This window comes from Colobus angolensis, unplaced genomic scaffold, assembly GCF_000951035.1.
Source record: "Colobus angolensis palliatus isolate OR3802 unplaced genomic scaffold, Cang.pa_1.0 Scaffold198, whole genome shotgun sequence".
Classification (NCBI taxonomy): Eukaryota; Metazoa; Chordata; class Mammalia; order Primates; family Cercopithecidae; genus Colobus; species Colobus angolensis.
This window is the reverse complement of record NW_012115132.1, coordinates 2,977,780-3,049,868: the sequence shown is the minus strand read 5'-3', so window position 1 is coordinate 3,049,868 and position 72,089 is coordinate 2,977,780. Positions and strand designations below refer to the sequence as shown.

The 72,089-nt window shown below is 38.0% G+C and overlaps 1 protein-coding gene across 1 annotated transcript; it reads right to left on the bottom strand.

Annotated features, from left to right (window-relative positions):
* Window positions 1–37,127: 37,127 nt before the first annotated feature.
* TNFRSF11B (tumor necrosis factor receptor superfamily, member 11b) lies at window positions 37,128–65,573 on the bottom strand. The gene is made up of 5 exons (XM_011941078.1): window positions 65,165–65,573; window positions 46,451–46,820; window positions 42,236–42,427; window positions 40,005–40,229; window positions 37,128–38,339 (listed from the first exon to the last, which is right to left on the bottom strand). The coding sequence occupies exons 1-5, from the start codon at window positions 65,273–65,275 to the stop codon at window positions 37,951–37,953; spliced, it is 1,287 nt and encodes a 428-aa protein (XP_011796468.1). The 5' UTR covers window positions 65,276–65,573; the 3' UTR covers window positions 37,128–37,950.
* Window positions 65,574–72,089: the final 6,516 nt, after the last annotated feature.

Genomic DNA, 72,089 nt, shown 5'->3' with positions numbered 1-72,089 from the left:
GAGTAGATTTGGTGACGTAGCCTGTGTTGGAACATACAACTGAGCCAAGGAAGATGCCTCTGATATTTAGTCTTATACATTCTATTTATTTAATTACAGACAAATTAGGTTCAGTTTACAAAACTGAATAAATTGAATTTAATTCTGGAGATGTTCTCAGATGTCTTTCCCTGCTGGAGAACACAACAGTTTTATAAATAGCAAACTTCTCTTTTTGCACTGGCAGAAAGCCATCTGAATTTTGCAGTGCCTTTGCTAAAAACTACATTTAAGGAATATTATGCTGAGTCATTATGACATAATTGGGAAAAATACAAGGAATCTGATGCAAATGGGTTCCAAGTCAACTTAATTGCTTACTAGGTGTATAGTACTATGCAGATTATTTAACATCTCTGAGCTTGTTTGTTTAACTATAACAAGAGGATGGACATTTGTAAAGTTTAAATGAATTCATATGTATAAAGTGCACCCCATGTTAGTATTCACTTGCCCAAACACTAGTTTTCTTCATGTCTATAGTTTCTTAGTTTTAGTTTTCTCATTTGTCAAATTGGAATAGTAATATTTAATTTCAGTACTGATCACTCAATGAGAGAATATGTCAAAAAATAGTTGGTGCATAGTAGATGCTCAATAAATGTCAAATTGTCCTGCCTTTTCACTTAGATTCTTAAAAGTATAAATGGTTTCATATCCTCATGGACAAAGTTTCTCTCTGAAAAATTCTAAAATGAAAAAATCCTACATATCTGAATAATTACATTCGTGACTCAGGGTCAATTAAAGCTTCACTTTGCCTGGAAAGACACAATAGAAACTTGAAGACAAAACAAGAAGCAGATCACAAAGACATATAAAGTATAATGGAACTAGTCAGGACTTTAAGTAAGATAATTTGTATGTACATTCTCACTGGCTTGGTTAATATTGTCGTGATCTTATAAAAAGAAGAAAAGTCATGTTTTGGAATCATCGAAAATACAAGGAAAAACAAGTTGCTTTATTTGTAAATATACAAGTAGATCTTTCTCCACAGATACTGTGGAGAAAGTGATTCTGAAGTACATTTTCTACTCATTTTTCACATGCATTTTTGTCATACTGGGCCCAAGCTTTGTGGTTGATAGATCAGTCATATGTAAGCCCTCTTTCTGCTGAAAAGTAGTTTTCTACTCTAATTCCGTTCTATTTTCATTTATGCTGGAATGATGAATAATGCAGTGTGCAATTACTTCTTTTCTGATTTAATACTAGCATAGGAACTCCTTTCTAGAAAAATATCCAATTAAAATTCACTGTGGCAGATGTGGGTTGTGGACCTGGTCAAAAGGCATAAACTACCAACCCACCCTGTGATTGTTTCAGTAGAGGATTTCCAGGCATTACTTCAAATGATCTCAGCCATGCATTGCAAGTAATGAAGGTGGCACGAGTTCATACCAGCTCCTTGACTTCTTGGCTGCTACTGAATATGGCTTTATTTTCCATTTGTTGAGCTGGAACATCCCCTCAGATTAGAGAGAAGTCAGCCCTTTGCAGTTTATAAGCACAGTTCTGTTAGGAGAGAGTAATAATAGCATGGATGCTGATTTTTTATAGTCAATTTCATTTCTGCTTTAAGGAACAAATTCTTCATTACACTTATAAGCAGAGGCAGAATGGCTCTTGGTAAAAGTTAAAACCTATGCTGAGATCTGTACTGCACTGTTTTATATTCATCATCGTCTTTAATAATAAAAGCATATCTTAATTTATGCTCTCAGAATCTGAGATAAAGATTGAATAAGGAGTATATTATCAAAGTGATAACAAGCAGCATATTTCCATAAAGAGTATATTATTAATGTAACGTCAGCAAGATGGCAGAATAAGAAGCCCTGGACTCCCTTTCCCCCCATAATTACACTGGTTTAACAACAAAACACGGACAAATTCCCTTTGTGAGAAATCCAGAAACTAGTTGAGAGGCTCTAAAACCCAGAGTGAACATGAGACTAGCCACACTGAAGTTGGTTGGGGAGTTTGAAACACTCTCTTACCATAATCCCTCTTCCTAGTGTAGTGTCATACAATTGGGAACAAACCCCCAATATCTCAGCTTCTCCTTGGAAAGCAAGAGTTGGACTGCCTACTCAACACCTTAACTTTTCTAGGGGCTTCCCAGAAGACTGGTTTTTGTCTTGCTTCTCTTGAAGTGCTGACAGGACCCAGTGTATTCTAGCTGCCTTGGAATCAGTGAAAACAAAAATTGCAGTTTATACTATTAGCTACCATAGCCAGTCTCCCTAGTCCAGCACAGAAAAAGTGGATGAAAAATCTCAGCTTCCAGATTCTCTCTGAGGTATAAAGAAGTTGGACCATGCATACACCTCAAATTCTCTAGGAACATGCAAAGGACTGGTTTCTGTGCTGCCTATCTTGGAGCACTAACAAGACCTAACATACTCTTACTGTGCAGAGACCAATAAGAAAAAAGATGGCAGTTTGAACTATCAGCCACCATAGGCTAGGCCTTCCATTTAGCCCAGCACAGAGCAAACAAAAACATACTCAGATCTCCACTTCTCTTTGAGAAAGAAAGAATTGAACAGAAGTGAAACTATTCAACTTTTCCAGATGCTGCCTGAGGGACTGGCTTTAGTCTTGCTTGTCTCAGAGAGATGGAACCTCTCATACTCTGGACACCAGGGAATCACTAAGAACAAAGAAGGTAGTTGGACTAGCAATAAAGTTTGAAAGGTCTCCCCATCCCCCTGGCAAAAATCTCTGGCTGGGATGATTAGTGAGGGTCTTTTCTTGAATGAGGCAATACTGTGAAGACTAAGAGGGATAGCTTGTATTCCTCCGTTTTCATGCTGCTGATAAAGACATACACAAGACTGGGTAATTTATAAAGGAAAAGAGGTTTAATAGACTCACAGTTTCACGTGGCTGGGGAGGCCTCACAACCATAGTGGAAGGCAAAAGGTACATCTCACATGGTGGCAGACAAGAGAGAATGAGAGCCAAGCAAAGGGGGAAATCCCTTTACAAAATCATCAGATCTCATGAAACTTATTCACTACCATGAGAACAGAATGGGGGAAACCAGCCCATGATTCAATTATCTTCCACTGGGTCCCTCCCACAACACATGGGAATTATAGGACCTACAATTCAAGATGAGATTTGGGTAGGGACACATCCAAACCACATCATAGCTGTTTTCTCTAACTTGCAGTTAACCAACACAAAGTACCAAGAAAACTTGAAGAAATAGGAAAATATGTCTCAAACAAAGGAACAAAATAAACCTGAAACCGATCCTAATAAAACAGAGATATATGATCTACCTGACAGGATATTCAACATAACCATCATAAAGATACTCAACAAGGTCAGGAAAACAATGCATAAGGAAAGTGAAAATTTCAAAAAAGAGATAAACAATATATGTTAAAAAACAGACATTTTAGAGCTGAAGAATGTAACTGAACACTAGAGGTTCAACAACAGACCAGATCAAGCAGAAGAAACAGTGAACTCAAAGACAGATCACTGGAAATTACCCAGAGAAGCAAGAAAAAAAGAATGAAATAGTAAGCAAGAGTAAGAAAAGCTTAAGGGACTTTAAGGACACCATAAGGAGACCAATATATGCATTATGGAAGTCAGAGAAGAAAAAGAGGGAGAGGAAAGAAATGGACAGAAATATTATATTAAAAATATAGTTTCCAGGCTGGGCATGGTGGCCCATGCCTGTAGTCCCAGCACTTTGGGAGGCCGAGGTGGGTGGATCACGAGGTCAGGAGATTGACCATCCTGGCCAGCATGGTGAAACCCCGTCTCTACTAAAATACAAAAAATTAGCTGGACCTGGTGACACACCTGTGTAGTCCCAGTTACTTATGAGACTGAGGCAGGGGAATCACTTGAGCCTGGGAGGCAGAGGTTGCAGTGAGCCAAGATCGTGCCACTGCACTGCAGCCTGGTGACAGAGTGAGATTCTGTCTCAAAAAAGAAAGAAAGAAACAACAAACAAACAAAAATATATATATATAGTTTCTGAAAACATCTCAACTCTAAAAAAGGAATTGGACATCTAGAATCAGGAGGCCTAACAGACTTCAGATAAGTGAAATTCTTCCAAAAATGTACACTTAAATTTATTATAATGAAAGGGTCAAAAGTTAATGATAAAAGGGGAATTTTGAAAGCAACAAGAGAAAAAATGACCTGTCACGTACAGGGGATCCTCTGTAAGATCTCTCATGAGCTTATTTTTCAGTAAAATCTTGCATGCCAGAAGCAGTGGGATGATTTATTTAACGTGAAGGGGGAAAAAACTGCCAACATAGAACAGTATACCTGGAAAAAAAAAAATTCCCTTCAAAAATGAAAGCTAGCTAAAGACTTTCTCAGACCAAAACAAGCCAAGAGAGTTCATCACCACCCAACCTGCCTGACAAGAAATGTTAAGGGGAGTTCTTTAAGTTGACAAGAAATGATGATAACACAAAAGCATATAAAAGTATGAAACTCACTGGTAATGATGAATATGTAGATACATAGTAACGTAATACTCTGAGAGTGGTGAGCAAGTCACTTTTAAATTCTGTACAAACGTTTTAAAAGAGTATTACAAATAACTATAAATATAAAAACATGTTCATGGATACATGATATAAAACGATGTTAAACATGACATTAATAACAAAATGGTGGGGAGGAAGAAGTAAAATTTTTTGTAGAATATTTGTTTGTATGTGACTGAAGTTAAGTTGTTATCAGCTTGAAATAGATTATTGCAAGGAATTTTATATAAGCCCCATGGTAACCACAAAAAACAAACCTACAGAAGATACACAAAGGAAAAAGAGAAAAGAATCAAGGCATAGCAATGTAAAGCAAACAAACAATAAAACACAAAGACAACAAAAGAGGAAAAGATGGACAAAAGGATAAGAGAGAAAACAACTAAATGGCAATAGCAAGTCCTTTCCTGTTAATAATTATCTTAAATGCAAATGATTTAAACTCTCCAATCAAGACACAGAGTAGCTGAATGGATAAAAAAAAGCAAGATATGAATACATGCTGTGTATAAGAGACTCATTTTAGATTTAGGAACACACACAAGCTAACAGAGAAGAGATGGAAAACAACATTCCATGGAAATGGCAACTGAGAGCGCAGGGGTGTTTACTTACATGAGAAAAAATAAATTTGTAAGTCAGAAACTGTCACAAGTGGCAAAGAAGGACAATATATGATGACATAATCTACTTACCAGGAAGTTATAATAATTAAAAATACATGCATCTGATATCAATATCAGACCACTTAAATATATAAAATGAACATTAGCTGAAATGAAAAACAAAAAAAAGCAATACTGTGATATCCCACTTTCAATAATGGGTGGAATATCTATATTGAAAAAAATCAATAAAGAAACAACTGACTTGAACAACACTATGTAATAAATGGATTTAATAGACATATACAGATCACTCCACTCAACAGCAGCAGAATGTAAACTTTCCCAAAGTACGCATGGACTATTCTCTAGGATAGATCACATGGTAAGTCACAAAACAAATTTAAGAAGATTGAAATTATACCGAGTGTATTTTCTGACCACAATGGAATGAAACTAGACATCAATATCAGAAGAAAAACTGGAAAATGTATAAGTGTGGTGAAATTATATAACATATTCCTGAACCAATGAGTCAAAAAAGAAATTAAAAAGGAAATTTGAAAACCTCCTGAGACAAATAAAAATGTAAATCCAGTATAACAAAAGGGATGCAGCAGAAGGAATACAAAGAAGGAAGTTTATAGCAATAAATGACTACATTTGAAAAAGAATAGGCTGGGCACGGTGGCTCACACCTGTAATCCCAGCACTTTGGGAGGCCGAGGTGGGCAGATCATGAGGTCAGGAGATCGAGACCATCCTGCCTAACACGGTGAAACCCTGTCTCTACTAAAAATAAAAAAAAATAAAAAAATAAAAATTAGCCAAGGGTGGTAGCGGGCACCTGTAGTCCCAGCTACTCAGGAGGCTGAAGCAGGAGAATGGCGTGAACCTGGGAGGTAGAGCTTGCGGTGAGCCGAGATTGAGCCACTGCACTCCAGCCTGGGTGACACAGTGAGACTCTGTCTCAAAAAAACAACAAAAAAAAGGATCTCACATAAACAATATAACTTTACACTTCAAGGAACTGGAAAAAGAAAAACAATTAAATTTAAAATTAGCAGAAAGAAGGGAATAATAAAGATTTGAGCAGAAATAGAATAGAAAAACAATAGAAAAAGTCAAAATTAAGAATTGATTTGATTTCTTGAAAAGATAAATTAAAAAACATTTGACTATGAAAAAAAGAAAACAATCAAATGAAAGAGAAGATATTACAATTGATGCTACAGAAATAAAAAGAATCATGAGATTACTACTCACAATTATATACCAACACAAAAGTAACCTAGAAGAAAAAGATAAATTCCTAAACATACAACTTACCAAGACTGTATCATAAAGAAATAGAAAATCTGAAAAGATTCTTAACTAGTAAGGAGATTGAACCTGTAATTAAAAACAAAAACAAAAAAACAAAAACCTCCCAACAAAGAAAAGCCCCAGGACCAGATGGCTTCACTGGTACTGGCTAATTTAACCAAACATTAAATTGGGATTACAATTTAGTGTTTGGGATTACAGCTGGGATTACAGCAGTGAGCCACTGCACCCGGCCTGCGTTTTTTACATGCTAAGAAAGAAGTTTTTGAAAGGGAAATTAGGAAAATAATTCCAATTACAACAGCATTAGAGAGAATAAAATACAGAAGCATAAACTTAACTAAGAAAGTGAAAGACTTGTACATGGAAAACTACAAAACACTGATGAAAAAAATTAAAGAAGACATAAACAAATGGAAACATACCCCATGTTCATGGATTGGAAGAATTAATGTGAAGGGTCTTCAAAATGTTCATGAAAAATGAGAATTATGAAAAATCTATGCATGGAATTCAAAATTTGCACCAAAATAAACTCCTATTAACTTGTTATAATATGTCTGAACAGGATCTAGTTCAAGGCACTAAGGATAAGACATCAGTTTGAAAAAACCCGTGTCAGAGCAACACGAGTTCTGTGAATATTGGAGCAAGAATGGACATCAAATTTATGGTGAAGCTTGGGTGGGAGAATGGCAAAATCATACTGCTTTACAAGAAGTTTATGGGTACAATGCCCCAAGGAAATTTGCAGCTTACAAATGAATAACTCATTTTAAGAAGGGATAAGATGATGTTGAAGATGAAGCTTGCAGTGACAGATCATCCACATCAATTTGTGAGGAAAAAATTCCTCTTATGTGTGACATAATTGAAGAGGACTGATGATTAACAGCAGAAACAGTAGCCAACACCATAGAATTCTTAATTGGTTCATTTTATACAATTATGACTGAAAAATTAAAGTTGAGCAAACATTCCACTCAATGGGTGCCAAAACTGCTACTCCTAGACCAGCTGCAGACAACAGTAAAACATTCAGTGGACATTTTAAACAAGTGGGATCAAGATCCTGAGGCATTTCTTCAAAGAATTGTAACAAGAAACGAGACAAGGCTTTGGTAGTATGACTCGGAAGACAAAGCACAATCAAAGAAATCACTACTAAAAGGAGCAAGTTGTGCAGTCAAAGCAAAAGTAGATCAGTGAACAGCAAGGATCATGGAAACTTTTTTTTTTTGGATGTTCAAGACATTTTCTTGTTGACGTTCTTAAGGGCCAAAGAACAATAACATTTGCTCATGATGAGAGTGTTTTGAGAAAGTTAGCTAAAGCTTTAGCAGAAAAATATCAAAGAAAACTTCACCATGGTGACAACACTCCTACTCATTCCTCTCATCAAACAAGGGCAATTTTGCAAGAGTTTCAATGAGAAATTATTAAGCATCGACTTCACAGTCCTAATTTGGCTCCTCTGACTTTTCCTTTTGTTTTCTAATTTTAAAAATCTTTAATCTTTTAAAGGGCACCTTTTTTTTTTTTTTTTTTTTTTTTGCTGCTGTTAATGATGTAAAAAAGATTGCATTGAAATGGTTAAATTCATAGGATCCTTAGTTTTTAGGGCTGGACGAAATGCCTGGTATCATCATTTACAAAAGCATCTTGAACTTGATGGAGCTTATGTTGAGAAATAAAGTTTACATTTTTTATTTTTATCTTTTAATTCCATTTCCATGAACCTTTTGAAGTCTCTTCCTGTTAAGATATTCCTATTATTCAAAGCAATCTACAGATTCAATGCTATCCCTATCAAAATGGCAATAACATTTCTAAAATTCATGTGGAACCATAGAAGACCCAGGATAGCAAAAACAATCTGGTTGTTTAAAAGTGTGTGGCACCTCTGTCTCTTGCTCTAGCTCCTGCCATGTCTAAGATGCCTCACTCACTCCCCGTTTGCCTTCCACCATGATTGATAGCTCCTTAAAGCCTCCCCAGAAGCAGAAGTTGTTATGCTCCCTATACAGCCTGCAGAACTGTGAGCCAATTAAACCTCTTTTCTTTATAAATTACCCAGTCTCAATTAACTTCTTTAAAGCAGTGGGAGAACAGACTCATACACTTTCTCTCACACAAAACAAGTGAGTGTTAAATTGTTTGAATCCTTCTACAGATGTTTTTGGCCTAATTGATAGTATACAATGCCCACTGTTCTGTACCTTGCTTTTTCACTAAACAATACATCTTAAGATTGTTCTATATCAATATCTTGAGAACATCCTTTTTACAGCTGAATAATGTTCTATTATAAAAAATGTATCATAATTTATTTAACATCATAGCTATTTAGCTATGTTATTTAACTATTAACATGCCGTAATTTATTCTATTGCATAAATATACTATAATGTATTTATTGATAAGCATGTAAGATTTTTAAATTTTGTTTTTGTACATGTTGGACTAGATAATATGGGTCAAATTCCCATTAGGATAACCAAAAACCCTAGATAAATGTTATTTTTAAAAGAAGGCTGCCTGAAGATATTAGAGGGTTAAAAAGAGACTGAGGAATTACCTGGTCAGGAGCAGAGGGGAATGGAAATCCACGACTATGAGTCCAGCATTTGAAGCTGCTTTTACCTAGGTGATGAGACACTAAGGATTTTGCGATAGTTTCATGGTGGCGGAAGTCATGGGCCCTCCGAGAAGAAGAGCCCTGGTGATCCCACTGACCTTAGCTTGGTACTCCAAGGGAATGAACCTTAAGGAGGAGAATGAATCCCAATTGGCCAGCCCTCAAAAGGAGCTGCAGCTCAGCTTCACATCCTCTTAATTCCTGATATTGGATCGAGATGATCAAGGATTGCTAGGAGCTGTTAGTGAAAACAAAGGCAAATCATCTCTGGAAAAGATAACAACAAGCTAGTCTTCATTTTACTTTTAGAAACAATTTTACAAATACAAAGTTCCAACCACAAAGACCAACCAAAAAAAAAAAAAACACACACACACACACACACAAAAGAAAAAACAGGCAAATGAGGAGACATGACCACAGAAAGAAACTTTAATAGAAACAATAGAAAACAGATACAGATCCACAGAGTTTCTGGAAATTCAGAGACTAACTTGAAAATTAAGCATTGTTACAGTGCTCAAGGAAATAAAAGGAGAGAAGGAAATTTCAGCAGAGAATTGGAAACGACGTCATTTTAAATCTTTGCTCTCACAAACAGGGCAATAGTGAATAGACTGGTGCATGTATATTTGTGGAAGGAATACGTAGACAATATAGATATGAAATTTCGGTGTCAAAAACATATGCAGTTGTAATTTTGGTAGCTACTTTGTCCTGCCTAGAAGTGTTACCAATGTACAGTCCCACCAACAAAGCAGTAAAATAGATGTTTCCCTATACCCTTGATGACTCGTGCATCAATAAATTTTAAGAATATTTTCTAATATTATGGGTGAAAATGGGTATCACTGTAATTTTTATTTGCATTTATCTTACTGGTAAAGTTGAATACAATTGCACATGTTTAAGGTCTATTGTTATTTTTTTCTGTAAATATCCATTTAATGTTTCCATTGAATTGTTGATCTTTAAAAAAATGATTTATGGGAGCTCTTTATAATTGTACAAATTTGTCCTTGTTTCCTAAGATATAAATTGAAAATATTTTTTCTCATTTTTGTCCCTGAGTATTTTGATTTTGGTTACTGTGGGTTTTGCCATGCCAAATTCTTTTATACTCAGATTTGTATACGTATTGTTTCTTTACTCGCAGTTTTTATATCATGTTTAAGAAAGACTTGCCACTGTGACATTGTGTTTAAGAAATTGCTACCATGGTTTATTCTTGTACTTTTATGGCTTGATTTTTTTTAAAACTATATTATTGGTCCAACTAGATTTTTCTTTTGGATGACTCTCCAATTATTCCAATATCATTTATTGAGTTATTATTTTCTTCACTGCACTCCTAACAACAAGCATGAGAGCTTGAATATTCCCACAACCCATAGCAATACTTGCTTGCTTTTCTATATGCTGATACTTTTGGTTTTAATTTCTCCTGTGTAATGCCTCTTCATATATTCTTTCTAAGTATTCATTTTTAATGTATCTACATATTCTTCATAAAAAAAGATCATACCAATTTTGTATTATTGCTAGGCAGGTTTCTCAATATGTTATTTACATTTGAAAGATTTCCAAGATTCCTTCAAGCATTACAATTTTGCAATTTAAAAAAACATTAAAAAATTATTTATATCAGGAGTCTCTGACTTTTACAAAAGGGATTTACTTTTAATTTTCCCACAAGCTGCATGGCTAAATGTGACACAAAAGTAACTTAGAATTCTAAAATAACTAGATGTTTGGACAATGTTTGTGTCCTCTCAAAATTCAAACGTTGAAATCCTAACTTCCTATGTAATGCATGTGGGGTCTTTGAGAGTTGATTACGTGATGAGTAACGAGATTAGTGCCCTTATAGAAGAGACCCCGGAGAGAACCCTTATCCTCTTTGCCATATGGGAATAAAATGAGAAGTTAGTAGTCTACAACCCAGAGAGGACCCTTGGTAGAGCCCAACCATGCTGGCACCCTGATCTTGGATTTCCAGCTGCAGAACTGTGAGAAATAAATTTCTGTGGTTTATATTCCACCCATTCTATGGTACTATATTACAGCAGCCTCAATGGACTTAGACACTAAGGGATGAAGAGAGAGCAGGAAGCCAATGTAGGCACATCAATCATTTCAGAAACATATTTACTTACTAATTTAATAAACATCTACTAAATTTATTACATGCTGGGCTTTGTAATAAATGTTTGTGATAGAGATGACTAAGTCACCTCCCTTGAAAAACACATGTCTAGTGGGGGAGAGATGCATGTATAAACAAGTGAATTGCAAGTATTACTACAGAAACATTAGCCAAGGACAGAGGACAGGTTTCTTCCACTTTATGACTCAGATTTTCCAGTGTTAAATTAACATGTTTACTATATGGATGACACATTTTCAGTCATATTAGGGGAGGAAAAAAAAGAAACTAAAATGAGATTAAACCATTGACTTTTGTATTCAGTCAGCAAATATTTACTGATGACTCATTTTTTCATTATGCCAGGTGTTAGGGATAAAAAAGCGAGCAAATATTAAGTGATAGCTTTCAAAGGACAAAGAGTTATCATGGGATTGTAAAACTCCCAGGAGCAGTAGTTCCCTGTGGTCCATAGCAAAGTGATCCAGAAGGTTTAACATATTCCTTAGTCATCTATGTTTAATGTCAGGAATCATAATATGTGTCTACATATGGGAGTAAGCATTTTGGTTTGTGACTGTGCTTGCATAACGCTAATTCCATCTGGTTTTGCTGAGAACAAACAGAGATGCATGAAAAAGAAGAAATATTACGGCTCTGCTTGCACAGATAGTGACCTGACTCTTCCAGGGTCTCCTTGGGCGGAGGTGTCGTGAATAAGGTCAGTTCTGTTCAGTAATATTCCACCACTATCCCAGCAAAGAGATATTTTCCATGCAGATGAGACTGAGTATATTCAGATTTAACGGTATCTAACAGAAAAGCAGAAGTTGGTTATGAAAAATCTATGAAGAAGCTTGAAAGCTAGAGGTGATGTTGACTTTAAATGTAGATACGGTCACTTTATTTCCAAGGCATTGATGGAGTTCTTTGAAGCCCAGCGATGGTAGGAAAGAGTAATTTTAGACAGTTCTTTCTTTAAATTCCCATCAGGAAATATATTGGACATTGAAGTTGCCTTTCATCATTTTTCTACTCTTCCTCATTATGAATCCATCAAAGATATAGGTCAATTGGAATAATTCCACTCTACTTAGCATAGTGATTGGCTCATTGGGAGCCACACAGGGCTGCATGGAGGAGTACAATTGAACTAGGTTTTCAAGAGTAGAATTTCCATAAGTGGAGAGCATGTCATAGGCAAAAGTGAAGAAACAGGAATATGCATGGTTTGTTCGGGAACTATGAGCAAATCTTTAACTAGAGCAAAATGTTACACTGTTTTTATCTCCCAGAGCTGTCCAGCTGATTAACCTCATTTCTCACATTCAGCAAGCAATTATTGAACGGTGCATAGTACTGTACTGAGTAATAGATAGGCTTCAAAGGAAGTTGCTTTTGGGTTGAAAAACTTTACTACAAAGATAAACCCATTGATTTTAGAACTAAAAGCACCTATGAAATGATCCAGCAGAATCATTCATTTCCAAGTACAGAAACTGAGTCCCAGATAGCTTAAATGAATGGAAGCAGCAATGTATGCAGAGAGAACTGTAAGTTTTAAGAGCCATTTAAACTCCCACTTTGATTTCCATCTCCTGCAAAGTGGCAGTATTAGCACAGGAAGCTGTTGTTGGGATTCAGGGAGATACCATATGCGAAGCACCAGGCACATAACAGATACTAAATTAATTTTCCTTTCATGTTCTCCCTTCACTTTATTGTGAGCAACATAGTGATTTCGTGGCAGAGTTAGAAATAAGAATATACTGCTTTGAACCTACAAGAGAGTTTCCTCCTGCCCAGTACAGCAGTCCACTGTTAGAAATCCCATGAGAACTAACCTCAAAGGCCTCAAATTTCTCCAAAGCTTTTTTTTTTCTCTCCACAAACTTATTTCTCTTTGTCCTCTGCATATACCAAGCTCATTCTCACTTTTTTTTTTTCTTTTTTCTTTTTTAGACTGAGTCTCACTCTGTCACCCAGGCTGGAGTGCAATTGTGTGATTTCAGCTCACTGCAACCTCCGCCTCCCGGGTTCAAGCAGTTCTCCTGTCTCACCCTCCTGAGTAGCTGGGATTACAGGCATACGTGACCATGCCCAGCTAATTTTTGTATTTTTAGTAGAAACAGGGTTTCACCATGTTGGCCAGGCTGGTCTTGAACTCCTGACCTCAAGTGATCTGCCTGCCTCAGTCTCCCAAAGGGTCAGGATTATAGGCGTGAGCCACCAGGCCTGGCCTCATTCTCTTTTTTAGACCTGTGGACGTCTTGTTTCTAAACCCCCACTGCTGCAGGAATGTCTTTCTTCCTTCTTTCTATCTATTCAATACCTCTCCTTTATTCATTTATTCATTCATTCAGTCTGAATGGGGTCAGTCAGTCATTAAACGTGTGTTGAGTACTTACTGTGTGGCAGGCAACTGGTCTAAGGTTTGAGATTACAGTACTGAAGGGAATATCCCTGCCTTTAAGGAATCTAGCTGGTGCACACCCTAGTTGGAAAGTAGACATGTTCACTCCAGGAAAGGTAAGAAATAATATTGTGAAGGTATGAGTATAATGCCTTGGGAACATGGGGCAAGGGAAGACTGACTCTATGTGAAGGGGCCTCTGCCATTATTCTACCCCAATTATACACCAATTGCCTTTTTTTTTTCTTTCTTTTTGCCTCCTATTAACATATAAAGATGGCCACACACAACAGAACCCGTAAGTGTATATACTGCTTGCTGTCGTTGTATAAATGCCAGGATGTGGGTGTAAGTAGATATATCTAGCGGGAAAGGACCAAGACAATCTAATCAAGCAGAATATGTTAATGAGGTACCTCAGGTTTATCCACAAAAGTGAGTTATGCTCAGGGGTATAGAATGAGTAATTTCTTCACCAACAAACTTTAGAAGGGACCTACTGCAGGGTTTTAAAATCCTGCTTGTATGCCAGAATTATCTGGGGAACATTTGAAAAATACAGATGACTAAGCCCAATCCTAGACTTACAGAAGCACGATGTTTTAAAATAAAGTGCAGGAATATGGATTTTTAAGTATTACATGGATGATTCTAGTGATTAGCTAGTAACGGTTGGGAAGTGCTGGTCTATTTTGTGCCAACATTTGCAGAACACTGAGAATACGGACATGAATAAAATGCTGTCGATTCTACTCCTGCCTTATAAGACAGGTCTCTGTCCTGGAAAACCTGACAGTCAGGTGGAAGGGATAGGCAAGGAAATATACAAAACCAGACATCTTAGAGAAATAGATATAAAGTGAGGTTGCAACACAGAAATGGAAAGGACCAACTCACTCTTGGGAAAAGCAGGAAGCTTCTTAGAAGATGGTGCATTTGAGATGAGATATAAAGGACTCGGGGGTTTCTCAAATGAAGGGGGTGAGAAAAGACATTCCAAGTGTAGACTTGAGCCTCCGGCTCCCACTGGACTTAGCTAGCAAGTCTAAGAGGTGCCTGAGTTATAAAGATTGGGGCACTTATACTCTGGGGCCAGGCTCTTAGATGTGTCTGAGGTGGAGACTGATGTTCATCATTTATGTCACTGATTTACACCTGTTTCACATATCATTTTCATTTCATTCAATCGTGCCTGGGTGCCTTTGTACCTAGGAGACATTCTCAAACAGAATTTGCAATGGGAACACGCAAGATGGACAAAAATTCTCTCGAATTTGAAGCCCAAGAAAAACTTCCTGAGAAAGATGATGCTAAAATTAGTCTTAAAAGTTAGAGTTCTCATAAAAATGAGGAAAGGCGGAAAAGGGCTGAATTGTTTTGCGAGTATTACACAATGCATAGAGATGAGAGTGAATTCTACACATGCAAGGACCTTCATGTCCTATGAGGTTGGACCATGGCTTTGGGTAAGAGATGGTGGCTATGAATTAGCCTGGGGAGGAAGGTCTGTTTCAGGCTGTTGAAAGATTTCTTATGCTCTGCTGGAGTCTGAACTTCATGTAGGCCGCATTGGGAAACCCTAATTATTTAATGCAGGGCAGATGAGGTCTGATTTACTTTTCCAAAAGGTCCTTCTGAGCACATATATCTTTTCTTTTTTCAGGAGAATTGTAAACATCTTCTCAACAGACATCAAATCTTGATTCATTTCTTTTTGTTTCACCAGCAAGTGCTTAGCAGAGTAAGTGGCACACATGTTGAGAGGTCAATAGTTAATGGATTCATTAATTGATTGGGAGGTACAAACCCATCCTTGAGTGAATGCTATAATATGGACTCTATATCCTATGCTGTGGCTAATATTTAGATATCTCAAGCAATCTTAAGCCATGCTTCTTAATTTTAACATGCACACAGATCACCTGGGGATCTTGTTAAAACAGAGTTCTTAATGGTTGAACTAGTTTACAATCCCACCAACAGTGTAAAAGTGTTCCTATTTCTCCACATCCTCTCCAACACCTGTTGTTTCCTGATTTTTTAATGATGGCCATTCTAACAGGTGTGAGATGGTATCTCATTGTGGTTTTGATTTGCATTTCTCTGATGGCGAGTGATGATGAGCATTTTTTCATGTGTCTGTTGGCTGTGTGAATGTCTTCTTTTGAGAAATGTCTGTTCATATCCTTTCCCCACTTTTTGATGGGGTTGTTTGTTCTTTTCTTGTATATTTGTTTGAGTTCTTTGTAGATTCTGGATATTAGCCCTTTGTCAGATATTAGCCCTTTGTCAGATGGTGTGCACACCAACATGGCACAAGTATACATATGTAACAAACCTGCACGTTATGCACATGTACCCTAGAACTTAAAGTATAATAAAAAAAAAAAAAACAGAGTTCTTAATTTATTATATCCTGGGTAGGGTCTACGATTCTGCACTTGTAACAAGCTCTCCGATGTTGCTGTGCCTGCTGCTGGTGTGGATTTCCAATTGTGAGTGGCCAGGATCTTAACACTCAGTTGCCTTATTTAGGAAATCTCTGATAGTGGGGTTGTTTATGAACTGTGAAACTTTCTACAGGGATTTCAGAAATGGAGAAGTTCCACCATGAGAGACTCCTCCTTGACTAAGACTCCATACAGCTCCTTTGGGACTGGTTTTGAAGGCGATGGCAGGTCTTTCATGCCCCTTGGGCAAACATTGATATTATTTGCCTTTAAGGGAATTTCTGGTGCTGCTGCCAGTTTCTTCTTTGCTCTGCCAAGTATTGAGTTCCACAAGAAAAATCCATTAGTAACAGCAGAGTTGATAATAGAACTGCAGATAAAGTCAAAGGGCTCTAAAAACAGCGTGCTATCAGCATGTAATTTGTTTAGGCCTATGTAGAATAAAGTCCTTTCTCATGAATTTTCAAGTTTGAAATTTGATTATGAACCAGTTTGCAATTTCTTGATATTTTTCTCTTCCTCCCTGTTCATTTTTACATACTTAATTGTCATATAATGGCATTCTGGATGTCCCTTGGACCTCGCCAGTGTGTAGACACAAAGACAGCCACATCAGTTAGGCTGAATTCTGCTGGCTCAATGCCATTCATTACTGTGAGCAGGAGCTTGGTTCTCTGACCTCTCTAGTGGCTCTCAGAGAAGCCTCAGGCTATGCTCGATGTTAATGTAGGCTGTTGCTTACACTCTTTTCATCATCTAGCAATGGACCCCCAGTGGCTGCTCCATCCTCATATGGCTTCCAACAATGCTGCCCTCTCCCTGGCATCCACTCCATGCACGGGTAGGGACATCCCTCCCTTAGACTGAAGCTGACCTTTCTGAGCCTAAGCTGGTAGGCAAATACTGTCTTTTCTGAGCCTAAGCTGGGAGACACTCGAGGGTAGCAGTAAAGGGAATTGTCTCTGGAGATGGAATGCCACATATCAGCTATGTGATTTGTGCAAGTTGTTGAATCACTCTAAACCTCCGATTTCTTACCTGTACAATGAGAATAACTAGAGTTCTATAATTCTCAAGATTGCTGAGAAAATCTTGTTGGCACAAGATTATTGTTGGCACATATGAAACAATACATGCTAACCATCATTCACTGGTTTTCTCTTTATCACCGTGTCCCAGCCTAGGCAAGCTTTATTTTTATTTCACCACAACACAGCTGAGACCAGTTAAGAACATCTAATATGACATGGCTGATGGCTCAGGAATAAGAAGAAGGGATTAAAATCAGAGGAAAGTGCAGCTGCTATTTAATATGGAGGCTCTCAGCTGCAATCGCCGCAGGTGTACGCTTCTGGGGGTGTCTTTCAGGGACCTTCTTGCCTCCCTGCAGGACTGTCTTTCTTTGTCAGAAGACATTTTTGCCACAAGTCAAAAGAATATCCTTGAACTTATATCAACTCCTTTTAGTCGAAGCTTAGAGATGAGAATTGTTATCTTGGGGTTCATTTCCTTTTCTGGCATCATTTCCTTCTCAGGGTTTTCTTACCCCACTGCCTCTAAAATGATTTTTCTGAAACACACTTATTACTTCACTTTCTCCTGAAAACCACAGGTTGTCCCCCTGGCACTTAGGACACAAAATTCCTATTCGCACAAGAGGCTCTTTATGTGCGCTGATCTTTCTTTGTGAGGTACACTTTTCTCCTGGTTTTTTCTTTTTTCAGAAAATGTTCATTCAGTGCTCATGGCCCGGATAAAACCTGACTTCCTCTGTGGATTCTTCCTGGAATTGTCTGGCACACTATATCCCCAAATCTCAGCCAGGCTTCCTCCTCCAGGCCCCATGACACTCCGCACCTTACTGCGTTAACATCATAACGTGTCATAATTTTCCTCCAGTTCTGCCTCTCCCATTAAAGTTGTGCTCTGTGAAAAGGGATACTTTATCTTATTAATTGTAGTATCCAGTGTGGCACACAGTATCTGGTCATACGAGTGGCCGGTGAATAAACTAATATTTACTGGGCATTTTGTGGGCTTCCCGTTCATCTACTCAGATAAGTACTGTAGATCTGTGAGATATGTAGGGTAGGTATTACTCTGATCTCCAGTTTATATATGAGAAAAGGAGGTTCACAGAGTCAGGTACCTTGTCCACAGTCACTGGGTCAGCTAAGCCAGGTAAAAGAAGATAGATTTGGATTCAGACCTTTCACTACTTTGTACTGTTTCCTTTGGACAGAAGCTAAATCCTGGTAGATAAAGGGGAAGACCTAAAGGAAGACAAGACAAGGGACTGAGGAAATGTTGGGGAAGATGAGAATACACTCGGAAACCACAATTGAAGAATTCCTAGGACTCCCAGGTAAAGCTGCTTCGGTGTAATACATCCTTGGGCATATTGTTGACTGAATTTTAGGCTTGAGGGAAGACTCTTTGTTTTAAACAAGGTGGATGGAAATGAAGGTGTGGAGAAACACCATGAGAAAGATTTTAATGCAAAGCCAACCCAAGCACCATCTCTCAGAGCCTCATTTCTTTTCAGCAGCTCTCTGGATTGTTCTAAGAGGTAATGGGTAATTTTATAAAAGTCTTAAGCTGTTGTTAAGAGATCTTTTTAAAGCTGAAGGCAAAACAAACAAACATGATGTCCTACAAAGCTGAGAATAAGCTCCAGAGAGAGGGAAGGCAGCAGAAATAGTTACTGGGATGGGGAAAGAGATCGCAATGTACCTTGTCTCAAGCCCTGTGAACACTGTCGCCTCACCCACTTGCAAAGTCCCGTGGGCAGCCTGAGCTTGCCTAAGAGGGGAGGCAACAGAGACGCCAGGATGGGAGAGCTCGGAGCTATTTCGGACTCCAGGCCAACATCCACGGAGACCTTGAGTTACGTCATCTGAACTGTCTGGACTTTGGTCCCCTTATGCCAAATGCGGTTTCCGGAAAAAGGATCCTCAGCGTATTTGGAAGCTCATCAACTAAAAGTTGTCTCGTCACTTTCATGCGTGAGATCTTTTCATTTGTGAAGAGCATATTATTTTGCTTAATTATGGGCTGTGAGGAGATGGCATAGGGCAGTGGAAAAAGCCTGGGCTCTGGAGTCAGAGAGACCTGGGTCTGAATCATGGATCTGCCATCCACCAGCTACAGGACACTGGCCTGGTGGGCCTGTTTCCTTGTCCATAAACTGAGAATAATCTTGCAATAATTAACTATCTTGGAGGGAGGTTGTTAGGATAAAATAATAAATGCACATCAAGAATCTTGTTCTGCTGTTCAGATATTTAATCATCAGTCGCCATTATTAATAAAGTATCTGACTTTTAATACAGTAATATTTAGCATATGAGATTTCTCATTCACTCAAACAGTATGGGTATAGTGGTATAAATAATCTCCTTTTGCTTGTGAATACTGCTAATATTAAATTCCCATTTCTCTAAGACGTTTTCTTACATGGAGTCTTACTGATGATGATTTTCAGCACCCTGACAATTTGTTGTTTTTAAATACTTATAGTTTATTTTGTAATCATCTATGCCATAACTAATTACACTTTTTTTTTTTCAAGGAAAGGGGCATATCCAGAAAGGAGATAAGATCGGAAGCCTTTATTTCCATCATTCAGTCACTCACTGCCTGAGACTTAACTTCATTTCAAGTAAGGGGATAATATTTGGCCCCTATATATCTTACAAGGGTTTTGTTCTCCCTAAGAAAAAAAATTAGGTAAGATCATAAGTGAGAAAGGAGTTTTTGAATTAAAAATATATACAAATGCAAGTTATAACAATTTTTGTTCTGGATATTTTTTGCAGTAGATAGAAAAGTTCTTTGTGCTGTGGCCACCTGCCTAATGCTGTTGACTGGATGGTAATAGATGCCTGGGAGTCATTTTGAGGTTACTTAGAGCCTCTTTCCACGACCAGATGGAAGGAAATTGGGCAACTTCTTGAGTAATTGGCTCTTCTGACTCACGTTTCTTGCATTGTGACCTGGGTGCTACCCAGGATGAGCAAGGAATTTCCTCTCTGGAGTTGTTTAAGGAATAGCCCTAAACATTCAGCTTCATCGTTTTTTAATGCCTCCTCTAACACTACCTGAGCAGCCACAGAAAAGTATTTGCTGCTGCCATATTTCAGATCAGCCGAGATATATTTTGAGTATGTACTCTGGGAAAGGCACAGAATACCATTTCTTTACTGAGGTCCTCTTCAAGGATTTCCATCCCCCCTTCAAGACCTAATTGGGATGGAGCAATGTATTTAGAACATGATGTGAGTACCAACAAGGAGTCAGGAGACGCCTTTTAGCTGTACTTCTTTATCTTTCCCTCCTTGCTTCCTCTGTCTCTGGTTTGCCCTTTTGCATCTCTTCTTTTTCCTTTCTTTTCTTGTATTACTTTCTCTTGATCAATAGACCTGCCATAGCCTTCCCAGACATAAATTATCGGCTTCCTTAGAAGTCCTCGGAATGTGAACAGTTGTAGCCAGTTAGTCCAGGTCTTAGATTCTCACCCCTTGCTGTGTATGTAACTATCCAGGGAGCTTAAAAGGTACTGAGCTATGGGCCCCAGTGGAATCATTATTCCTGGGGGGTGGGATGGGCCCTAGACCTGGTATTTTCAAAAACTTTCAAAAATGATTCTAACACATATGCAGGTTAAACTGGTTGCAGACACTCAGGAAGCAAAAATATGACAAAACTATCCTAAAAGTAAAAGAAAATAAGATTTTTGTCTCAAAGTGCAGTAATCCTGTTATCTGGCCACCTTATCTGTGTCCTATTCATCAAATAAATGGATTTGTTTTGTTTTTTGAGAACCACAGAAAGAAAAATTGGTCATGCCCAGGCAAATCTTACAGGTGAGTTCTACATTTAAGGCAAGTGGCCATAAAACACTTCTACAGCTAATATTTGTTGAGAGTATGTTCTGAGTCATGTGCTATGCAGAATATGTTTACCATACATTGTCTCATTTAATCCTCTCAACAACTCTGAGGCATTATTATTCTTCTGGGTTTACAAATGAAGAAAGGTACCAAGCAATTGCTTAACTCGCTCAGCACCTGACCACTAGTTAGAAGTGGAGCTGGGAGATTTGAGTACAAGCAGGTAGACTACAGAATCTCCCTGTTAATCATCATGTTATATCTCCTTTACACTGTGACAATTAAGGTAAAATTACAAAAATTCATGAGAGCAGTAGTTCTCAGTCTTGCCTGCATAGTAGAATTGTTAGGAGAGTTTTGAAAAAAAAAAATCCTTTGCTCAGGTCATGTGCTCAACCAATTTAATCCATATCTGATATGGTTCTGCTGTGTGCCCATTGAACTCTCATCTTGAATTGTAGCACCCATAATTCCCACGTGTTGTGGGAGGGACCCAGCAGGAGATAATTGAATCACGGGGGCAGTTCCTCTCATACTGTTCCGGTGGTAGTGAATAAGTCTCACGAGATCTGATGGTTTTACAAGGGAAACCCCTTTCACTCGGTTCTTATTCTCTCTTGCCTGCTGCCACGTAAGACATGATATTTGCCTTCCGCCATGATTGTGAGGCCTCCCCAGCCACATGAAACCGTGAGTCCATTAAACCACTTTTTCTGTATAAATTACCCATTCTTGGGAATGTTTTTAGCAGCATGAAAACGGACTAATATCATATGTCTCAAGAATGTGACTCTTGGGAGGCTGAGGCAGATGGATCACTAGGTCAGGAGTTCTAGACCAGCCTGGCCAACATAGTGAAACCCTGTCTCTACTGAAAATACAAAACTTAGCTGGGCGTGGTGGCGGGCGCCTGTAATCCCAGCTACTCAGGAGGCTGAGACGGGATAATCGCTTGACCCCAGGAGGCAGACCCTGCAGTGAGCCGAGATTGTGCTACTGCACTCCAGCCTGGGTGACAGAGTGAGACTCAGTCTCAAAAAGAAAAAAACAAAAAATTAGACCCAAGCATTTTAAAAGCGTGCCCCAGGTGACTCCATGTTACAATCAAGGTTGAAAAGTACTGGATTAGAGGAATGAGAACAATACAGATGAGAATCATCAGGGAAAGCTTCACAGGTGAAGTGTTGCCAGAACTTGTCCTATGGCAGGCAGAGGAATGTTCTCCCTGACCCAAGATGTCCACATCCTAATCCTTGTGACCTTTGAGTATGCTACCTTCCACGACAGATAGGAAGTAAGATTGCAGATGGAATGAAGGCTGTGAATCAGCTGACCTAAAATGGGAAGGTAGCTTGGGTTATCCAGGTAGACCCAATGTAATCTCATGGGCCCTTAATGGAAGAGGGGGACAGAAATGAGAGAATCAGAGTCAGTGGCCTCAGAAGGACTTGGCCCAATATTGCTGACTTTGAAAATGGAAGTGGAGTCTAGGAATGCAGGTGGTCTCTAGAAAGTGAAGAAGGTCAGGAAGCAGATTATCACCCAGAGAGAGGAACCAGAATGGACACGTTTTGGCCAACATGATTCTAATCCAGTGAGACCCATTTTGGGCTTCTGACCTCCAGAATTATATGGGAAAAAAAATTGTAGTGTTTCATGATGTTATTTGGTGTAGAAAATAAGTTGTATTTTTAAGAATGTGTATGAGACTGTTAGTGTTAATCAAGAATAACTGGTTGAAATAAAAATAATAAAGGTAGTAATGATTTTGAGAAAAAAGTATTGTTAAAGCCACTGTTCATGGAAATTTGTTTCAGCAGGAAATTAGTACAGTGGCTTAATAAAAAGGGAGAATTGAGAGAAAATATATGTTGGGAATGAAAAATATGCATTTAGCGACAGATTAGATTTTTCTGTTGAAGCACAGTGTGTATTTTGGAGAATTACATGAAGCCCTTGATAGCTAAGCAGAAAAATGTGGTTATAAGAACAGAGGAGGCAAATGTACTGGAGTTTACTAATAATAAGGTATGTTGTGGATCGTACATGTACTAGGCACCTACATATCTGCTCTATGAAATCCCTCTACAATGTAGACATTTGTAACTTGTAGCTGAACCATGATTCAAACTCAAGGCTTCTGGACTCCAGAATTAGTGTTCATTCCAGTTACCACACTGTGTGCCTTTCCTCCTTGCTAAGACCCTTTGGAACACTAGTGATTTTTCTTATCTCCCTGAAGCACATGGCAAGGAACTGTGATCTCACAGAGCACCTCATGGTGCGGAGACAAAGGGTTCTTGTACAAGTTTCTTAGAGGAACAAATAAGTGGTGATAACTAGGATGTTTAAAGAAAATTGACCTGACAGTTACGTGCAAGAAGGATTGTAGTTGGTGAAGCTAGAGGTAGGCAGAACAGTCAGGAAGTTGGACAATAACTTAGACTCCTGAGAGTTTGAACTCTGAGTGGCAGTGGATGTGGGAGTGAAGAAGAGATGAATTCAGGAAACCTTGAGAAGAAAATCAGTTGAAGGGAAGATAACCTGCTTGAGAAGGGCAAAAGAATGGCATAGTCAAAGACATTTCCAGGTTTTCAAGTCTGGCAAGATGAAAAGATGTTTGGTGGTGTCCCTGACAGAACTGGGAGTGTTGGAGAAGGTAAGAAGTTTGGATGGGTCAGGTGGTGTAAGGTGGTATTACATAGTAAAAGGTTTGCCTGGCCTCTGTCCCTGGTTTCTGGCAGGGAGACTCTAAATCATTGGACCATCCCAGGTGATGAAGAGTGTCTTTGTTATGCTAATAAGATAACTTATGATAGACTGGTAGATGATTTTGAACAGGGACTGGTCAGCAGAAAGACCAATGATGTTGATTAGAGTATTGGAACTCTGAGTTGGCCTGACTTCTGGGGAAAGAGAGGACTGGAAATTGAATTCAATCATGTGGTCAATGACTTAATCATGCTCATGTAATGAAACTCCAATAATAACTAAAAGGTGTAGCTTCCTGGTTGGTGCACACATTATTGCTGTGCTGTGGAGGTAATATGCTGATTCTATAGGAATAGGGTATGGAAGCTTTACATCTGGGAGCCTCCCGGATCTTACCGCTATGGATATCCTTTATAGTAGAATTGTAATCACAAGTATAATGCTGTTCTGAGGTCTGTAAGTTGTTCTCATGAATTATCAAACCTGATGGAATTGTGGGAACCGCCAATTTGTGGCCAGTCAAAACTGTGGTGGCCAGGGGACCTTCTGAAACCTGTGGCTGGCATCTGAAGTGCGGGCAGTCTTGTGAAGAATTTTACCCTTACCTGGGAGATCTGCGCATACTCTGACTATAACTGTCAATTAAATTATAGTTCACTCACTTCGGGGTGGAAACAGAATAGGTGGACGTTAAGATGACGTTAATTCCTGTCTGTGGGCAAAATGCAGTTATGTGAAACCAGTTTCCACTTAGGCAAAAAAAATCAGAGAAAATTAAATGCAACTTTTAAATATTCACTTCTTGATTTCTGATTGACCTCTCTCTGACTTCCCCAATGACTTTTTGGCCCAGTGTGATGGAATAAAATATCAGGGGTTTTAAAGACAGAATTGAGTTCAGATTCTTTCTTTGTCAGTTACTTACTGCGAAATAGCGGGCATATAACTTATTCTTTTTGGATCGTAGCCACTTATCCTAAAATGGGAATATTAATGCCTAATTTGTAAAGCTGTCAAGAGGATGAACATAAAAAGGTAAGCTCTTGGTACATAAGAGATGCACAAAGAATGTTATTTTCTGCTGTCCTTTAAGATTATTTCCAATTGCAATGGTTCTTTCTGAGAGAGATTCTTTTATCCAGATTTATCAGAAGGGAGTCAAAGTGATTGATGTGGCTTCAGTGAGCTTTCAGCAAACTCTCTGACTTTGGGGAGAGGATGCTAACTCATCCTCTCAAAAGTCGGTGGCTGTTAGAGAGTTTTGTTCTAAGAGTTTTACAATAATTGAAGAATTTGTAATCTCTGCCATGCATGTGAAGAGAAAACATCTCTGCAATACCTGCATCAGCTTGGCACCACATTTGTCACTGACTAGCTGAGCTACAGGTGTTTTGTGAATGATCTCAATGGAACCATTGCAAGAGTCGTACTATATACGTAAGTGATTTCTCCAAAGAGACCAAACAAGTCTGAAGCCCAGAACGACAGCCAGGCCCTTGGATTTGTCCTTGTGTCCTCAGCTTTCCTCTCCTTACTTGCCTTTCTTCCACTTTGTGGTGAGGTGGTTACAGCTGTGAACCAAATAACTGGTGTAGTTATCTTGAGGAATGCTCCTGAATCATCACCCTCAAAATGATTACATGAAATGGTCGGGCACCATCTCTTTTGTGAATTTATCTGTCGTGAAGAAATGTTAATACATGCTTTAACTATGAAATACTGTGATAGAAACTTGTAGGGAATGTCCAAATAGGCTTCTGAGGTTTTATTCCACCTATTAGGCAGATAGGGAGACTGAGCCCCAAAGTAATCAAGTGACCTGCCCAAGCCGTACTAGTTAAGAGAAGAGACAGGATTTGAAATCAAATGTCTTACTCTGAAGCCATTTTTGAAAGACTGTAACTTATTTCTAGGTGGAATCTGCTCCTGTTTTCTTTTTATTCTCAGACTCTATCCGATTTTATTTTTTCTAGACAATTTATTATGACATTTTTTATTCTTTAAATATAGCTTAGTCAACAGAGCTTATTTTCAAATTGTTTGTAAATAATATAGTACTAGATACACCAAAGTGCCAGTCTGCTGGCTTTAAGGTTTTTTGTTGTTGTTGTTGCTGTTTAATACCTAGTTTCATATTCAGGGTTTGGATTTAACTGAAATTTATTCTGGAGGTTTGCTTCTTTTGCCATCTCCTCTTAATAAGCAAATCCTGGAGACTTTCCTTGCCACAAGTGCTTAATGGCAGAGAACATCTTGTCACCATCCAAGGCATATCCTTTTGAGTGATATATTCTTTTGACTAGAGAGAAAAATCTGACCCAGACCCCACAAATAGCAGATTTATATTACATTTAAAACCATTACTCCTGGATTCCTGGCTAGTAGATTTCTGTTTTTCAGAATTTTTACTTTTTCTCTTTTGATTCTTGATGTCTTCACATTTCAGAGGTTATACTTGACTTCTGAAGCTTAAATCCAAAGGTATAATCAAAATAGATAATTGGCAGTATATATAAAACTTGAGATGGTTGAGACTAAGAGATTAGGCAAATGTTGTGGCCAGTCTAAGCCGTAAACAGCTGTACAAGTCCCAATAAATGGGTGGTGGATATCAGGGGAAGTCAGCTGCTAAAGCTGTTAGGATTTAATGAAGTGATAATGATGTAATAAATAAGCAGTGGAGGTCAGGGAGAGTCAGCTAATTGGGTCACTGAGATTTAATGAGTTGATGTCTATAATTGTCTTAAGTGTAGGGCTGTGCTCCTTGCAAGTTCACAATAAATGACATTTACTATGAGTACCAAAGTCAATGAGGGAGCAACAGCAAATCAGTACAAGATGAATTAGTAATCTCTTATTTTTTGACTTTATAAAACATTGCTTTCTAGGAATCTAGCTGGGCCCAGAATATGGGGCTACAAGGAAAGCATTGAATAAATGATGTGATGATGATTATTTTCATTACCATACCAAAAGTATGGTAATGGTTATATACCAATGGTAACCTTGGCATTTAATCGAAGTTATATACCATATACTGTTGATATATTTAACTTTTGGTTAAATATCAAAAGTATGGTAATGGAAATAACATGGTATCAGGTAAACTGATAAGTACAATGTCAGATTATAAAGTGCAACAATAGATGCATACACCCAAATAGGAAAGACTAGTTTTTCACCACCTTTATTAAGGGAAGTGCAGAGTTAAATGAATCTTAGTTGGACTAATGGGTTCTAAGTTCTACTGCTAGATGTCTAATTTAATTTCTTGCAGATTTATCTGGATCCTTAAAGATAATGCAAAATGATAGTTCCTGAAATTGCCCAGTGAGAATCCCAGCAACCCACTTTTGACCCACAGAATCAAAATCAGCTTGGAAGACAAATTAGTAACCTCTTGAACAAACATCCCAAATGATTCATATGATCAGTTAAGTTTGAAAAACACTGGGCTAGTTTTAGCTAGAACTGGGCTAACATCTCCCCTGCCATGCTGTAAAATTTCAAGAGAGTGGAAGTTTTTACTAGTTAGGAAGCCGTTTTCTCCCAGTCCCAATTCCAGAGTAAGAGCTATGGGTTCCACCAGCACACACGCTCTGTTTCTCTCTCTCTCTGTGCACATCTGTGTGCTTGTGTGTGTGTGTGTATGAAATCAATATAGTAATAAGATATTTAAAATTGTTAAATCCAAAGTTACCACCCTCCAAGATGGTTTTGGGTATGGCTGGAGCAAAGTAGGAGAAATGAACAGATGACCTCATTATCTCTTAGAAACCTATGATTCCATGAAAATGATACAGGTTTTATGCATGATTTGCCCTGTTTACCTTGAAATGTCTGAAGTCAATGAGTCATAAAAAACCAAAATTGCTATAGAAATGTCAATTTGGAAGACATCTTTGTTTTAGTTAGAAGGATTTTTGTGGAAATATGACTTAAGTCTTTGTGTTTCAAAAGATGAGGTATATTTCCCTGGGAAAAGACTCAAGAAAACACAAGGAAATGGAAGATTTATTTTCTATTAAATACTTGGAAAAAGACAGAAGTCTCAATCCATTAGTCACAACCAAATGCCCAGTGATGAAATTGCTCCTCTTATGACTCTTCTGGAAAGATTAATGGCTGTTTAATCTGACCCTTCCTTTCCACTCTGTGCTTCCACCTCCAGTCTGAGTTGTCTGTTTACTCATGACAGCTCTAATAGTCAACCACCTGTTTTAATTGTCTCCAGCTTATTTCTGCTCCAATCCATTCGACACCCCTGTGCCAAAAGAATCTTTCAGAAAAGCTGCTTTACAACTAATATCAACTTCAATAGTTCCCATTGTGTTTATAGATAAATATTATAGAATTAAAGATTCTCAGGTGGATAGCACCTCACAAATCATGACAGTTAACTCCTCAAACCCAAAGATCTGTGTCTGACATTCAAGGCCTTCTTATGTACTCTGTATATTAGTCAAGACTCTTGTTTACAAGAGAGGGACAGAAACCATCTTGGGTAAAAGGCAAATTCAAAATGATTCACAAAACTAAAAATGTGGAAGAAAAGATATGGCTAGAACCAAGGGCCTGAACATTAGGATTCTTTGCCTGTCTCTTCTCCCTAGTTTCAGATTTCTCTCTCTTTGGCTCTGGCATCTTTAGGTTGAACATCTTTACATCTTTTCATTAAACAAAAAAAAAAATCATTTTTAAGTAATTCCAAATGTACAGATCCTAATAAAGGCCTCTGATTGAATATCTTGGGTTAGAGTTGGGGAAAAGTTGAGAATTATCAGTCCCCATTGGAAATATATGGTTAAGTTGAAAGGATGTGAGAGAGCAGTTTATTAAAAGACAACGGTATTTAGCAAACAGAAATGAAGGTTTCTGGATAGATAAAGCAATTACGTTTATCTACTACAACCCGCAGTGTATTATCAATCAGCTTCTACAAGCTTATTTTATACTAGTCATTGAATTTTTTTTTTTTTTTTCTTTTTGAGACAGAGTTTTGCTCTTGTCGCCCAGGCTGGAGTACAATGGTGTGATCTTGGCTAACTGCAACTTCCGCCTCCTGGGTTCAAGTGATTATCCTGCCTGACTCCCAAGTAGCTGGGATTACAGGCACCTACCACCACGCCCAGCCAATTTTTGTATTTTTAGTAGAGATGGGGTTTCACCATGTTGGCCAGGCTGGTTTCCAACTCCTGACCTCGTGATCCACCCGTCTCGGTTTCCCAAAGTGCTGGGATTACAGGCGTGAGCCACTGCACCCAGCCCTTATTGAATTTTTACACAAACCACATGGATCTAACCAGTGTTTCCCCAACATGTTATATATATTTTTCCTACAAAACCTAGCTGAAGTTACTGCTTCTTGGTCTGTCCTAAGGTTCAGAGATGACATTTGATGACTGTGCCCTGTTTATACAACTCAATTGGCACTAAGCACATACCATCTGGTATTAGTAAACATTCTTTCATGTGTATATCCTGTTTCCCCAGCTAGATTATAACCATCTTCAGAACAGATATATTTAAACTCAGGTAGAGAGAGAATTACTGCTGGCTATTATTAAGGTTAAATCCCTGTTTTATAATTTCCTAGTTTAGGAAAGAGAAATTTGAAACATAACAGCAAGGAAGTCATAAAAATTGGAGCGTAGTTGTATTCAACACGAACAATTGGAATTACACTAATTGAACAAATAGTAGCCATTGGGAACCCTTGATCAAGGTAAGAGAATAGTACAAGTTTGTCCCTCAGATTGAGTTTAGGCATTAATTCAGGAAATAACTCTGAAGGTACTAAGTATTTTAGAAAGGAGATATTTCCAGGGCTATAGAGCTCCACATTGGTAAAGAAGGTCTTAGAATTCTCTCCTATCAGAGCGATTGCTCTCTCGCTCTCTCACACACACACAAAGTCATCTCTATACACATTTGTAAATAACTTCTGTTTGAGAATAATTTTACACATTACAAATTAAAACAACCTGAAACTCAATGCTCTTGAATGTAGTAGTAGTTTGCAACTGTATCTCTTGCTTAGAACTACATTGTCTTGAGTACTCAAAAAACCTTTTCTTTTCAATAACTAACAAATGAGATTTTCAATGTATGAATCAAAAACTTAAGATAGTCTATTGAATAAGATAATGAAAATAACAAAAATAGCGGACTTCATAAAATGTTTTGCTAACACATCTAGAATAAAGACTTCAATATTGTTTCTTAGTTGTGATATTTTAGACTGTAATATTAATCCACAAAATATTTCACAACTTGCATAGGTTTCTAGATGAACAAGAGGACACAGTAGATCTGGACTCATGGACATAATTTTAACTCCAAATCAATCTTTTACATCAAGTCTTTAAACAATGAAATTGACTTGATATGTTCTGGCTCCCACCCTGGTATGTATAAAACTGGAAAGTGTAGACAGCAAATATTAGTGATGTTCCAAAACTAATGACAGAAAAAATCAAATTCAAGTTCAAAATCATGACTTTCAAAAACTCATTGGAGAACTGAGGTCACAGAACAAATAACAGGCCCCAAATCTATGGGACAGTGACTCTGGGGAGAGAGGAGGTACAAATGTGTACCTATCTGAGGTTGATACAACTGGACACCAGTAGGAAGAATTCAGTAGACTAGCTGAGAAATCAATATAGACCTAGTGTGGGTTGGTGGAACAGCGTAGATATCCCTGGGTGTTAGAAAGAGTGTGGGAATCTGTAGCCTTTTGCAGGATCTTTCTCCATTAACCCATTAAGCACTCAAAATAGAGATCAGAAAGAGTCATGCAGTCTTGGAGAGCAGTCACCCTGCAAGATAGCAACAAATATCACTCGAAAGTGCTTATGGAGGGAAAGCAAACTACTGACTTTAGGATATTGGTGACCACTCATTGCAGCTGAGGAAAGGGAACAGGATGGAGGAAATAGAAGTGTATTCCTAGGAAGAGCGGCTAGATTAAGTGCGGAGCCCACAAATATAGCCAAGAGAAAGGCAGGAGAGCTGAAAAGGCCACGCACCCCAGGGAAACAGACATACTTAACCTTTATGAGAACAACAGAGACTGTACCTAACACCCTTTACTGTGAAGCTAAGAAGCTTCAAATAACAAGTAACAGCATAATGCCATTGAGAGAGGGATAGAAGAACAAGAATGTACAAAGAGAACCTCTTTGATGCACAGTTCAAAGGTAGACCTAAAACTCAGATTCAAGCAAACATTGCTGTGGTATATATCCATCGCCCTAGAAATAAGTTGTGTATAGGAATTTGAAATCTGTAGTTCACTGAGTATAACCATAGCAACAACAACAAAATCATAAAACCTGTCCAATTTTCACTTGGATTAAGGCAAAGCCCTCCATTTAGGTTCTAGAAGGAGGAAAGAAAGGCATGCCCATTGCCAGGTATAAAAAACATCTCCCAGACTTTCCTAACCTGCCAAACTTTTAACAACAACAACAACAAAATTATGAGGCATACTAAAAGGCAAGAAAAACCAACACATTCCCAAGTAACCAAGCGACCACTAAATACCTTCAAGACTTACTATAAAGCAAGTGTCATTAAGATAGCGTGGCCTTGGTGAAAAATATAGACTTACTAAGTTAATGGAACAGAATACAGAACCCAGAAATATACCTGCACAAACATTTCAACCAATTTTTGACAAAAATGCAAAGGCAATTAGATGAAGAAATGCTAACCTTTTCAACAAATCACATTGGAACAATGGGCCATCCATGTGCAAAAAGAAAAGAGAAGAATTTCAACATACATTGTACAAAAATTAACTCAAAATGGATGCTATACCTATATTTGAAATGTGAAGCTATGAAAAAAACAGAAGGAAATCTGTGGGTCTGCTGATGAGTTTATAGATATGACACCAAAAGCACAATTCGTTAAAAGAGAAAGATCAACTGTACCAACATCTAAAACTTTTGTTCTGTAGAACACACAGTAAGAGTATTAAAAGGTAAGCCCCAGATTAAGCAACTATGTTTGTAAATTGCACACTTGAAAAAGGTCTTGTACCCAGAATATGCAAAGTACTCTTAAAACTCAACAATTAGAAGAAAATAAACAATATAACTTAAAAAATGGGCAAAAGATCTTGACTGACATTTCACCAAAGAAGATATATAGATGGCAAATAAACATGGAAAGGTGCTCAACATTATTAGTATTATATAATAAATTGTCCTCAAAATTTATATGTTAAAGCCCTAACCCTCATCATGTATTTGGAGATGGAGGTTATATGGAGATAATTAATTTTAAGCAAAGTCATAAGGGTGGGATCCTAATCACATAGTACTGGTGTTCTTATGAGAAAGAGACATGAGAGATCTCCCTCTGCATGTGCACAGAGGAAAGGCCATGTGCAGACACAATGCGAAGGCAGCCATCTATAAATCAGGAAAAGAGGCTCCGCCAGAAACCAAGCCTGAAGGAAACTTGACCTTGAACTTCTGGCCTCCAGAAATGTTGGAAGTAAATTTCTGTTGTTTCAGCACCCAGTCTGTGGTATTTTATTATGGCAGCCCCAGTAAACTAATTCAATTAGTCATTAGACAGATGCAAATTAGGAACACAATAAGATCCCACGAAACAATGTAAGAATGGCTAAAAAATAAATAATAAAACCTGACAAAATAAGGTTCCGGCAAGAATGTAAAATAATAAGAATTCTCGTTTATTGTTAGAGGAAAAGCAAAATAGTACAGCCAAATTGGGAAAGAGTTTGGCAGTTTCTTATAATTAAACATAAACTTATCATATAACCCACCAATGTCATTCCTTGGTATTTACCCAAGTGGGTTGAAAATTTATGTTCACATAAAAATTAGTGTGCAAAATTGATAGTAACTTTATTCGTAATCATCTCAAATAGCAAATAACTACGATCTACTTCAACAGGTGAATGGAAAACCAAAACAATGGTCATCTAATGGAATGTTACTCAGAAAGACAAAAGAGCAAACTATTAATTCACATAGCAATATGAATGGAATCTCTAATGCATTTCGCTATGTGAAAACAGTCACAAAAAAAGGCAATATATTGTATGATCCAGTTTATGTAACATTTTAGAAAAGGCAAAATTATAAGAATGGGAAACAGTTCAGTGGTTGCTAGAAGTTGATGGGGGGAACAGACTAACTACAAAGGAGCTACCCAGAGACCTTGTTAGGGTAATGGAACTGTGATGTATGGCAATATGTTGGAGAATACATGATTTTATGCTGTTGTCAAAACCATTGGTTTGCCACAAAAAGTATTTAATTGTATGCAAATTTAAAAAATCATTCAGGTTATAGGTGGATTCTCCAGGATAGAATGTAGACTGTAAGAATTAAGTATAACTATTTCAATATATGACATAACTTCACAGAAGGGGTGAGGACAAAAGAGCTGGCCCAAGTGACTTTGAAAAACGTTTTGAATGCATACTGTAATGCTGAAGATGAAAAGAACTGTAAAATAATACTGTATTCTAGTTGATAAATTTGTTTCTCACAGAGATACCTGTTAGAAAATCTGAAAATACTTTACGTGCATCTGTGGTTAACAAATAAATAAATTACATATAATGTGAGCCATGTTACTCACTCTCAGAAGGATGACACAAAATATCAGGGGAAAGGAGAGTGAAGGCTGGAATGAACCCAGTGACTTATATAGCTGTGTGTATTACATAGAATATATATGTATATAGATATAGAAATAAGTATGTGTAAACATATATGGGTTAACATACGTATTATTTATTAGCTCTGTCTACTGAGATGGCCTAGAAGCAGTGATACCTCAGTAGCAAAGAGCACACCTAGCACCTGGATTGTGGTTTTTTAAATACCATTTTAGAATGAAAAGAAAAATGCCTGGTTCTAGAGTTGGGGAAGAAGAAGTGCAAGATAAGCATGGAGAATCTACTAGTGTCAGAAAACACAAAATGCCCAAGAAAATAAGGATGGGGAGGGCCGTATTGAAAGGGCACAAGAGTCAATGGCCAAAGCTGAAACAATTTGAGCAACATAAATAGTAATATTATTGGAATATAATCCAAAGAATAACATTAATATTCTTGAGTCCATACGCATATAAATAAATGATTGACACAAATAGGAGGAAGAGAATGAAAGCACTTAAATGTAGGGGGCATGAGGGAAATAAGAAAATCCCCATTAGAAATTCATAGTAACAGTTGCTGCAGGCAAGATTGATTGATGAATGCTAAAATTAGTAGAAGAATCTTTAAGGAGAAGTGGTATTTTCAGAGCCTCCAAGACTCTCTTCCCTAAAGTGACTAAATCTGTGGTAGTTTCAATACATTAATGCAAATTCCTTGATATCTCTTTCTCCAACATGAAGAGTTTAATTCTCCTTTCCTTGAGTGTGGGCTAGATCTAATGATCTAACAAATAATTCTAATGAATAGAGTATACAAAGGGAAAAATAGTAACTTTACAGTGGAAAAACCTGGCAAAGCCATTTTAACCAAGTTATCACGTTTAAATTAACATCAACAGTAATTAGTCATGCTGATACGATTGGCCCCTGATCGGATGCAATGAGAAGAGTTATGGATTTCACAATATTCTTTCCCAAACTCATAATCTCAATCTATTCATGAGAAAATATCACAAAAACAAAAATTGAAGGATATTTTACAAAAGAACTGACCGCTTCTCTTCAAAAAGTGCGAAGTTGAGGAAAGACAACATAGACTGAAAAACTGTCACAGATCACAGGAGACTAAGAAGAGATGATAACGAAATGCAACATGGGCTCTTTATTTGGTCTTAAAATAGAAGACGAACACCACTGGAAACACTGGGAAAATTTCAGTAAAGTTAGCAGTTTAGTTAATTGTATCAGACTAAGATTTTTTTTTAAATAAGTGAATAATGGTTATGAAAAATGATAATTTTAGAGGAGGCCAGGTGAAGGGTATACTAGAAAACTACTTACTATCTTTTCAGTCATTCTGTAAATCCAAAATGAATTCAGAATTAAATTTAAAAAAAAAATAGAGGCCAGGCATGGTGACTCACGCCTATAATCCCAGCACTTTGGGAGGCCGAGGCGGACAAATCACGAGGTCAGGAGATCGAGACCATCCTGGCCAATGTGGTGAAACCCCGTCTCTACTAAAATACAAAAAATTAGCTAGGCGTGGTAGCACGTGCCTGAGTCCCAGCTACTCAGGAGGCTGAGGCAGGAGAATCGCTTGAACCTGGGAGGCGGAGGTTGAAGTGAGCCAAGATCGTGCTACTGCACTCCAGCCTGGTGACAGAGCAAGACTCCATCTCAAAAAAAAAAAAAAAAAAAAGCGCTGGTATGATATTTACAAATTTTATCTCCCTAGGAAGAGAAGTTCAAGGTAAACTGAACCCAAAGGAGCAGCCAGGGAGGCTGATCAAATAAGCATTTGAATAATTTAGCCTTGATGCCATGAATTTTCAAACTTTTCTTAAACTTTGTGGAGTTGCATAGGCCATTTCATTTTCTGCAAAGAACTTTGAGGGAAGAACTAGAGCTGCTGAAGGGAAAATGAGGCCTAATAGTTAACTCTTGGCCTTCTGCTTCTACTATCAGCATGTAATTTCCACCACTTATGTCATGTCCAGTATTGCAACGTTGGGAGGCCTGTTACCCAGGTTGGAGCCTCTTGACTTCACTTTCACTTTTAATTTTTCCAGGTTTATGAGTCTGTGTGATATTTACCTAGACATACTCTTCTATCAAGGTGGCCATAACTGATCTAATTTCACAAATCTGCTTTCACACGGATGGTCTGTGTCAACTCTAAATTCTAAGTCATAGTAAAGTGAGGAAGGCGATAATACACTAGGAACGGATAGGAAGTAATTTCTGGGCCCCATTCACAATGATATCTTCTTCTCGGGAAGTACAACTGATAAACAATGACAGACACTCAATGGCCATGTCTTTACATCAATCAACCTAAGATTGTTAGAGTCTCCTTCCTGGGAATTTGGAACTAAAAGATACAAAGATGTTTGACTAGGAGGAAGAGTTGGACCTTCTGCCCCAAAGGACCCAGAGTTCTAGAGAGGCCTGTTTTGTGCCTACTCATCTCCATCCTCTGGTGCTAGCCTACTTACCATCATTGCCTCATTGAGGCATAGCTAGGTTTTTCTTATAACAGTCTCTCCCCTCTTACTTCAACTTCCTTTTCTGGGAGTAGGGGGAACCGATGATATCAAAGATGACTAATTTCTATGTTATGGGTTTGAGTTGCATTTGGCTATATAAAACAATCTTGTTTGGAAAAGTATATGGGGGAGAGGACCTCTTCCCATACACTTCTTGAGACAGATCCCAAATGGTCTGTGATCTTATTTGTAAGAGATTCTGCTGGCCAAATGCCTAAAGATAAAGGTGGGATGGCCTTCAGATTGTATCAGCTTAGCTAGCATTGCTAAGCAACTGTTGCCAGCTCTGAAAGTAAAAAATTTTGAGCCAACATGCCCCGGCCCACTGCCACACACAAAAATTGATTCTGCTCTTTTTAAAGCTTGGATGCCATCTTTGTTAGTGTCCTGTGGCTGCTGCAGCAAATTACCACAGACCGCATGGTTTCAAATGATAGAAAGTTATTCTCTGACAGTTCTGGTGGCCAGAATTGCAAAATCCAGATGTCAGCAGAGCCCCACTCCCTACAGAGGCTCCAGCAGAGTGAGGGCAGCCCGTTACTGGCTGCTGTTAGCTTCCTCGACTTACAGCTATATGACTTCCACCTCCGCCTCTGTCTTCACATCATCTTCTCTTCTGTTTGTCTACTCTGTGTGTCTCATAAAGACACTTGTTGTTGGATTTATGGCCCACCTGAATAACCCAAAATGCTTTCTTCATCTAAAGATCTTCAACTTAATTACAATGACACTTTTTCTAAATAAGGAAATGTTCACAGCTTCTGTGAATTTTGAAAATATCTTTTGGGCGACCACCATTCAACTCAGTCAATATACTACTCTTCTAATTATTTTTTTTTTTCTTAAACTTAATAGTGCTAGTTTCTCTTATTTGCTACCAAAATAGCTTACGTAACTTGGTGTCTCAGGGTTAGTGGCAGCAGTTATAAGTGGCTTGCACTATCTGTAATCTAAGGCTGACTTCAGAAGTACTCCAATTTTATTGTAATACGAATTACTTTGGAACTTGTTAAAAATGCAAGTTTCTGTTCTCATTGCCAGATTTTTTCAAAAAATTGGTCCAGGAATCTGCATGTTTAACACTTCCCAGATGTTCCTGGTGATAACAGGGATATTATGAAAGCTCAGACCCATTAATGTCCCATTCAAATAAAAGCAATAGAAAAAGCAATAAAAAATAATTTGAAAACTTTAATAATGTCATTTATATAGTTATAAAACCATAAAATCTTTTAAATAAGGTACATTCAATTTCTCAGAGCATCTAATATTCAGATAATTTATATTTCATACGTTTTCTAACATTAAACAATTGACTAAATAATGCATTTTCTATAAAATGATATTACAGTTTATACAGATAAAATTATAAAAATACTCCACACAGAAACAAATGGCAGTACCTATTAGAAAAATGCTACAAACTTTCCATTAAAAATATATTTTTTATCTCTCTCATTTGTCATAATAAACAGAATATAATTTTTTTCTTTCTAAAATTAAGTCATACCATTTCTTTATAGGATATGTACAAATCTTGTATCTGAATGAATATAAATAGCAATACTGTAATAGTGTTACAGATATATTAGTAACTTTTACGGAAAAAAAATATGGCTTTCTAATAAAAGCCTCTAGCATAGCTGAACTCTCAAAGCTATTTAAGTTAGACATTCCCATATTTAGTAAGGCACAATGGAGTCTAGTTTTTTTTTTTTTTTTTTAATTTCCAGTTGAATTACTGCAAGCAGTAATAAGGCAAAATATGGTCAGTAGATAACGGACCAGATCTGACAGCTGGATTAACCATTTGGGGTTTATTGGAGGAGATGTTAGTTCTTTCTCCACATCATAGTTTCTTTTAGTACCCTGTGGCAAAATTAGTCATTGGTAATGAGAAAGATATCACCGAACGCCTCAAGTGCCTGAGAAACAGTTTACTCATCCATGGGATCTGGCCAATTGTGAGGAAACAGCTCAATGGCCATTTCCAGTTATAAGCAGCTTATTTTTACTGATTGGACCTGGTTCCCTATCATTTCTAAAAATAACTTCTGATACAATTTGTACATTGTGAAGCTGTGAAGGAACCGGATGGTCTTCTTCAGACTCTGAGTGACAGTTTTGGGAAAATGGTACGTCTTCGAGTGCTTTAGTGCGTGCATTAGGCCCTTCAAGGTGTCTTGGTCGCCATTTTTTATTCTCCACAAGCTGAGCAGCTTCAGGATCTGGTCACTGGGTTTGCATGCCTTTGTTGTTTTTTCGATGTCTTCTGCTCCCACTTTTTTTCCAGGTAAGCTTTCCATCAAGCTACGAAGCTGCTCGAAGGTGAGGTTAGCATGTCCAATGTGCCGCTGCACACTGTTTTCACAGAGGTCAATATCTGCATAAGGCAAAAGCCCAAAGAAGTATTCACATCATTTATATTCATCCAATGCCATCATAAAACCAGCCTGAGGCAACAGGTTCTCACAGAATTTCATAATTATATTTTAATGATAACCTTTTCTTTTTTTGAGAGGGGGTTTAGTGACACCATTTATTTCTAAGAACTGAGATAAATATTTTTTGTTATAATAGGATAATATGCTATATATTCTTGGCATCCAACAAAACTTTGGAAGAAGCCCCTGAGTTTGAAAATTAACAGTAGAAAATAAGATACATCACTCTCAGTTTTCTAAGAAAAAGTTTGAGAAATTAAAACCATAACATTTCAGAAAAAAAGGAAAGTATTTAAGTTAGCTACTTCGTAATATAAAGTTCCATTCGTAGGTGCTAGTTGATAAGTTCATTGCTCAAACTAGTTTTTAAAGAATACACATAGCACCAGAGGACTACCTCCATGAGGAGGATATCTGAAAACCCAAAGACATGAGGTCAAGGAACTAAAGGAGACACACAGCCTAGAGAATATTTCAGTAATAAGCTAGGGTACAAACCTAAGAGGGAGGAACTAACATTTCTATTAATGACGTGAGTCATTCAGTATCTGTGAGCCCTAAGGCAAATCAGTTCATCTTTCTGTGTTAAAATGTCCTCATTTATATAATAGGGAATTTGGTCGCTTCCAATTCTAACAGTCTCTGATTTTCTCTTTTCTTTTGGCTTCAGGGCTAATTATACGTTCAAAGAATACTTTTGGTTTGCCTAAAACAGAATAAAAATTTACTCTTTGCATAAACAAAAGCATTCAGCTCTCAAAGATGTTGGTCTCCTGAAATCTGTTACCTCGGTTTCGGTCTCCTGAAATCTGTTACCTCGGTTTCAGACACTTGAAGATTTTTAGGGTAGTGCAAGACTATACAGTCACTTAATTACTGGTGAGGACCAGAATGAATTTCTCATTGACCCTGTCTGCATTATGGAAATCCTCCCTCCTTTTTCTTCTAGCATGTCCTCCCAGTGCTTACTGAAGTTAGAACTCTTTCCATCATGTGTCCTAAAACTTACAGTCCACACTGGATGAAACTGCTTTTCTTCAGATTCTTTCCCACTTCTCTCCCTATCTCTCTTTATTTCTCTCTCTCACCATTTCTAAAGGAGAATCTTTATATAAACCTATAAAATGTGAGAATGTTTTGCTTTAACTAGCTTTTTCCTACAAGAGTCTCATTTTTCAGACTTTATCTCATTAATTCTCATAACATATGCTATTAAAATAATTTTAATACAGGCCATATCATGAGGATTAATAAGAGGATATTTGCAAGCTACCTAGAGCCTACCTGGAGAAAATTACCAAGCAAATATGACAGAGCTTCTTGGTAGAGATGCAATGTAAGATTCAAAGTGTTATAGAACTTCTCCTTGGTAGTCTAGAGGGACGGCTTACAGAAGAGTTAAGGGATCTGAAAGCAGATTCCCTGAGATAGAGTCCTGCCTTCAAATGCATTTCTCTTCTCTTAGAGTGTTCAACATACTTTACAAGGAAACTGAGGAGCAGGGGTGACAACAAAACCTTGTATAACTATTTTTGGAATCACATCTACATTATCAGTTGGTGGTAACTTTTTCAGATTGATCTTTTTATTTTAGATTATCATACCTTGGATGATCTTCTTGACTATATCTTGGTCTTTGTTTTGATGTTTCCATAACTTCAGCAGCTGGAAAGTCTGTTCCTGTGAACTGTGTCGCCGTTTTATCCTCTCTACACTCTCTGCATTTACTTTGGTGCCAGGCAAATTGTCTACCAAGACACTAAGCCAGTTAGGTGTAAACTTTGTAGGAACAGCAAACCTGAAGAATGCCTCCTCACACAGGGTAACATCTAAAGAAAGGTTAGAAAACCAAGAAGATTTACTCAACAATTGGATTTCTGAAAGTCTATTCAATTCCAACAAAAACAAAAAACCAACACAATTGAATTTTCCAAGATAAAATATGCTAAAATGTAAAGTTTGAATAAATCAAGCTTCTGTTGGCTGGTCTTAGTGGCAGAGACCAGCTAAGCTTATGTGCCTTCTAATGTTCTTTGTTGGGCATCGTTTTCAAGAGAAAGTTTAGTAAATGTCTAATTAGAATGACATATTGCTGTAAATAAGTAACAGCCAAAAAGTCTTATAAAGAATACAAATATTAACATTCTGTTAAAGGTTTACCTACTACCCACAGGGAACTTCACGATTAATGTCAAAACAAATATTATCACTGACTTAAAGGAATTTGAACAGTAATTTGGAATAGTATGTTATTTTATGCCCACATCTAGACATATAGTTTACCTTTGGAAATAAGGCAAGAGATAGATACAGATATATAAGGAGACATTACATAGGAAAATAACCAAACATAAAACTATGTTATTTACATAGGCATTACAAAAGCCAGAGCATCTGGGTAGAGTAAGTATATCCCAGAAAACGGGAGTAATGGGGGTTTGTTTTTGGATTCATCAGACCTGGCTTTGAATGCTAGTTCCGCTGTTCCACTACCTATATTCATCTGAAGCAACGTCCACAGTGTTTTGTAAATATTAAAGCCTCTATAGCACAGTACCACATAGTAAGTGTGCAATACATTAAAAAAGTAAAATTAAAAATGAATTAAAGAGAATGTTAAAATTTGATCACTCCTTTTAATACCCCTTCCTTCATTTTTTTTTTTTTTTTTTAGATAAGAAAACAGGCTAAGTGGCTTGTGTATGATTTCAATTACACAATGAAAAAATGTTGGAACTAGGTTAGAATCTCATATATGTATCAATTCACTTTCCTATGCTTCATAAACTTCTTTGTAGTACAAAAAACTGTTTGGGGAGAGTCAAGCTGGTTTATACCATTGCTTAATTAAACACAAAAAAGCAAATAATCTTTAGTGTGATGCATCTTTGAGTGAAGGTCTGAGATTAGTCTAGCAGTGGGAGTGACAAGGTGAACACACACACTAGCCTGAAGAATTGTCATCACTACCGTGGAATGCATTCAAATAACCTGAGCTTAATACTAGTGACCTGTACCCAGTGAAGAGCTTAACACAACCAGAGTATCTTGGAACTTCCATGCAATTGATATACTAATATCGTAGGTAACAAAGCCAAGTACACTTTTCTAATTTGTCTTGTTTTTTTTTTTTTTTTTTTTTGAGATGAAATCTCACTCTGTTGCCCAGACTGGAGTGCAATGGTACAATCTCAGCTCACTGCAACCTCCGCCTCCTGGGTTCAAGTGATTCTACTGCCTCAGCCCCAAGTAGCTGGTACTACAGGTGCCTGCCCTCATGCCCAGCTAATTTTTGTATTTTTAGTAGAAATGGGGTTTTAACATGTTGGTCAGGCTGGTCTTGAACTCCTGACCTCAAGTGATCTGCCCACCTTGGCCCCTAAAAGTGTTGAGATTACAGGCATGAGCCACCACGCCTGGCCTGATTTGTCATCATTTTTATATCACTTTGCTTCTTAGTTGCCAATTTATACTTTAGCTAATAATACAGACATTCTTGAAAGTAATAACATATAACTTGAATTCTACAATTTGGACTCTCCTAATTCCATCTCAGTGGCAAACTTGACACTGCCTGTCGCTCATGGGTAAGATTTGATTTCAGTGTGAAAGGAGAGAAAGTCAAGCTTTGAGGTGTTATCTGTGAGAAGATGACTTTTTGAGAGATTCTGATTTGTAGCTTTAGCAGTGATCCATCAAGAATAGCCTTAGCTGGTTAAGGTTCAAGAAAGGGAAAATGTGAGTTTGACCAAGAATGTGGCCGGAGGCCTTGTGTTCAATTCAGAGAGAGATGATATACAAAATCGTACTAAGACATATTTTGGAATGTAATTACCTATTCCACACTTTTGAGTTGATTCATTGTTTCCAGAACATATATTGTCGTGTGTTGCATTTCCTTTCTGAGTTAGCAGGAGACCAAAGACACTGCAATTTGTGTGTTTTCTACAGGGTGCTTTAGATGACGTCTCATTTGAGAAAAATCCATCTGGACATCTTTTGCAAACTGTATTTCGCTCTGGGGTTCCTACAGAAAATACCAAGCAATTTAGTATCTTCTCCTCAAATCCTTTCCCAGCAGATGCCCTCTTTAACACAGTTTTGGAAAGACTTTTCACTTGGTTTTTACTGCTACTATTATGTTGCACAAAACTCTAGGCATTTTCATTTTTCACTTCATTGGACAAAGAACAAAACTTCCACTGTCATCCCCTTTGGCAGTTTCTTCTCCTTGTAATACAAATGCAAGTCACTTTTCTCGTTACCTACAAAACACTCATGAAATGTTAGAGGAAAGGAAAGAAGCGTAGGGTGTTCATTAGTCCAGCCTCTGCTGAGTGGCAGTAAGGGCTTGTTGTCAGCCATATTATTCATACAATTATTCCTAGAAAATCATCAAGATAACTGCTGTGTGTCTGCTGTAATATCATTCTTCGAAATTAGTACCCATTGAATGCTGCATCATTAAATTCCAATCAGTTTCTACTAAAGTTCTTTCTTTCCTGAATCCTAATTGTGAAGCAACTCATAAGTATGCTAACCTTGAGAAGTAAAAATTTACAACATTATAATAAACTTTTGAAGGTGGCAATAAAGTTGGCCGCTGACTCAAAAGCGTAAGCCTGCAGTTAAGTTACATAGTAAATGGAAGATGATATACTATTTGCTTAAACTGTTTGAAAGAGCAGAGTCGTTAAAACTTCAGGAAGGGTGACTGCAAGGGCATTTTACTTCATGATGGAAAGATATTTGATAAATTTGAAGAAATCATTGGCAGAAAAACTTGAACCAGTCAACAACTAAAGATGCTATTAAAAATAAATACCTTCAAGCACTTGAGTCTATTACACATGGCTAGATCATACATTCCAGTGTACCTGAACATGAAAATATCTCCATCTAGTGTAAGCTAGTTGAATAGATTTAGACTTCAATATTCAAATATAGATTTTACAGGCCAATTCTGGCTTATGCAAGATAACAAATATGAAAGAGACAAATCAAAGCTACAGAAAGTTATTAAACTTCATTTATAAAAAATGTCAACCTCCTACCTCATTGTATCTTTTACCAAAACCAGAAAATAAAAAGGGGGAAAATGGATTGGTTCTAGTTTCATCCCCTGTGTCTTTCCTTTCTGCATGATTCATTGACCTGTAAAAATGACAAAGGGCTGGCAGGAAAAAAGAACAGGAGGGGAAACCACAGCCTAAAACCTTCACATATTAAATGTTATTTCCAGCGTTACACTGACATTATCTTAGGAACCACCTTACAAAGCAAAGAGGTTTTTTGTTTGTGTGTTTGTTTTTAGTACTTTCCTGCTACATCCTACTCCTTAAATGGGATCCAACTCTACACCGAATTCTACCATATCATAAGCAGAGGTATTTGGGCAGGGATTCCATGGTGTTCTTTCGCTGTTAATTTATTGGAAATAAGTGACTCGAACACCTGGACCCTGGTCTCCCTTTGTAGACTGTCATATGTTCTGCATGAAGAAGAATCTTTTTTGGGGGGAAAGGGAGGGGGGACTGCAGTGGGGACAGAGTTTCATCTCTGTCACCCAGACTAGAGTGTAGTAGTGGGATCTCAGCTCACGGCAACCTCCGCCCCCAGGGTTCTAAGCAATTCTCCTGTCTCAGCCTCCTGAATAGCTAGGATTACAGGCGTGCACCACCACGCCCGGCTAATTTTTGTATTTTTAGCAGAGACAGAGTTTCATCAGGTTGGTCAGGCTGGTCTTGAACTCCTGAGCTCAGGTGATCCGCCCGCCTTGGCCTCTCAAAGTGTTTAGATTACAGGTGTGAGCCACTGTGCCGAGCCTAAGAATCTTGTCATTCTTCAGATACATACCTGTCATGCATCCTAATGAAAAGTTCATATGTGTCAGAGATTTCTTTTAGGTAAGTTAGCTTTTAAAGTTATTTAACAAAAAGGATCTAAGAATGACAGAACTAATGTTTCATAATATATTCAGAAGCTTTATCTAATGACCTTCCTGAACATGACTTCCCTCTTTATAACTGATGGTACTTTCTATGAAAAAGATCTATCCATCTAAGCAATGATTTTACCTTGTTACTATCAGTGGAAATATAAAAATTATAACCTGGCAGGCAAAATGTGAAATTATAATGATGGGAAATTTGGCTTTACAGTTGAGAATTCACCATGGTTGCTATAAGTAATTCCACAGGAATTAACAGAATGAAGTAAATAAAATATGGAGAGGAGACAATCTGATTTCAAAACAGCAACAGCAACAACAAAACGGTTATTAAATACTTTTTAGAGTAACACCGCATAGTCTTTCTTTCTCTTTGGGCTGGAAACCTCTTATTTCCCAAGAGGAACCACTGTGTGGGTTTTTAGGGAGGGAGAGGTAAATAAATCCCACTGTGGTGCCAGTGTACACAGAGTAAAATGTGTACTTTTGTTCTAAGTCTTCTGGCTGCCTGCTTGCTTTATTCTACAAACAGATTTTCATACTTATTTAAGAAATATCCTTGTTATTTCCATTATTTTTCAAAATTTTCTAGTTTCCAAGCTGCATAGCCCACATTTAATTTTTCTACGTATGCAACTTACTGAATGAATTACATGGATTTGCTTTTATCGGATGGAATTCCACACCCCCACAACACACACACGATTTAGCTTAGCTTTTGAGTCCCAAAGTACCATCCAGTAAAAAGGAGGAAATAACACCAATTTCTCCCTCAAATACTCATACCAAGAGAAATTTTAAGAGACTCTGATGCAATTTGCATCTTCTGTGATTAATTTTATAAGATTCACTATTTGAGAAACTGAATAGATTTTGATTTTTGAATATGTTTCATTTGTATGCCTTTAAACCTAAAATATTGGTCATCTAATAATTTAGACTTTGTATATCACAAGTTTTGAGGGTTAAAATAGTTACAAATACTTAGCATTGATGACTCTGTGCTCAACCAGGAGCGATTTTGCCACCTGACGACATTTGACAATGTCTGAAGACATTTTTGGTTGTTGCATGGGAGAACGACAGCTGTTATTGGTGTCTAGTGGCTAGAGTCCAGGGATGCTGCTAAAATTCTACAATGCACAGGACAGCTATCCACAGAAGGGAGCCCAGCCCAGGAATCCAGATATTTCTTAAAATATCAGTAGGGCTGAAGTTGAGAAACACTGCTTCAAATTGAGTCATCAGAATCTATACTGATTACTTCCTCCATCTAAGTAAGTGGATACTCTTAATTTTCTCAAGCTATGAAAAGTTATAGACTGCACTGAAGCTTCACAAATGTGGTAGAAAAAAATGTGGGTTACTGGTTTAAAAGATTCAATACACATGAGCCCTACCCTATGAACCTGTTCAAGATGAACACATGAGCCTGTTCAAGATGCAAAAGAGAAAGCATTTTGTTTATAGACAAGTGCTTGCTCCTGGCTTGACAATCTGTTTTGTCTAAGATAAAGAATAAGCTCATTGAAGAGATGCTGCTATAGTCTTGATCCTCCCAGACACTAAGCTCCCATGCTAAAGGAAGAACTAGCCTTGTTTTTAATAATGAAATGCAATTCCCCTCACCATTCTCATTTTTTACATAATTAATTATAACTGCTTATTGTTAGCACTCCAGAGTCTCATTAATATCAGCATAATTACTCTCTTGGTATAAATTAACATTTCTGATGTTTGTCAAAAAGCACTGCAGTTTGAAGGTGTCCATGCTGAAGTGAAACACAGAGATCAGACTATCAGCAGTGCAACTCGAGTTGGTTTCTTCAACAAACAAACAAACAATCCATCATGCATCTCATGAGAGAACAATTTGCTGCATTTCAGATTTGTCACTAAATTGCCCTGTAGTGGCAAAGTATTCCTCTGAGCAATGGTCCTTTGGAAGCACTCCAGACATGTAGTACCTACCTGGCAGATTCCATTACCTTTGCAATTTGCTATCCTAGAATGTCATCAGAAGAAAAGTGTTCTCCTAAACTGTCACAATTATCTGACTTTGCACGATCCTAATTAATTTTGCTGCACATTGACACGTACCAGCTTGCACCACTCCGAATCCAGGGGGGCAGCTCCTGTGTTTCAAGCAGAACTCTATCTCAAGGTAGCGCCCTTCCTTGCATTCGCACACACGGTTGTGGGTGCGATTGCACTCCTGCTTGACGTACTGCAGCTCCTTGCACACGGGGCTGCAGTATAGACACTCATCACTGGTGTGCCAGCTGTCTGTGTAGTAGTGGTCAGGGCAAGGGGCGCACACGGTCTTCCACTTTGCTGTACAATGTTGTTTTAGGTAGGTACCAGGAGGACATTTGTCACACAACAGCTGATGAGAATTTTCTTGGTCATAATGAAGGTACTTTGGAGGAAATGTTTCCTGGGTGGTCCACTTAATGGAGATGTCCAGAAACTAGAAGGAGAAAGGAACACAGTGGCATCTTAGCATGAAAATAGGGTTGTTCTTATGTGCAATAGTATCATTTAACTCAAAAAGTCCTGTATTACCTTAAGCCTAATGAGATTTACCACAAAGTAAGCTTAGAAGCCATGATTTTTGCCTCCAGGAGCTTAATCTCAAAGACCAGGAATGCAGATAGCAGTGCTATCTGCTGGATTTTACATTTTAAGTAAAATCCAGGCTCAAAGACGACTGGAGTAGAAAGCCCGTCAAAATAGAACTATAACACTTAGATGCACTGCTGAATTACCATGTGACCCGAAAGATACTGTCTTCTTGGGTTTCAGGATTATCTCTAGGTGAGTGAGTTGGATTAACTGGTTGTTCTCAGAACAGCTACACCAAAATCACCTGTTAAAAATGTAGATTCCTGGGGTTCATATCCTTAAGTATTCTTATTCCACTGACGTGGGATTGGGCCTGGGGATTTAAAACACCTGCAGTGCTTCTGACGCCTGGGATGCATACTAAAAATTTATCTTTTCATTTATTCATTTGACAGATAATTACTGAGTCCTTAGTATGTGCCAGGCTTTGTTCTGGGCACTTGGGATACAACTCTGAATAAAAGAAGCAAGAAATCCTGACCTTATGGAGTTAATCCAATTAGAGAAGTAAAAATAATACATTATACTAAATTATGCAAGTATTGTTTTAAACAAAAAGGAGAGAGAGTAGGTAAAGAAGCCTGGAAACATGGAGGGGAAAACAGGGAGATTAACATTTCTAAGTAGGGTGTTCATATTGGGGACTAAAGGATACCTCTTTCAGAAAGGATACCTCTTTCGGTTTTCCTATTCTAAGACTTTTTGATTCCAAGAAAATACTGAAGAGTTGGTGATATGTGAAGGTACATGATTACAACAGTCATTCCTATCATCATTCATGCAACAGATATATGTTGAATGCCTTCCAGGTGTCAAGCACCAGGAATATGCTGGTGAGTCAGACATGACCCCTGTTCTCATAAGCTTGCAATTCATGGAAAAGTTTCCTCGAATGTAAGGTTGATATTTTCTCTAAACATCATATTGATCAGCAGTCTTGACTCTCATAGGTGAATGACATCTAAGAAAATATTAAGTAAATTAAATGACCACATCTCTTCAGGTGTACTGGGGTAAATTTCAGGGAGCAGGCAGGGTTCAGAAGTTTCCATACATAATGGCAGGAAGAGCCTGTGCAGTAGGGGAAAGAGGATTTCATGGACAAGGGTGCCACTTGGAAGGACAGTTTCAACTGGGTATTCTATCTTGTATTTAGATCCCCAAAGGTCTTCCGTGGAGCACTGAAGTAGTTCTTCACATTAATTACAGGAATCACACACTCAAAAGAAACTGTGTTATTTGTGTGTAGGGGGTGGTTTGTTTGTTTTTGGTACAGGGATCAACACTGACTATTTTCAGGCTTTGGGGAGGTGGTAAACCAAACAATAATTTTTTCCAAACTCTCTTTGCAGAATTCAGGAAATCTCACAGGAACCCCCTGACCTGGAAAAAACATACCAAGCTAGGGAAACAGCACACCCTTTTGAATTAGGGGTGGCAAAGATAAAGAATGGCCCTTTTCATAAGCATTTGAACGTTTTAACTAAAGTAACTTCATTCACTTCTTATGAAAGCATGGCAAGCGTTTTGGGCTGATTTGACCTAATATGAGTCGATAAACCAGAAGAGAAGAATGAAACATCTCATCCAGAGTCATTGACCTCTTCACAGAGACAATTTTCAAAGAGAGGGAGTGCTATAATGTAAGGAACTCCCAACCAACAATAAGCAAAATTCAGTGCAAGCTCAGAGGTGCTTCAGTGGTCTTTTCCGGACACTCCCTTGACCTAAGAGTTTCTAGTGAAAGCATCTTCTTGAATTTTCCTGGGGCTTTTAATTGTCTCAGGTGGAGTGGGTTGACACTAAATTAAAGAAATAGACCAGTAGTGAGTGGCAGCTCTGGTTTGTTCTGAATCTTTCAGAAATAGATGGAACCTATTTCTTCATTCAACACACACTCATTGAGCATTCACTATGTACCAGGCATCATGGAGGGAACTTAGCATGTGGCAAGAATAAAACACAAATGGTCCTTGCCTTCAAGTTCACAGTTGAGTGAGCATGCAGACAATAATAAGAAATAATTACGGCAAATAGTTGCAAATGATCAAAGTAATGCAAGAAAGCAAGATGACATGTCTGACTTTCTTGCTAGTTTGTCATTTGAATATATACTGGGACATCTTTCAGGGCTCCTATGATATAATTAATCCTCCTATAATATATAGAAGAATTATATATGATATATAATTCAGAGCTCCTATAGTATAAACAATTCTCAATATTATAAAATGAGATTTCCTGATTCAACTTGCAAAAACTTGTGAAAGTAATGAGAAATACTATTTTCTCTTGCTGTTCACATTCAGTTTCCTGGAAAGCCACTTTTGAGAGTTGTGTTTGCTTTCAAGAGGCCTGGCATAGAGATCCGGAGGGATTCCTTTATCTTGAGTGCCACTGCTAAGTGAGTCACATCCTGGTAGGTAGGCGTCCTGAAGTTTTCCCCAGCAGAACTTCTCACTGGTTTCCCTTTCCCATTTCAACACGGTTCAGGTGTGCCCATTTGTTCATCAACACACGGACTCTCCTTCCTGAGAACAGGATGGGAAAACTCCACAGATGGTGCTTGTGATCTTCATTACAAGAAGCCATATAAATACAGATATGACCAAGAACACTGATGCAATTTATATTTTTCTAGGTATTTGGACATGATATTGTTGGTTTCCAAAAACCATACTTCAGAAATTTGTTGCTCTTTCTTAAAGATACAGGGAGGTTGAGGTAAAGGGAACCCACAGAGAAAATGAAGAAATAAGGTCAACTTAAGAATTAGAGAGTATGTTAATGAAGGTAATGTCTCTAAGGCTATCACGTGGAATAATCATACACATTTTTAAAACTTGGAAAGCCTTGAGAAATTACAAACTTGTTTTCAGCAAGGTCAACTGGGCCTCTGTGTTTTAGTTGAAGATTTTTCCACTTTGGTAAAAAGACAGGCTCTGTGTGGCCAAAATTGGATGTTTAGGTCTCAATCTTTGGTTAGCCCCAATTCCCACACAGAATTTCTGGACTCAGTTACTGGACAGAGGATGGGCAAGATTAATAGAGCTCTTCATCTCAGTCCTTTCTCTCGGTTTCTTCTGCTTATTTCCTGGAAAAGCAATGAAAAGGTGCCACAGGACAGATCACCTTAACATTGGATACAGCCCCTTTGCCACTTGATAATATTTAAAACCTAATAAGACCTTAAAAATTCATTTCTGTGTAAAATGCAGACCCCTGGTGAGCATCTGCCCAAGCTGGGACACATGCATAGGAGTGTCTGCCGAAGCATGAGGTGCTGTCTATAAAAGAAGCTACTCCGAGATGGCGCCACTGCATTCCAGCCTGGCGACAGAGTGAGACTCTGTCTCAAAACAAAAACAAAACAAAACAAAAGGCTACTCTATTTTTTTGTGTTTTATGCTTGACTTTTAAAAAAGAAATGTTTTTTTCTGTGTTCTTTCTTTCATCCTCCTCCCATTCCCTGGCTACCCATCCTTTGGTATAGATCACTTATGCTTGAAGAGAACCTGAAAGTCTTCTAATCTAGTGCTTCTCATCAGTCCAGAATTTCTTCCTGAAGCCTCCATTCCTTTTTTTCAAAGGACAGTTAAGGTTCCATCTCAGCTAACTTTGCCCCTCTCCTTGCCTTCCGTTTTTAATGTTGAGCAATGTTAAAGAATTTTCCATTTTAAGCTTAAGCATCTTTTCTCATATATCAAATGCTAGCAGATGATGGTAGTGGTTAAAGATGGTGGGTGAATTGAATTAGCTGTTCTCTAATGCCTTTTCTAGCTCTATCATTGTATTATCCTTTGGTTTCATAGTTTAATTACCCAGTAAACTTGGAAAAAATGTCTTGCTCTAATCCCCTTCATGCTTCTTGTTCCACCTTGTTTTATTTGTGAAATCCCTCTTCATTGCAGAACTCTTTACCAACCTCCCCTTCTCAGATTCCCCCATGCCTTCCATTCCCCCTGTAAAATCACCAGATTTCCCAGCTTATCAGTTATGCCTTTCCTCTAGCAAGCCAGCTCATGTTTGATCCTGCCAGTGGAGTTGTATGCTTAACAAAAGTCAGTTCTGAATCTGTTTATGCTACTTGTAACTATAATTAGGAAATTCAATTAAATATTATGTAAACCAACAAACATGAGGGTGAAAAACATTTTTCTATGAAAAGTAAATGGAATGCTTTGGAATGACTTGAGAAAAATGAAGCCTTTCCCTTACCCTCAAAATAAAACACACAAAAAACAACCTATTGCAGAATTTGGAATAGGTGAGATAACTGTTAAGACAGGGAAAACACCTAGAAGGATCATTTAATCAATTAGTTTCATAAATAGCTTTAAGTTCCAAAGCTGAATGAATGGGTAATACTTACAGAAGGGGGTTTTGTAAGAAAGGCAGCATGAGACTTAGCAAACACCGTCTCTAAGAAGGAGGTTAGTTGTATCTCAAAATACAGAGGAATGAATGTTTACTTAAATGTTTTAAGTCAAAATAAAATATTTAAGATATATGTATATAATTTTTATTAAATGCTCTGATTTTGCAATTAATCATTCAGCTGTTGGTCACAAATATACAAATTTCTAATGATAATTTCCCATATTTAAGAAGTAGGAAAGTATCATAACGGTATATGCAAGAAGAAAAAAATAAGTATTTTGAACATGGAATTTTATTTTGTCTATGTCAATTTTATTTTATTTTTATTGAGATGGAGTCTCGCTATGTTGCCCAGGCTGGTCTTGAGCTCCTGGGCTCAAGCAATCTGCCTGCTTCAGCCTTCCAAAGTGCTGAGATTATAGGTGTGAGCCACTATGGCTGGCCTGTTTTGTCTGTTTCATTCAAGCATACATGTATTAAAGCAACTCTGTGCCAGACAGTGGAAGAATAAACAATGTATATACTATTTTGGTTTGCACCTACTTAGAATGTTTAATCATTGTTGTTATCATTAAGTCTTCACCAACTATAAAAATGAGTCAGGGTAATTAACTTGTTTCACGTCATAGTAATTAGTGCAGGCAGAATTCAAACTTATAGCATGTGTCATATAAAATGAATTTTTTGGTCAAATCCTTTAACATTTACCAAATGCTTTCCCTTACACTATTTCCTTCATACATAGTTCAAAAGTAAGCCCTAAAGTGCTTAGTTTTCATTCAGTCTCAAGGGCATAGAGTTAGAAGATCGCCAATGTTAAGAGATCAATCACAACCTTCCTGAAGTCCAGATAAACTGACCTTGACTTTTCTTTGTGCTAAGACTAGCTCTTGTCCAAAGCTACTGAGTTGAAAATTTCTCAGATCACAATTGATTTGACTAGAGAATTCTACTGATGTATGCGTCTTCCTAAAAAAACAAAAGAATACACTTGATCCAGCAAGTTTATTTTTGCATTATGCAATGTAGCCAGTCCCATACTACTGGGCTTGCTCTCTGTATGCAGAACCATGCGTGACACAGTGGGTTTCCATTTAGGGAAATTCATTAAAAGAAGCCCACACAAAGTCTGAAATAACCAGTTGGTTTGGGAGTTCCTTTTGTGATCCCTCGTCATGATCTTTGCCACAAAGAACTATTTGAGGACTACCCAGAGTTAGCTAAACTTCTGGTCAGTTTGAAAACCATGTCAGTTTACAGTTCATCTTAGCCAAGAAAGGAAACATCCAGGATGTATACTATGGTGAATTTACTAAAGATCTCTTGTAGTATAAGTCATGAAAGTTATCAAAAACCATCTTCCTGTGAATGTCAGTTTATTTGATTTTTTATAGTCTTATATTATACCTCCTCTCCCCTTTTCCTCCATTCCTCAAATAATTCATTTATTCATTCAACAAGCACTTACTGAAACAATTGCTATGTTCTGAGAATATGGCTAAGTGGAGTTGAATAAGTTAATGTTAGCATGCATCCAAAAGCCCATTCTGATGTAAAATACTTACAAATCACTGCAAAACAATTGGAGGAATAAAAGGGGAGAAAGAAGAGCAAGAAAAGACTCAATAGAGAAAGAGGTTGGAAACTGTAAGGGGTACTGGTAATGGAGAAGGAGAGGAAGGAATAGGTATGACATGTTGGCTGGTCGCATTGGGAGGGGGTGGTGCTAAGAAGCAATTGAAGAGCATATCCATGAATTCTAGCCAGTAGGTAGGTGGTGTTGCCATTAATTACTGACAGCAGGAAGAGCCAACAATTATGGAGAAAGAGAATGAATTTGATTTGGAACATCTTATCTGCCTTCTATAGGAGACTCAAGTGATGATGTCTGGTAGACAATTAGAAGTATGTATTGGGAACTCAGGACAGAAAAGCAGCTGAAGACACAGCTTTCATGGTTATGAGCACATAAACTGCTCTAGAAACAGAGAGACTGGAGTGACATTACTCAAGGAAATTGTGTACAAGCCAAAAAGGACAAAAGTGTTAACCCTTGAGACTTACAAACATTTGGTGAGGTAGGATGAAAAAGGGAAGGATAAAAAAAAAAAGCTAGCACAGAGAATTTTAAAAAGGGTGCTAAATCTATATACACTATGGAATACTATGCAAGCCATAAAAAAGGATAAGTTCATGTCCTTTGCAGGGACATGGATGAAGCTGGAAACCATCATTTTCAGCAAAATATCACAAGGACAGAAAACCAAACACTGCATGTTCTTACTCACAGGTGGGAATTGAACAATGAGATCACTTGGACACGGGGTGAGAAACATCACACACCAGGGCTTGTTGGGGGCTGGGGGGCTGGGGGAGGGATAGCATTAGGAGAAATACCTAATGTAAATGAGTTGATGGGTGCAGCAAACCAACATGGCACATGTATACCTATGTAACAAACCTGTATGTTGTACACATGCACCCTAGATCTTAAAGTATTAAAGAAAAAAAAAAGGTGCTAAATGGGTAAGTTCTTAAAAGTGCACAACTTGGCAATTTGATCAATCAATTAACAAAAGCACTTTCAGCTGGGACACCTGCATTTAGACTCTGCGTACCATAATTCCAAATTCAGCTCCACCACTACTTAGTAACCATGATCTCACCTCTACAATAAAAATAAGCCTTATTTTTACCTACCTCAGTACAATTGTTATATTTCAAATCAACGGAGGGACACAAACTTGGTAAGAAATATGGGTCAGACTATCATGAGACATTATTACACATACTAATTACACAGGAGGTAGGAAGTAGAAGACATTTCAAATCAGACTCATTTCTGGAGACATTTTGAAGGTTCTTGTTCTGTATGAAGTAATACACCTAAATTGTGCCATAAGTTCATTTTCTACCCTATTCTTGTCTCCAGAAAAAAAGAACCTTGGATTTGTTGATAAAATTAGTTTCAGTATCTTCCCAATTGGCATCATTTTCTTGATCCATTGTAAAACAAATGATTCAAGGCAGTGCCATGACTTTGTTTAGAAAACTCAGCTAGAAAATAATTTGTCTCCGTATTTCTTAAATGCTTAGCATGGTGTCTTACACATGGCAAGTATTCAATATATCTAACTTTTTTCAAATCAATAGACATATAGATTATCTACTATGTGTCATTAGGATCATTGGAATTATACGGATGCCAATAAATATTCACCATGTAAAGGATACATTCGCAAGGACAAGCACAAAGCCTGCAATTTTCTCATCTGTAAAATGATAGTGATGACCGAAAGTGCCTAAAGGAAGAGATTTTTGTAAAGCATCTTTCATCTCACGTGGTGTTTTGTATGTACTGTTCCATTTGTTCTTAACTTCCATTTTAAAGGTAAATGTGTGAAAAGAGCAGATGACTCATGGGAGAGGTTTATCTACTGCTGCCAGTTCCACACCTGAGAGTCTACCACTGCTTAATAGTTTTCACAATAGCCAGTTGTTTGGCCGAGGATTATGTCTCTAGGTAAGGCAGGAAGGGCAAGTGAATTAAATCTGTTCATCTATACAGACCTGATTTGCTTCCAACTGCTTTCCTAGGTGAACAGGGGAAAAGAAACACAAACAATTATGATTTATTAGATGAGTCACTGGGCCAGATTCCACACGGTTTTGCTTCCCTTGAGGCTGAAAACTGTCTTCAGGTAAAATTTAACTTTCAGTGTAATTTTTATTCCCTCCAGAAGTTTCCTTTAGTTGTCTGAAGGCTTTTAAATTAATTAGCAGTATCTTGTTTGTGTTTGGAATCAATCATAATTGTTAGGTTTAATTTGCTTATGATGTTTTTTCGCTTCTTCAATGGGAATGTTATAGACAATATTTGATAGATTAACAAATAAAGGCAAACAAACAAACAAACAAAAACAACAAAAAATCTGAGAAAAGAGAACTTGTAATGCAGGGATATGCTTAAAACTTTCCCAAGAAGATATATAGAAATCGCACATATTTTTATCTCATAGATCTTAATATTTCTTCCTTTGGGCTTCTGTTAATCATCAGATTTGAGAATTAGCATCAATTTTGTAAAGCCATTTCAACAGCAGGGATGACCGAATTTTTCATTGTAATTATCTCATTCAGGCCCACCTGACAAGCACAAGGGTAGCACCACTACCTCAGGGTCTTCCAGCTACAATCCCTGGCATTCTGGCTCAGAACTGGAAAAATATTTTTATATGTTGATATTTTTGAGCATCAATTTTTAAGTTCCATTTTATTTCTACAGTTGCTTTTCTTTGAAGATAATGCATTGCTCACATTACCTTATGAATCCCTTTTGGTTTTTAATGACCTATATTAAAGCCCAATCATTATATGACAATGGACAGCTGGTGAAAATTAGATATGAAAAGCCATGTGATGATGAAATGGAACAGAAACTAGAAGAAGAGATGGACTAAAACAGAGTCCAAGCTAAACCTGCAGATACTGACTGCATGTCTATGATGAGCGAAACATCATGTTGGAAGCCCTGGGTGATATGGCAAATATTAATAACTTAGTATACTATATTATTGTATAGTGGGCTCTATACTCAGCCCTTTTTTCACATGCTATTACCATCATCCCCTGCAACAATCTCTAATGAGATATGATTATCCCCATTTTACATATAAAGAAACCGAATCTCAAAGAAGTTGAGTGACTTTTCAAAGGTGTCAGAACTAGCACACATTCAAGCTAGGATTTAAATCCTACCCTGTCTGAACCTAAGCCTTTAACAACTGACTTTTCCCTCTGGGAACTTGCAGTTATGAAGAAGACAGACATATAAATGACCAGCTACAACACAAAATTCAATATGATTTACTGTCTATCCATCTACCTACCTACCTACCTATTTGACCATTCATCCATCCATCCACCCACTCACCTATTCATCCATCCACCTATCTAGTCATACTGGTGAATAAATGCTTCTCCCTTCTTCTCTTGTCCTAAAATACAGTACTTTACACAACCTCTCTGGAAGACAGTCCTATGAGATTGAGTAATCGGTTGCAATTTATACTAAGCAATAGCTTCTCAGTAATTTGCTCCCTTGTTCTCCTTCCTTTTCTACATTACTCATCATACACTTACTCCTGCTTCCCCAGGACTGTACTTTCTAAAAGGTACTCAAAGTGTTTTTGTTTTACGTTCTGTTACCTAGGGAATCTGGGCTTAGACTCATGTCCACTAAGGCTAGGGCGTTTAATTGCTGAAGAAAAGAAATACGGTAAACACCTGAAGCTTGAAGAAGGAGCTGAAAAAAGGATGAGAAATATACTAAAATCACTTCACCCAAGGATTTGACCCTCATGAACCCCATCCTGGGCATTCTTAACCCCTGTGGAAAACTCTGAGTTCAGGGTATCCACAGAGGTTTTCCTCTAATTAATGGGTATTTTTTACTGGACTCAGCTAATATATATACACTAGTATAGAGCAGAAAAATTTCTCAGCTGGGTAACATTAGGGAAAGTTATGTAACTTCTCTGAACCTCAATTTCCTTCTCTTTGAGACAGAGATACTAATCTCTGCATCATAGGCTTTTTGTGAAAATTAAGTGAAATATGGTATATAAGGTCCAAATATAGTACCTATTCTAAAAATGATTAGCGTCTTTCTATTTTATGGCTTCCTCCTTTTGGCTTGGCTTAAATGGGTAGAAGTTGTAGATGAAGATAACTGAACTTCTACAAAGGAAGAGTCAACTGGAAGCAAGGAAAAGCAAGATCTCTGTTTGCTTACTGTCACATAATAGGGTGTTTGATTTGGAGTCTATTGTTAAGTGTCTGTTGACCTTCCCACTTTGTAGCCCAGCTAACCCTTTATGTAATCTAAATTTTGAATTTTTGAATTTTCAGCAGCAGAAGGCAAAAGAGATCCTTCTTCATGAATCCCTCTAACAATAGCTTTGATGAAGAAGAGGTTGGAGAATCTAAAATCACAGATTTAGTCTTTTGGGTTATGTAAATGTTCTTTGCAGTTGCTTACCCCCAATGGTCAGATATAACTGGGATTTGGCTACTGAATAAGTCAAGGATGATTGGGTCTTATGTCAGGCCAATAAACAACTTCAACCATCTCACTGGCTTAAAAACAACAAAGGTTTATTTCTCAGACACAGTAAAGTCCCTAGTTGGTCTACTGAAGACTCTTAACATTGTCTTCTGTCTAGGACCTAGGATGATATAGCAACCAACACCTGAAATATTGCTGATTTACTGTCAAGGAGGAAAAGGGACAAAACAAAAAACTTTGGGAGGGCTGTATACATCAACTATTAAGTGCTCTAATTTGGAAGTGACTTACATCATTTTAACTCATGAATTACTGGCCAGAACTATTCACGTTCTCCCTGACCCCATCCTTATCAGGAAACTAGGATACACAATCCCACCAAGCTTCTGGAAGGCAGAAGAACCGGGAACAACTGGCAAAGAGCACTAACAAATACACTATCCTCATAAACATTGCTCATGGGGATCTATTGGCATTTATTTTAGCACAATCTAGTTGGGTTTTTTTTTTTTTTTTTTTTTTTACATTTTTACTGGATATTAAAAGAAGAGATATGAAACAGAGCGTGGGTGCAGAGGTTTCTGTCCATCAGCCTGGTATATTATTCAAGTGTAGTTGTTAATGGTCATATGCCAACATACCCATTATCATGCTTATTCTGCCTGAGGGTTTGACATTTATTCCACAGAACGGTGTGCAGTTGTCAAGTACTTCCTTGTGAATACAAATTCAAAGAAAATTCAACTCAATGCATCTAAGGAGACTGCAAGTGATCATAATTACATCTCTTCAGTAAGTCCTGAGGGGATGTCTTGAACCTGCTTTTAACTAAATGGGATATGAAAAATACGCACATTCATAACTTCTATGCATACTGGCTAAAGACAAGAAGAATGTGTCTCAGAATGAGAAGATATTTTTTGGCTTAAAAGAATAATTTGTGACTCTAAAATATATAAGTAATACTACCTAACAGTAGGTAACATTTCAAAAGCTGCTTCATCTTGTGGTCTCACTGATTTAAATAGGATTTCTTATACATGAACCAATGGGGCAGAATAAACTTTGACAAAGGCAACAAAATAGAATATTTTAAAACATTCCTATAATATTTTTTATAGACAAGTCCGTTTGATATTTGCATGTTTTGAGCAGGAAATAATGCACAGTCATGTGTGTGTGTGTGTGTGAGTGTGTGTGTTTAATTCAGATGGCAAAATCTTTACATCAGACCTTCCACATATCACCTATTCTAACACCTCTATTTTAGCGATGCTGGAAGTAAGACCCATAGAAGTGGTGTCACCCATTAGAGTTCAGAGACTAAATAGAACTGAGAACTTTGGAACCTGGCTTTTAACTAATTGGAATATGAAAAATACACACATTCATAACTTCTATGCATGTTGGCTAAAAGACAAGAAGAATGTGTCTCAGAATGAGAAACTCTTGCCTCTCACCACTGCCATTGCAAAAGTATTGTCACCATGACCCACAACTGAATTGTTAAATTACATTCTTTGGCGATGGTGGTGGTGGTGAAATTGATGCAAATTGATGGTCAAGGGAATTTTTTAAGGAATAGAGTGCTGATATTCATATTTCTAAGAATAAAAGAAATCATTTTTTGGAACAAGAAAGTAGTATTACATGGCAAGAGAACTGAGGTTTCTGGATCAAAGACCAGAGAAGAAAATTGGATTTACTAAAGGCAGCCACAAAGCTTAGATGAGTCACTGTCTTGTCTTGAATCTAAATTCATCTTGACACCTATTTTCCTATTTTATTGGTGATTATTGAAGAGGTTGTTATAGAAAAAGTCCAGTCTGAATTGGAGTACAAATCTTAAAGCTATTGATTTTATTTTTAAAGAAGATTGCTTCAAGGAAATTAAATATTTTAATAAGTATTAAGACTATAAATCTAGAGAGGTGAATTTTTTAAAAAATCACAACAATAAAGTGGTAAATCAAAGCCATTATCAGCACATTACTTTTTTTGGAAGGGCTTTAGGAATTACATTTCATTTCCTCTTGCATCCTCTATTCAGTTATGGTCTGGCTGACTCAGGTGCTTCTGAGAAATTGGGGTGAAAAAAAAAACTACTCAAGCCCCTCGGAAAGTATGTCAACTTGTAGCTGGAAAGAACCATTTTGTCTGTAGACTGTTCTAGCCTCGGATCATTCATTTAGAGAGGCCAGGTAAATGTGAGAGAGAGTGGGTACCACTCAGTTTCTTACCTAATGTGTTGTAACACTATTCTTATCCCTTACAACTGTCTAAAATGATTCTTTTTTTAGACTTTCTATGCTAGTTACCCCAAAATATTCTGTGGTAGTGAGTTCCAAAAACTAATTACATGTCACATAAAAACACCGTCCTTGTATCTATTTCAAGTTGGCCATACCTCACTCTTTCTTCTCGCGTAGATAGTTTACGGATGTTCCTAGGATTTCCGATTCACTAGTTCCTGCTATTGTGGGTTGCTAAGTTTTATTTTGATTCTTGTTTTCTTTTCTAAACATGGCTGCTACTGCTGTTCATATTTGCATTTTGTTTACCAGACTATCAATATCAGAATTGTGCTCTGGGGGCAGCCTCACACTCTTCCATCTTGGCATGTGAAGTCATCCTTCTCTAGGGCTCCAAAAGTCTTCTCTAGGCTGATGAGACACATTTTTTTAAATCTCCAGCCCAGCCTTCTCCTGCACTCTGAAATATTTTATGTCTAAATGCCTACTTGACATCTCTACTGAGACATGTTACAAACATAAAATTTATCAAACCAAAAATGAACAGTTGATGTCCAAACCCACCACCATTTGTTCTCCACTCAGTAGCTGTGTATACCTGTATTCTCTATTCAGTAGATAGCACACAGTCCCAGCTGGATGAGAAGACTAGAAAACCAGTCCTACCGGGCTTAGATTGCACTCCAAATATCAGTATATGAATCTGGTTCACTTTTGTTACTTGCTTAAGAATGGGCTTTTGTGAAGGTATTGATATGAACCTTTATAGTAGGAATGTACAAATGTATTTAAAATATTGGTCAGGTGGGTAGGATGTTATGTGTATCTTTTCAAAGAGATCAAAGTCAACATCAGAAGTGAACTATCTGGCAGTAAGCTAAATTCTGTTAGAACATCCATGGAAATTGCTAGTAGATTATCCAACACCCTAGCAGATCTCTTTATAGCTCCTTTGACTCAGGAAACACAACTTAGTGTCATGCACTATGGAGACCTTGGGGCTACAAATGAACAAGATGAAAATCTGTGCTTGCAAAGAGCTCATCCTTTGCCACAGAGGTGGTGCTATCCCTTAGGAGAAGTTCTAAGAATCTGTGGGGGCATTTCTCTGGTCATAATGACTGTATGCTGCTGGACATCCTGAACAATGAAGAATAATCCCATATCCCACACACGTTCATGTCCTATTGACCCCTGATATAAGTAGTCTAAATAAAAAAACCTGTTTATTATTATCTGAGTCTAGATCAGAACTCCATTTTATATACACACAAAGTGTTTTTTGCATGATTGTTATCCATAATTTTTCAGGAATTTAACAAGATAAAATGTGATAGAAGAGTATTAAAACTTGTTCTGTTTAAAACTCTAGCAACATTTGTTCACCATTTCAGAAAGTCACAGCACCAAAGCCAATGCTGACCATGTTTTTGAATCACCAATATTATACACATTCCCCAGTCTTTATTCCTAGTGATGTGTCCATGGCAATTTTACAAAAAGATGCTAGCATATCACTACTTCTTTATGTCTTCTAGTGAAGCCTATTTTATTATAAATTACTTTCCTTTTCTTACTCTTTATAGTATAGTTATGCCAGTATATTGATTTTTAAAAATTATATGTGCAGGTAAAATATATGCACTCTGAATTTCATTTCAGGAGAGCAAGGAGGTTGTTACAAAGGATTTATTGTAAAAGTGCATGGAAGAAATCTGATACAATTGAGCACTACTGCCCTACAGGGTAAACCACACAAATATCCTGATAATTTTGGCATCTCTGCTCCATTGTAGCAACAGAAGGAGCAGCTAGGCATCATCAGTCAAGGCTTTCATGAAAACATACATTTTTGTAGGATTACTGTTTCCCTTCAAAATATTCCCCAGTCTTTTTTTTTTTTTTTTCTTTTTCTTTTTTGGCTGCAAAGGAGAAACTCAAACTAAAGGAAATGTTGTTGGTTAATGAGATGCTAGAGAAAATAATGCTTTTTGCAAAAAGCTTTCACACAAAGGGAACATGCCAGCAGGGGGCTGAGGGTTGCCAAGAGCAAAACCCAGCAGGCAAGTTAGTGGCTAGGAGAGCAAAAGTACCTGAGTGTGTGTTTAGTTCCCTTTGATCAACACTGCCATAGCTGTCCTTCTAGAACTAACCGGATAAACCATCTGGTGCAGAACCCTTACTTCCCCGATCAATGGAATTTGACAGCTGTAGTTTCAGCTTAAGAAGTAAAATTTGAAACTAGATTGAAATGAGAAATTGTGCTGGAGGTTGCTAGGTGACCCAGGCCAGGAACGTTGCTATGGACAGGGATCAGGACTGTTTTGGATTGAGGGTTTGTCAGATTTTCCTAGAAACTACAGAGTATTCGTTCTCTTAAAACAAAACAAAAAAATACAAACAAACAAACAAACAAAAAAAAAACACTTAACCACTAGGGGGAGGGAGAGGAAACCAAAATAACAACTATAAAACAACAAAAAGCCCCCAAAAACATTATCCTACAGGAAAACAGACCAGACATTTTTCCTGGGAAAAAAATAAATCTACTCCCTCCCCTGCCCACTTCTCCACCCCAACTCCTAGTATCATAACATTAATTCAGAACTTAGCTTTGAGACGTTCAATGGATAGTTCTGATACTAAATGATGGGAAGTTTCAGCCATCAGTTAAAACCTAAGCCTGAGTGAAGCAGAGAAGGCCTCTGCTTTACTGCATTAAGGAACATTCCAGGAAAAACCATGTCTGTGACATTATTCGTACTAATGACAACATCCCATTCCTACCTCCTTCTCTGCTTACCTACCAGCATATCCTCTGCTCTCAGAAAAAGAATCTAGAATTCTATTTTGCTACACAATCTTGCCTTCTCTCACTTCTTTGGTCCAGGATGCCTGATTTTAAATCTCCAACAATGAAACATCATACCCCTCCTCCAGGATGACAGTAGATGGCTATCTCTCCCTCCTCTGAGTATCATCAGCACTTCGTTTACATAATTCACTTGGCTCTAGATTTTCCTATAGTTAGTTATCTGTGAGCATCATGCTAGAAGCTAGTGTTGATATGAAGCAGAAACTTTACGTGGGTATCTTGGATATATGCATATCATTATTATCATTTTATAAAATACAAAACTAAAATTCAAGAAAGAAGTAACTTGGCCACAGTCATTTCTCAGGTAAGTGGTGGTACTGGTATTTGAATCTTGGTCCACATGATAACACTGCACTAGGAACTTCCCTTATAAGATGCTATAGGGCAGAATCTTTTATATTCCCAAGTCACCCATTAGTTTCTGTTTTGCAACTCTATATACACAATCACTTGCCCAATATCTGCTTTCTCCATTACACTATGGGTCCATGGTGACAGGAATAGTGTCCATCTTGCTTTTCACACTGTCCTGATGCCTAGTGCTAGTGGAATGCCCATTATAAAGAAATAAATATCTGTGGTGCTTCTAGTTCCTACAATGGCACCTTGGTTTTACAAAAGGGCATCTGGACTCTATGTGTAAATACGAAGTGTCCATTTGCAATCATTTTCAAAATAAAGTAACTCTCAGAAGCTAAAGGGGAAGCAAAATTCTTCCTATATAAAGTATTTACTGTGTTCACAACAAAAAGTCTTCTCTTCTGATAATGCTGTATCATCTAAAATTAGTATAATGTCTATCTTCCTGTACAGACCACATATAAAAATATTTTACTATCATTTATGGATTTAAATCTCTTCTAAGTAGAAACCTATATTATTTAGTGGAAATCCTGAAATTTAACTCATTGCTAGTACTTGTACTATTAATTAAATCTTTGAAACAATAAAAGGGGCTAGGAAGAATAAAAGGGTCCCCATATTAACAGCAGCATTATTTATACTAGCCCAAAACTAGGATGATTAAATCAATTGTGGTGTGTCCATACAATGGAATACTATACAGCAGTGAAAATGGACAAATTATTATATATCCTATAGCAGAGAAGAATCTCACAACAGAACTTTGAAAGAAGTCAAATGCAAACAATTGAATGAATTCCATTTATAGAAAGTTCAAATACAAGCAAAATTCATCTATGGTGTTACAATCAGAATACTGATTGTTCTTGCCGTGGACATGGTAGTGACGGGAGTCCCTGAGGTGCTGATAATATATTTCTTAATCTGTGTGCTGGCTCACAAGTGCTCACTTAGAAAAACTGTATTAGGCACTTATGACTTGCACAATTCTCTATGTGTTATATTTCAATGAAGGTTCACTTTTTTAAAAGCTCTCCGTAGTATCTATAGTGATGAAGTTATACATACACACACACACACACATACATATGTATTTTAACATACTTATGGGTAGATTCCTATCCAACTTACCTGTTCTTTAGTGTCTTTGCTATTTATTTACTTATTTATGTTTCTGTATCCTAGGAACTAAGTGGAAGACTACCTAGCCTTCTATTCATTATTTGTGGGTTGGAGGTTGAAATTCAAACATTTACTCAAACACATCCAAAACACATATGTGGCTTAAATATGGCTTTTCCTAGCCTTGCATAAATGTCTGACTCATAACTTGATGTACTCTACACTCTAGTGACATAAAGACAATAAGTCATTGGTCGTAGAAAAACTTACATGCAAATCTTATTAACTTGATCAAAACCTAACCTTTAAAAAAAAAAATCCATGTTACAGAGATTCCTTTCTTTTCCAAATAACATTTTAAAAACAATTTTTAGCCCTATTTAGGGAATTTCAATTATTTAGATATATTTTAGAACATAACATACTGCCAATATTTTCCACAGTATATTGAAGTTGAGAAGTGAAATAATTTTAACAATAAAATTTTATTAAAACATTAAATTGCACAGTTAAGTGTGTGTGTATGTGAAAGAGAGATCTTTTCTCCAAATTATTCCAAATATCCCATATTTGCATTAGAAAAATCTAATAATCTATCATGTCATATTCAATGTATCCAAATTATACTCTAATTATAATGGTTTTAAGAAGACCAACGTCTTCTTCCAACTTACTCTGAATCTAAGGGACCACTTCTTTGCCACTAATAATAAAAGTCCAAGTTCATTAAGCAAAGATAGTATGTACTACATGAGGGCGTTAATATTCTGAGATGAAGACAAAGCTTAAAGACTAAAAAAACCTTCAAACAAAAAGTTCTCTTTTGTTCTCTTCTCTCTCTCTCGCTGTCTCTCTCTCTCTCTCTGTCTCTCTCTCACTCGCTGTCTGTCTCTCTCTCTCACTATCTGTCTTCCATAAAGTCAGCAGGAACTTTGCAGCGTAAAAAGACACCCTAGGGGAAGCATGGCATAACTTAAAAGCGGTTTCCTGCTCCAGCCTGACCCCAAGCCTCTCCTGGGAGGGAGCGAGTGGAGCCTTCTCCCCGCTGGTCCGCTGGGAGGTCTGGAGACCAGGTGGCAGCAGCCTCCCCAGGCGCCGGGCACCCGTCGGCTGGCCCAGGGACTTACCACGAGCGCGCAGCACAGCAACTTGTTCATTGTGGTCCCAGGAAACCTCAGGCGCTTGGAGCCGGCGGCTGGGCGAGCGCTCCGGTGCGTCTCCGCAGCCCGTGCGCTCATCACGTTATATATAGCGTCCCAGCAACAGGAAGTATCGCCTGCCTTTGATCAGTCATTTTTCTATCCTGGACCAAACTTTGCACCTTTCTTTTTTAGGAAGCTTGGGCGGGAGCCGTCGGGGGGTGTGCAGAAAACTCCAGGGTTAACGCTTTCAGGGCTGGGGAGGAAAGGATCCCCCAGGGAGGTGGGGCCTCAGGGGTGGGGCGGTAGTGTCTGGCCCCTGGGAGAGCAGGGGAAAAAAAAGCCACCGGGCTGAGGAACAAGGCGGCTGCTGTCTCTGCGGGGCTCTGAGGTTTCCCGGCCCCTTCCCGCCAGCGGCCAGCCTCCTGGCAGCCGGGATCAGCAGTGGGAGGGCTGGGCACACGCTGGGCAGCTGCCGTGCTTGTGTCTCCTCCACCCTGAGCGTCCGATTCAGCCAAGATCCGGACGCAGCTGGAGTGTGTCCCAGACCTTTGTCCCCTTGCTGGGCGAAAGCTGTGAATTTCCGCCGTTCCCGGCTGCCTGACCCCTTCACTTCTGGTTCCGAAACCTCAAATTACAGGGCCCCTCTTTATGCATGGCATTGTCCTAGGCCTGTTCGGGGAGTTCACAATTATTCATCTTCAAGTTTACATAAACCATGTAGTAGGAATTTTTCTAACTCATGTCTGATTGGCCCTAAAGCCCGTGCTATTCTGCATTCACTCCTTGTTGTCTGGGGTAGTTACAGCCAGAGAGAATCCTGCAGAGTGAAAATTGAACTGCCTAGGGCAGGGAGAACCTTGCGGAGCACTATTTCCTTCACCAACACCATCATCATGAAAGGGCTATTGGTGCCAGAGCTTACTGGGTGCTGAACTTCTGGAGTTGTCTCCTGGAGGTCTTTCCACTAGCCTCAAGCTATTGACAGAAGTTTGGCACTTTGCTCTGGGGTTCGCTGTCTCCATCAATTCCCTAGTCTGGAAGTTAGACTTGATGACTTGTGAAGCTAGTCCCATTCATGGATTACAGTTCTCGGGTTGCCACTGAAACTGTTTGCAGATGGCTGAAAAAGTCCCTGCAGAGCTGCTTCCCCATCAGGGCCAAGTGTTCAAGTTATATGTCTCCAGAGAAGGGCAAATACTGCCTTTCACCAGATTCAAGGAAAGGAAGGTGAAGAATCAGGAGGGGGACCCCCCGGGAGCAAGGATGGCCCACCGGGATCAGAGCATCTGCCCCTTCCAATGGACATCCTTCCACCACGAGTTCAAAGTGGATCCATAGACTGTTCCATGCTGCAAATTACAGAAGATGGGGGTGGCATTCAGCTTTGTTCCTCAAGGGCCAGAATATAACAGCATGCTGGTTTCTTAAGGGAACTAGTGAATAAATGTAGCTCAGTGAGTGTGGATAAAGTTGTATGACTCCAAATCACTCCTCATATTTTGAATCGTAGTTTTGACATCTATAACCTGAGATATCAACACTTAGACTTGCCACGGGACTCAGGTCAATCCAAGTGTTAGTAGTGAAGCACTATATAAATAGCAGTATTATTATTTTTGTTAGAGTAATATTTGTCTAGGATATTATTTGAAGGTGTTTCTCTCAGAACATAAAAAGATGCCAATATGTGGGTGTCAGACCTTAGAGAAAACTAATCAAGAATTGAGTCCTCCAGTGTTAACCCTGGGAAACGTTTATGTCTCCCTAAGCCTCATCTATAAGATAAAAATATGCTGATACTGCAAAAATGTAAGAGAAAGCAAATAGAAGCATTTAAAAAACAATTATATAAATGATGGTGATCACTAATTATGAGCATTAAATAAAGTAATGCATGTAAAATAACTCAGCACAATGCCTGGCCCATAGGAATTATTTCCTATAGTTATGATTATTCTAGGGCGATACCTAAGATACTGGCCTTTGTAACCTAGATTTGAGCCCCAACTCCAGTTTTTCCTAGCTCTGTGACCTCAGACTAGTTGCCTAACCTATTTGTGTTTCCATTTTTTTTATTCCTATAATGAGGATAATAATCACATGTACCTCAAAGTATCATAAAGGTTATTGTAAAGATTGAATTGGATAAAAGATGTAAAACACTAAAAATAGTGTCCAGCACATAGTGAGTGCTCATTAAGTGTTATTATCTGAGGTTCTCATGTGGACATTTGTATGAGCACAAGGCAAATCTAGATTGTAAGCTCCTGAGGGCAGGAACTACATATTTTTCTATGGTATTCACTGAAGCTTTTAGCTCAAATTCTGGCTCTCCCTGTAAAGGAGCAATGGTGGTGATTTGGGGATTCAGGGGATTGGTAATTAGGTGTAATCTGGAGACAGGTTGGGGCACCATTTATCTAGAATCACAAAATAGACTGTGTATTGATTGTGCATTTCATTTCAGGGTCTAACTGTGGGTCTTTTATTCATCACCCACTGACAGGAAACTGACAGAGACCGTGAGTTATCAGTCATTTCATTTGTTATATTCTTGGAGCAATCTGGCCCATCCCCTAGGGTATTCCTAAGTAATCCACTACTGTGGGCTGCAGACTCTGAACACTCCGAGCTGGAGTTCATTTTAAGATTTAATTGGAATGGACCCAGGGATTCTAGGCTGAACCCAAAGGGGGACATTCGAACAGTAACTGGAAGACTACATTCATCTTCCTGTGACAGATCCCTCATTAACAGAGGCCATCGGTGACATTAAGCAGAATGTTCCATAAATTTAACCTTCTGTTTCTAGGCACCAGATATATGTGATGCTGACTTTCTAGGGGATACCTCATCAGATATTCCTCCTCTCTTATATCCTAAACTCTTCTGAATTAGGTCCCATGTTGAACAGATTTTGGATTGGCCCCCAATGACATACTGTCTACTCCCCCAAAACCCCATTTCAGCCACTTCTAAAGCTTAGAGAAATGGTAGCTGAATATTAGGAGTTCCTACAGGGAAAACACTTTATCTCTAGCACAGTAGCACAGGCCCTGATCCAGATGGTCATTTATAATCATCATCATAATGGAAATACTTGAGACTCAGGAAAGCAATTGACTTAGGTGATTTGGGAGACAAGCCACACAGCCCTAACGTAACTGAAAAGTGTCTAAAACATCTTGTGCCTATGCTTCCTCACCTGAAAATTGTAAATAATAGTTCTGGTTATGTAGACAAAAGGATATTAACTTGAAGAACAAGAACAAATTCCTTGTTATTTCATTGTTATTAAAAAGAATTTTTATTCTTATTTTATAAAAGGAACAGAGAAAAAGGAGGAGAAAAACAGCAGATAGCCCATTGATTTATTTTATTAATATTTGTCAATTTCCTCCTTTAAAAACACAATTTTAACCATATTAATATTTGAGACACAAACTATTTACCTTTATAGGTCTAGACTATGTTTTAAAACATATATATTTTAAAAATAATGTACAGAAAGGTAAAGGTAAAGTTATCTAGCTGACTCACTTTCTGATGAAGCTAGTCACCAGTAGCTCAAGAGTTTGCCTGAACGAGTTGGACTAGGGGTCAGTAGTCGCTACTTATGATTCACTACTCACCTATAATGTGATTCTGGCATTGCTAGCCATTCATTAACATAGCCCTTTCTTTGAATATTGGCCTTAATCAATCACACAAATATAGAAATATAAACAAGACTGTGTATTACATGAAAAGAAATAAGTGGCAATAGAAGGACCTGACCCGGTTTGACTTTTAACAAGAACTCTGAAAACTGCGTATATTAACAAATGATGAACACGTGGTGAAGAGGTGGGGCGGGAGAGCCTTTGGGCAAGGAGGACAGGGTGTCAGTAGGTCTCCCAGTGGGAGGAAACAAGGTGGGATTTCAAGGAACTATTCCAGTATGGTTGCTGCATGGAGAGCAAGGCATTGTGTGGACCAGGAGAGGCTGAAGAGGTGAGTGGACAGTGGCCAGGTTGCAGGTGGAAGTGTTTCCAGTCTTTCTTCAAAGAACCATACAAAGTACTAGAGAGTATTAAGCATACGAGTATGTCTTAATCACTTTTGACTATTACAACAAAATATCATAAACTGGGTGGCAAATTTAAGCAACAAAAATTTATTTCTCACAGTTTTGGAGGCTGGAAGTTGGGGGTCCAGAAACCAGTATGGTTGAGTTCTGATGAGGGCCTTCTTCTGGTTTGCAGACTGCCAACTTTGTCTTGCAACCTCACATGGCAGAAAGGGTTAGAGAGTTCTCTTGGGTCTCTTTTATAAGGGTACTAATCCTATTTGTTAAGGCTCCACCTGCATGGCCTAATCACCACCCAAAGGACCCCTCTCCTAATAGCATCACCTTGAGGGTTAGGATTTCAACATCTGAATGTTTGAGGAATGCAACATTCAGTCCATAACAAAATGACATGATCATTTAAGCTGCTGAAGGGTGTAATTCTCTGAACCTCACCCTGCTCGTGGCCATAAATACAAATATAGACATGTAAGAGAAAACTCTCTTAAACTGCAAATCACAGTCAAATTGATGACACCTCTGGGTAGGGAAGTTGGGAATTAAGGAACAATGACCTCAACAGTCCATAACAGGGATCTGTTGTTCTGATCAGCTCAAGGAAGAGATACAACCTCTTGCTTATAAACTTTTGCCAGTCACTCCAGTCACTTCAACTGGAGTTTCCAGAAACTCAGTCATCTAGCGCCTACTCAGTCCCACGAAATCAGTTTCTTAGTTAACTGATGCATATTCCAAATAACCACTCATCAGATGGCTTCTGGACAAGTAAATGTTTATATCAACATAGTAGTAAAGAATACTGTACACCCACTCAGGGTTCCTTCTCAAAAAGTATTGATGTAATTTGATCATCTCTAGCATTAATTCAGAAATGCTCCCCACTTCCCTGATGCCCATGCAATTTGTCTGTACCTGGCTAATGGAGATGTCTTCATTAGATAAAAACTCTTAAAATGATTTTCTTAATAGTCAATAAAATGCTTCTATCTGGGAAAGTCCTGACCTGGAACTAAAATAAATTTTTAGAAACAGAGGTTTTGATGAGATAGTTTTCAGAGAAACTAGCCTGCAAGAGAATTGCTTCCTGAAACAAGGGTTTGCCTATAAAAGCCTTACCCTAAACGAACCTTTTCAAATAAATATTAAATCAAAGAGGGGAGTTAAGTGCCTTAACATTTAATGAAGGGATACCATTAACAAATCAGGAAAGAAAGTGTGTCTCAGCACCAAAAACATATTCATTTATTCAGCCAAGATTTACTTCGTATCTACTTGTGACAAGCACTGTGTTAAGTACCCTGATAGAGATCAAAAGTCCCCATACTTCTGAAGCTTACAATCAAGCTGGAGAGAAAGAGTCACCAACTAAACCTAGAGATAAACTCTTCGGATGGTGAGAGGTCAATTTTAGAGCGGTGATGTCTAGGACACAAGTTAAGATAATGTAATGGTGACTGGCTATGAAGGCCTACTTTAGCTGAACTTTTTAGGGAAGGGCTTTCTAAAGAAGCCCCTTTTGATCAGACAATGGAAGTAGAGAAAAGAGCACGTGAGGTGGCCCAAGGGAGCAAAGTCAATGAGGCTAGGCCCAAGGGAACTGGAAAGAGATACACCTTATGTGTCCAGAGAGGTGAACAGGGCCAGTCCATGCAGTGTCTAGAGGGTCAGGGTAAGGACTTGTCACTTGAATCTATGGACAGTAGGAAGTCATTGGCATGTCTTAAATGTGAGTGAAGTGATTTGACATATATGCTAACAGATAATGTGGCTAGAGTGGAAGCAGGAGGAACACTGGGTCATTGTCTCCAGGACAATCATCACTGAATGCTTAGAATACATTAAGAATGAATTCTCTAGTCAATCCTGCACCTCGCATAACCATAATTTCACCCACAGGAGCTCCTTTTACCACCATTATGTTAGGTAACAAAGCCTCTGGTGTTGCTGAGAGATGGACAGGGTTGAATCCCTGGAATGGGAAACTTCTGATGAAATACTAGTTCCTCTCCCGGGAAGTGGGAATCCCAGTAAAGTCAATTGCCTGCCTGGAGAGAGTAGCTCAACCTGAAGAATGTGTACATAAGGTCACGCTGCCTGTGCTGAAGTATTTTGAAATAAGTTACAGATATAATAACAGCAATCCAGGGCAAGCGAGTAGGCGGAGGAAAGAGTTGTGTGCAGGGAATAGCTCAGACGACAGTGGGAGAGAAAGAGTAGGACTTTGCTCCAGAGGAATATGAACAATGCATAAACAAAAAGCAGCCCTACTTTCATCACTGCAGTTTCTTCTCAGGTGTGTGAAATGGCCTTTAAGGGTTCATATTTCTGTACACTCCACATAGCATTTGGTGAGAATTAGGGGGGTGAGAGCAGTGGAACTTGAAAACAGTCGAAGTCATCCTTTTGCTTTGGGTCGGAAAGACGTTGTCTGTGCTTTAGGTTCTTTTCTCCAAAGACATACTGCTTCTGCTGGGAGGAGTTCCACTAAAGCCTAAGGCACACTTGCATTTATAAACCAGACCACTTAACGGTGTTTTGCACAGTGGCACCAGAGGCTGCATCTAGAAATGATGACTTACTTGTTCTAACTCCAGTAAGTGTATGGCAGGAATGCCTCCTTGGCAAGAAAAAGCCTCATGGCTGAAGCTTTCAAATTCATGAACACTATGCATCTTCTGCCCAGGAAAAAAAAAAAAAAAAAAAAAAAAGTGTATCTAGATTTACACAAATTTAGCATTCAATTTCAAAAAGTTCAAGGCCTATGGCTCCAGTGGGGAAATTGATTTGGAATACGATGAGACCTTTCGCTGCTCAGTTTCAAAAAGATGTTTGTACCTTCGT

What these genes read in the sequence shown, in the direction of transcription:
- TNFRSF11B (XM_011941078.1), bottom strand. Translation starts at nt 65,275, where the DNA reads ATGAGCGCACGGGCTGCGGAGACGCACCGGAGCGCTCGCCCAGCCGCC. An exon ending in TGCTGTGCTGCGCGCTCGTG is followed by an intron (nt 46,821 to 65,164) that starts GTAAGTCCCTGG and finishes TTCTCCTTCTAG; the next exon opens with TTTCTGGACATCTCCATTAA. An exon ending in ATTCGGAGTGGTGCAAGCTG is followed by an intron (nt 42,428 to 46,450) that starts GTACGTGTCAAT and finishes TATTTTCTGTAG; the next exon opens with GAACCCCAGAGCGAAATACA.